The sequence below is a fragment of the Chanodichthys erythropterus genome, chromosome 14, assembly GCF_024489055.1.
Source record: "Chanodichthys erythropterus isolate Z2021 chromosome 14, ASM2448905v1, whole genome shotgun sequence".
In the NCBI taxonomy this organism is placed as follows: Eukaryota; Metazoa; Chordata; class Actinopteri; order Cypriniformes; family Xenocyprididae; genus Chanodichthys; species Chanodichthys erythropterus.
In genome coordinates, this window is record NC_090234.1 from 10,860,732 (window position 1) to 10,922,023 (window position 61,292).

A 61,292-nucleotide genomic window follows, 5' to 3' on the forward strand; every position below is an offset into this window, starting at 1 on the left:
ACACTTTAAAGCAGGCAGGAGAGGGATGAGTGCCAAAAGGTTTAATGTGTTAAACAAACCAATTTAACTTCTGTTTGGTGCCACTGGTGGTGCAGAATTACACATCTCAACTTTAAGTAGACAGCAGGAATCAGCATAAATACAACAATGGAATGGGATATGAAGAATATATACATTGGAGATTTTATCTGACCATTTTTCAGATAAAAATTTAAAGAAAATTATTACAAATATAGTTTATTATTTATTTTAAGTGTTAATGGTATATTTTAAGCAGAGTGTTTTGCATTTTACATTGACCCTGCATCTTTTATAAATGACATAAACATTATAAACATTAAAATCACAGTCAGTTCCCAGGTCTTTCTCATTACTCCCTATATTGAACTTTATCCTATAATCAACATGCGAACGTTACAGAAAGAAGACTTTATTGACAAAAACATATCCCATAATGCCTAAAAACAAAGAGAGAATGGATGTTAATAAACTTCAAGATCTTCTTGCCTCATTCAAGGTGTGGCAAGCTGGATGGGACTCAGAGCTGTGGAAACAGACTGGAGCCAGGAGAGAGTACCAACGAATGACACCTAGCACACGGGTCTGTTGGTGATTTTAATATCCATGTAGATAATAAAAAAGACTCATTGGGATTGGCATTTACAGACATTCTAAACTCTATTGGAGTTAGAAAACACAAGTCAGGACCCACTCTTTCTCATAAACATACTTTAGATTAGGGATGGGCATTTTTCCAAAATATTGTATTCAAATATTTGGGCTTGTAAAAAACAAATATTCGAATATTCGTTTATTTAAATGAGGTTAAACGAGAAGGACATTATTGTTTTATATTCATCAACATTTTGTAACCATTTCTGAACAAGCTTACGATTAGGCAATCCACAACAAGCTTACATTATATCTTAAGGTTTTCTTTTAGTTCAAAGCATTAAACAATATGTGTAAACAGAAAATATTAAGAACAAAAGCATTTAAGCTCAAGCAGCGTGAGTGGGAAAAACACTAATAAAGCAGACAGTGCCAGTTATTGTACAAAACGTAAGGTACATAATACACTCGAGTCAGTATATGGTTATCGTGTTTATATTTTTTCAAATGTTCATGCTGAGAAAAACAATAATATTCACATGCTCGGGTGAGAAAACGAGCTGCGCTGACAGACGTTTCATACATAACTGTATGCTAAGCTAAGTTTCTAATAGTAGCACTTTGTTTTCTGTTAGTAAATATATCTCCCTGGACGAAACTTAAAGGTGCCATCGAATTGAAAATTGAATTTACCTCGGCATAGTTGAATAACAAGAGTTCAGTACATGGAAATGACATACAGTGAGTCTCAAACTCCATTGTTTCCCCCTTCTTATATAAATCTCATTTGTTTAAAAGACCTCCGAAGAACAGGTGAATCTCAACATAACACCGACTGTTACGTAACAGTCGGGATCATTAATATGTACGACCCCAATATTTGCATATGCCAGCTCATGTTCAAGGCATTACACAAGGGCAGCCAGTATTAACGTCTGGATCTGTGCACAGCTGAATCATCAGACTAGGTAAGCAAGAACAGTAGTGAAAAATGGCAGATGGAGCGATAATAACTGACATGATCCATGATATCATGATATTTTTAGTCATATTTGTAAATTGTAAATGTTTCGTTAGCATGTTGCTAATGTACTGTTAAATGTGGTTAAAGTTACCATCGTTTCTTACTGTATTCACGGAGACAAGAACCGTCGCTATTTTCATTTTTAAACACTTGCAGTCTGTATAATTCATAAACACAACTTCATTCTTTATAAATCTCTCCAACAGTGTAGCATTAGCTGTTAGCCACGGAGCACTATCAAACTTATTCAGTATCAAATGTAAACATCAAAATAAATACTGTACTTACACGATTAGACATGCTGCATGACGAACACTTTGTAAAGATCCATTTTGAGGGTTATATTAGCTGTGTGAACTTTGTTTATGCAATGATAGAGTCGAGAGCTCTGGGGGGGCGGAGAGCGCAAGCAATTAAAGGGGCCGCAACCTGAATCGGCGCATTTCTAATTATGCCCCAAAATAGGCAGTTAAAAAAAATATTTAAAAAAAATCTATGGGGTATTTTGAGCTGAAACTTCACAGACACATTCAGGGGACACCTTAGACTTATATTACATCTTGTAAAAAAAACGTTCGATGGCACCTTTAAGGGAAGCATATGTCTCAAAATCAATTTTGCTATCAGACAAGTTATCATCTTGGCTCACTCATGGATAACTTACAGCTGCTTACCTGTCGTGAATGCAGTAATGGACAGCTGTCTTTCCTCTCTCGACGGGTGTTTAGATTTCATGTGCTTTCTCAATATGGTGGTGATATTATGATAACTCAGTTTCATTCATTCATTTGATCAAAAGTAATTCCATTTTGTAAGATCATTTTCATCGAAGTAATTCCAAACTGCGCGAGGCAGACGACCACATTATGTGACATCAAATAAAATAAACTTGTTAAACACGCTCCACAGCGCCACCCGGTGCATTTAGTTATAACTTTTAGTGCTTAGGATTTATCATGAATTCACTGCATTTACAGCCAGGAACATAGTAAAATTCGAATAGTATTTTTATTTTTCAAATATTAATTACAGGTCGAATATTCGACTATTTGTGCACACCCCTACTTTAGATCTAATATTGTCACATGGAATCGATATTGATGCCATTGAGATTCTGCAGCAGAGTGACAACATCTCAGATCATTATCTAGCTTCGTGTTTACTACATTTAGTCAAGGCTGCAAAACTGCCACCCTGTTATGAATACGCTAGTGCAAGTATATAACAATTAGTTCAAACTTTGACCTGTGGAGGGCAGTAATACACTTAGTAGTATCTACACTGCCAGAATTATAATAGAGAAGAAGAGAGCTAGTTCAAGATGAGCATTTATGGTTAAAACGTATATAATTTTAATTTTTTTTTTTTTAGAAAATGAGCGATGGTTTATAAGACCCTTATCCTCGTCTGAGATTGTGTAGAGCTCTTTGAAGCTGCACTGAAACTGTCATTTTGACCTTCAACCGTTTGAAGGTCATTGAAGTCCATTATAAGGAGAAAAATCCTGGAATGTTTTCTTCAAAAAACTTAATTTCTTTTTGACTGAAGAAAAAAGGACATGGACATCTTGGATGACATGGGGGTGAGTAAATTATCAGGAAATTTTAATTCTGAAGTGAACTAATCCTTTAACAATGAAAATGTGTGTGAACTGTTTTGAATTGAAATATTCACAGATTAAATGTACAATGCAAAAAAAAAAATGCAAGCCCTAAAAATACAATGCATTAAAATACAAGCACGGTTAATGCAATGCATAGTTTTTTCAAGTAGTGATGCATTTGTTTCAAAAACATATGGCATTATTTTACTTCCATAGTCTTATCTTTGATGAGTCTGTATTATCAATCTCTATATACATACAGTATTATTTAAATGTTTAACTATATATGCCAGAAGCCCCTCTTGACACAACCCAACATTGAGAGTGCTAGGACAAACTGACACACACTCCTACAGCCAAAATAAGATATCCAATCCACCTAACCTGCATGTCTTTGTATTGTGTGGGTGGAAATCCACGCTTACAACATGCAAACTTCACACATATATCCACTAATTGGTTTAATTGATTAGGGGAAAATTAATAGAATTAGCCATAGATGTAATAACTTGATTATATTATACATAATACATTATACATATTCTTATATATACATAATACATAATGTATGTTATATAGGCTACACAATACTTTATAATGTTCTACACAAACAAAATAGTGTTTGCATTGTTTCATATGATTATATATTTCTCTCTTTCTTTCCGCTGCCTGCCTCCTACACTTCTCTAACAACCACCAGTGTCGGCGCCATGAAAGTCACTTACGTGACAATTTGTGAAAGGGTATTATTAAAAGAAAAAAATAACTTATTTTAAAGTATAAAAAGACAGACTCAGAAGTTTATTTAAAAGTTAATAGATATTTTTTATATGTTTATTTAATTTTTAAATTTACATTGAATGCCAGCTTCCTCCTTCTTCATAATTTCTCCTTTTGTGTTCCACAGAATAAAATAACAGCATACAGGTTTGGAAAACCAATTATTTTTTTAATCCTGATTTCATGCAATTTTAGCCAAAGTGGGCCACTGGAAATAAAATAATAAAAAAGGCCAATAAACCCTAGTGATGCCCCTGGTTGTAACTGTAATCATGTCTTGACTCACCTTTGAGCTCCACATCGGCGTCGTAGTTCCCGCTGTAGACGGAGTCGGTGCTGGGCGTGCTGCAGCGATACAAGCCGCTGTCCGTCGCTCTGACCTTCTTGAATCTGAGCTCCACAGCGTTATCTGCCAGCTTCTTATAACTGATGTCACCACTGTTGACCCGGTCCTTCACTGTAGGGTCCGTGAAAGTATTGTCAAAGGTGGAGACGAGCTGGAGCAGTTTATCACCGGCGAGGACCATAGACCACTCAAAGTCCTGATCTCTGGGTCCCTCGTAGTTAGATACATCACAGCGGATGGAGACGGCCTGACCCTCGACGCGCACCAGAGGCCCGACGGGAACCTTCACCACACGGCTCTCACCGACCACCACTGAGAGAAGAAGACAAGAGGTCTCACATATGGTGTATGGAAAAGTGAAATACAGGAATGTCTCTGTACAGGGGCGTCATGCAAGTATTTTTGAGCGGGCACCACTTATGCAGTGGTTGTAAAACCCAATAAGTTCAGAATACTCAAAACATTTAAGTAAACAACTCAAAGATTATTTTATACTGAATACCCAAATTCAGTATTTTTTTATTGAAATATTGAATAAACTAACACCTAATCTTTACAGTTAAGGGTAACACTTTACAATAACAGTACATGAATAACCATGAACTAATACCTGAGTTAATAGTTACTTCAACATGAACTCATGATTAGTTAAGATATGAACTAATGAAGAGTGATCCTTAACTACGACAGGAGTCATAGGGATTCATGCATGAAAACAGAAGCCTTAACTGTGTTTGATGTTTGATAATTAATGCATTAATTAACATTTAGGGTAAACTAAATCAAACATCTCTATAAGAAGGAATAATACATATTTGGACTTTGAAATAAATTTAAACAATTTATTATTGTCAGAATTTAAACTACTGACAGCAGCTTCATTATAAACATTACTGAAAGGCACAGGATTAGTTTGCCATTATTTTCACTGACCCTCCCTATCAAACATATAAAATACTAAATACACTATTTATCTTAAAAGGTCTTAATCTGTTTTGTGATATTCTTTCCTATCAAACTAAACTACTGTGACTTACATCAGTTCCTGAGGAATCGGTTCCCAAAAAATAACCAAACAGGAAACATGAACTAAGGTCAGGGAGCGTTTGCTGGGATCAGATTCAGAAGTTCACTCTCCATCCAGACGCAGGCCGTGATCATACTGTACCTCCATTCTCGGACTTTTTGAAAAGTCACACAACATCACTTAACTGGGCTGAATACTTATATAGTTGTGTTAGTACAAGTGTATTTGATAGTAAGTTAATGATAATCATGAGCTGAATTTGGTAAGTAGTTAACAGTGAATTAATTATGATTGTGCCCCCTCAAGTAAAGTCATGACATAAGTATACATTAACAAACCATTAGTTGATGTTAGTATATGCTTAGTTAATAATGAGTTAATTATGATTGTGCCCCCTCAAGTAAAGTCATGACATGATGCACATGTCACACATCATTAACTAATATATGAATAAACACTATAGAGTGCCATCCTTATTCCTTTACACCCCGGTACAAAAAAACTAAAATAAAAAGTATTTGTATTTTATTTTTATTTACATAATTAAACATATATGGACTTGAAAGCAAGCCATAAACATACCTGTAAAGACACACATAAGGTACATTTACATGTAAAATAGCGCGCGTCCACAAGCTAATGCTAATCAATACATTTAAATGACAAAAATACAAATACAGTTAATAACTGCACATAACCTCCTGAAAACCCCAATAAAACACACATGTAAATATGTCTTTAATTATTCATTCGGCTTACCAAAGCAGTCAACATTTATTAGTTTAAAATGCCAGCAACACAACAAACGCGCCAAGAGAACACCTAGCGTGCGCCACTAATGAGTGTCCCGCCAGAAACAAACCTTACATCAGGGGTCTCAAACTCAAATTGGCGGGGGGCCGTTTCTGTGATTGACACCTCATAGGAGGGCCATATTAACATTCAAGCGCAAGAAAGCGCAACATTTCAGAAAATTTACTTTCCTTTGCATTATTTCTCATTTACATCAAATTTGCCTACTAAAATATCTTTATACCTATACTATAAATATTTTATTTACCATACTAAATGTAAACAGCAGTGTCTCTCTCATTGTTACAGAGTGTAATATAATTATATAATACTATTACTAATATAATACTATTAATATACTATTAATTGCAATAGTCTGGTGCAACTTCTCACATCCAACAAGGTGCATGGAATAAAAAAAAAAAAAAATAGTAATTTAGGAAGAAAACCATCAACATTTGTGGTGTGGAGGGGTCAGAAATAAACACAAAACTGGAGCTATATATATATATATATATATATATATATATATATATATATATATATATATCAACTTTATTTTGCCAAAAAATAAAAATCTCTCATTGTTACATACATTATTAGTTTTTAATATTTAGTGGAAGTATTTTCCCTTACTTTATGTTAGCTTAAATAACATTAAAATTTTGCACTGACCAACACTGTAGGCTACTGAACAAATACAATCCCTGAATACATTTGTACACTCTTCTGTTCCTTGACAGACACCTGGCAGCGCATTTGTCCAAGATGCCGTTTGAGCATCGGTAACGTTTAATGGCTGCATCAGACGCGTTTCGGTGGTTTAAATCGACACTCGTGACTTACAGAGTCGAGTGCTTTTACTGTAATTTAGGCAAGCGCGCTCATAATAGAAGCGACGCGGTTTAGAGCGCGGCTCATGGTTGCATAGCAATGACAGACGCCACTGGAGCGAAGCGCATTGGAAAGAAGGAGAATGAGGCGCGGCCGCTTATGCGACGCGATATGTGAATGCCCCATAGAACGGCGACTTTTTCTTTGCATATTAGACAGGTAGCAACTCGAGAATAATAATAATAATAATAATTTAGCGGGCCGAATTATGTTTTATTTTTGAGATCAGTTGCGGGCCGGGTAGAGGGGGAGGGCGGGCCGTAAATGGCCCGCGGGCCGGCAGTTTGAGACCATTGCCTTACATACTTTAGTTCCGGGAATAAACTATGACTATTTAGCTATGACTAAATATAAATGAACTATAAAAATCAGAAAACAGTTTAGATAAAATTAAATTTATTAGTGGTAGTTAGTCTATTTTCCACATTTGATTAGACAGATCTATGTAATTAATGGCTAAATAATCATGTGCCATTGCAATTATTTGTCACAAAGCTGCAGATGGCAGATTATGATATTACAGTGTAAATTATGACAGTATTAAATCACGTTTAATTCAAATTCAGAGTACTTCTTGTTTACTCTTATGGAGGCTGATTTATTTAGTTTACCCCTAAATGTTAATTAATGCATTAATTATCAAACATGTATTAATGCGTAGTTAAGGCTGCTGTTTTCATGCATGAATCCTTATGACTCCTGTCGTAGTTAAGGATCACTCTTCATTAGTTCATATCTTAACTAATCATGAGTTCATGTTGAAGTAACTATTAATTTAGGTATTAGTTCATGGTTATTCCTGTACTGTTATTGTAAAGTGTTACCCAGTTAAGTGTTAGTTAGCAACAGCGCACCAGCATGTGCTAACCATCAAAGAGAGTAACACTATTTACTTGCATGAACTGTTAATCAACACACAGTATTTACAGCCTTGAAGTTTCACAGCCCATTCTCGGCCTAAACACAGGCACTACTCTTCACCACAAATGTCAACATCACAGAAACACCTTTACATACCAAAATAACAGAACATTAAACAATAACACATCTTTTCCTGTATTAATTTAGTGAAAAAAACACACAAAATTCAACATTTATTCTCCCTTACAGAGTGTAACGCAAAGCATGGTGGGAATTTGAAATCTGCTACAACTCAGTTTAATGTTGAATGGACTCTTCTGATAACGTTGGTTACGTCGGTAACATCGGCAACGACGTGACATGGATGATGACATGACTTTATATCGCTCAGTAAACTTAAAAATAATAATTTAAGGGTTTACTCAAAAATGTTGAGCTACACAAAAGTAAAACTAAGCTCCTCGTTCAGAAAATGTAATTGTTTTAAGTTGCATCAATGATTTAAAAGACTTTAATTGCAGCATACTCAATCTTTATAAGTTAGTAGTACTGTTCGGATTTACGGTGCATGGTTTGAAGATCAATGAACAGACATAGTGGCCAAATGTGATGTAAAGCCTAGGAAAACTGACATCTTCAACTTAATTCAAATATTTTTAAAAATGTGTTATGCAATGAAACATGAAAATGTGCAGACATTATTGTTGGCCAGGCTGTCATACAAAGAAATTATGAACACATGCAAAAACGAGAGGACCAGAGAAATATTAAAAATTGATTATGTTGTAGTCAATGTTTGCTTTTTTCTGAAACCTGTAACTGTAGTGTGGCAAAAAATGTTGTCAGATTGCTTAGTTTGTTTCATTCTTCCCTCATATTAAATAGTATAAACCTAAAAATATTTTCCTCATATTTTGATGGTTTAAGCAAAATTGTAGGGTTGTAAAAAAAAAAAAAAAAAAAAAACTTTGCACATCAGTTTTGGCCACTACTATATGTTTGGTGTTTAGCAATAGTAATATTTAAGAGCCTGCTTACTTTCCACTGATGGGTTCAAGTCATCACTGGTGCACTGCTGCATTTTTACAGTTACCAAAAAATGTAATTACTATTTTCATTCCTACAGTTTTTTACAGAGAATTGATGGGATGAGTTATTACATTTAAAGTTATAAAAAGTTTTTTTAAAAGTCATTAAATTTAATAAAATGTATTAATTATTGTTTAGGTAATATTTATTATTATTATTATTATTATTATTATGTAGATCTAGAAAGTGTTAACTGTATAAAGTTTCATGTCATTTGGACAAAGAGAACATTTTTTTAAATTTTAGTAAATGTCGTTCAGGGTCTAAAAAGACCCCAAAGACCATATAAGGGTTAAATAAATGTATTTGTAACAAAATAATTTTTTTTTTTTTTTTTTTTTTTTTTTGTAATTTGTGAAATGTAATTTTACTCTGTTTATTAATGTTTTTTCTTCATATTTGTACAGTTTTGGGGGATTTATCATATCTTTTAAATTTAAATAAATAAATATTTTGTTGAATAGGTTTTTATACAAAAACAGCTTTTTATGTAAAATTCACTTTATAAAAGCCCCACATTTTTAACTTTCATTCATGGGGATAACATGGATAATTTGACATGGTTTAGTGTAAGATTTTAGCCCATCTTTTGGAAAATGCAGTTTTAAAAGTAAATAAATTATAATTTTCCCCAGTAGATGGCTGCAGAGCTCCACTATTTGCTGTGTGCTATTTGACAAACTGAAAGACATCTTTTCACAAGTATTTTTCAGTTATATCTAAATATTATGAAATCACAATTATGACAATAAAAATTACTTTTTTTTTCAAAGTTTAGCATTTTTTTGTAATAATAAAAAAACAAAAAACGTTTTTTCAATAATGTTGATTTTGAGGATTTTGTACATTTTCTGTGGAAAAATAAATAATAATAAATGCTCATCTTGAACTAGCTCTCTTCTTCTTCTTCTCTATTAGAATTCCAGCAGTGTAGACACTGCTAAGTGTATTACTGCCCTCCACAAAGTTTGAACTAAATTGTCTTATACAATATGCTAGTGCAAGTATATAACATTTAGTTCAAACTTTGACCTGTGGAGGGCAGTAATACACTTAGCAGCGTCTACACTGCTGGAATTCTAATAGAGAAGAAGAAGAAGAGAGCTAGTTCAAGATGAGCATTTATGGTTAAAATGTATAAAATTGTAATATTTTTTAGAAAATTAGTGATGGTTTCTCTAGATAAGACCCTTATTTCTCGTCTGGGATCATGTAGAGCTCTTTGAAGCTGCACTGAAACTGTAATTTTAACCTTCAACCATTTGGGCTCCATTGAAGTCCACTATAAGGAGAAAAATCCTAGAATGTTTTCATCAAAAACCTTAATTTCTTTTTGACTGAAGAAAGAAGGACATCTTGGATGACACGAGGGTGAGTAAATTATCAGGAAATTTTAATTTGAAAGTGAACTAATCCAGTGTTTGTGCAAACAGTGAAAGTGTCACAGTTGTGGACAGCTGCATTTAGGCATCAGAGTGGTTCCAAAGCAGGGATTTGTTGAAATGCAAAAGGGTCATTATTGGTCATGTGAATGCAAGTCACAAGTAGACAAACATGTACACATACTCTTCCCCTAATCCTAAATTCACAGGGAAATGATAGGTGAATAGTGAATAGCTCAGAAGCACCTAACCCTGGTTGTAAGCATATATGAAAACACCATTTGACCAATTAAAGGTGCCCTTAGAATTGAAAATTGAATTTATCTTGGCATAGTTGAATAACAAGAGTTCAGTACATGGACATAACCGTCGAGATCATTAATATGTACGCCCACCAATATTTGCATATGCCAACCCATGTTCAAGGCATTACACAAGGGCAGCCAGTATTAACATCTGGATCTGTGCACAGCTGAATCATCAGACTAGGTAAGCAAGCAAGAACAACAGTGAAAAATGGCAGATGGAGCAATAATAACTGACATGATTCATGATATCATGATATTTTTAGTGATATTTGTAAATTGTCTTTCTAAATGTTTCGTTAGCATGTTGCTAATGTACTGTTAAATGTGGTTAAAGTTACCATCGTTTATTACTGTATTCACGGAGACAAGAGCCGTCGCTATTTTCATTTTTAAACACTTGCAGTCTGTATAATTCATAAACACAACTTCATTCTTTATAAATCTCTCCAGCAGTGTGTAACGTTATATTTAACCCCGTTAGCATACTATCAAACTCATTCAGAATCAAATGTAAACATCCAAATAAATACTATACTCACATGATCCAACGCATGCATGACGAACACTTTGTAAAGATCTATTTTGAGGGTTATATTAGCTGTGTGAACTTTGTTTATGCAATGTATTATAGAGTTGTGAGCTGGGGGCGGGGAGCACAAGCATTTAAATGGGACACTCACAGAAATGTCGCATATTTAATGATGCCCCAAAATAGGCAGTTAAAAAACTGAATTAAAAAAAATCTATGGGGTATTTTGAGCTGAAACTTCACAGACACATTCAGGGGACACCTTAGACTTATATTACATCTTGTGAAATAGGGTTCTAGGGCACCTTTAATTAAATGTAACAGCCTACAAATAAAAATAAATATACACATTTGCAATCTTTGTTTTTGTTTAGTTTTTTTTCTATATTGCAGCACTATTTGTTGTCTCTCCATGTTGGTTTGAGCATGATTCTGAACATCATCAAGGAATCTGGCCAATGACAGCTGTGCGCCTTCTACTGATCAAGTCTGAACATACATCTGGGGGGATTTCAGAAAGCAAGGTTAACTTACCGTCGCATATACCCTGAACTCTCAGTTTATTAACCCAAACCTTGTTTACTCAAGGCATGCTGTTTCCAAAAACACGTCAAGGACTAAGTTCAGCCAACCCACAGTATGTTCCCAGTTAACAAACAAGACATTCTCAACAGAGCGATAGAGACAGAGCGCATTTAGGCCACAATTCAACCGTCTCCATTGACTTTGTATTGTGTGAGGCTGCTTATAACAAAAAAACTTATAACAAAAGCATAAAAAAAACAGAACAATGACTTAAAGCTGGTGTGTGACAAGGTTTACAGCAAACAAGCCAAAACTAAGTTTTTTTTTTTATAAGCTACCGAACTGTAAAAGCCAGCCTTTAAGGAGACAAAAGTAGATACAGGCAATAAGAAGTGAAGCATCTTGGCAACTATACCATTTTATAGTCATGTGACCATATATTTTAGTACCACTCATCATTTCTGCCAGACTGTGAAAAGGAGAAGAACATGGAAGAAGAGTAAGTCATAACAGATGTAATGCTGTTTCATCAAAGCAAATTTGTCCAGGTCTAAAACTATTTATGATGCATATTGGTGATTTAGCAACGTATAAAACCATGCAAGTCATTTAGCTAAATATTATTCTGAATTGGTAAGCTAGCTAGCTTTTCCTAAAATGGCAGCTATGGGCAAAGTGAGCCACATGCTGTGGGGTAAATTGAGCCAGTGTTTTAACTTACCCCACCATAAGACACTGAATTTAAGTTAAATCTGAAGTATAAACTGGTGTCATTTCAATGTAATATTAGCAACTGGTTTAGTTTAGTTTATCTTTATTTTCAAGTTTATTTGATAGGAACAGTGTACAAGTACACCAAATCCTTCTCTGATATGAACCAGAGGATGTTTAATCAAATATATCTTTCCACCTGTAGTCTCTAATGGCCTAACAGGGTTGACATCGCAGAAAAACTACAATGTCAAGAACATTTTGACTAAAATGTTTATTAGTTTCAGTGACATTTATTCATTCTTATTTAGTTTTTATTTAATTTTACTCAACAAACGCTCTGTTAATGGGAAGGTTACAACTTTGGTGTTCAACATATTGTTTCAGAAATGCAAACAATTAAAGATACTGAAAGGGGTCACAGGGGTCAGTCAAATATTGAGTATAAATTCAATATAAAACTGATTTGGAAAACACTAGCTAAAATATAAAGCTAACAGTTAACAGCACAATTTGATCTTTTATCCATCTGTTTCAAAAGTAATCATGATCAGTAATCAATAGTGGTGTGAAACAGTGACAATCTCGTTAGATGTATCAGTTTTGTATTTCTTCAGTTTGAAGTTGAGAATATTTAATTCAACTTTCTACTGTTAAATGGTGCAGTATTTTATATGTTAAATGTATTTCATTTAAGGTTTGTACTGTATTTCTTCAAAAACTGAATGATTCAATTTTCTGTTTTATACAGTATTTGTACAGAAGTTGTAGTTTGTCTTCCAACATAAACTATTTAGAATCTTGAGCATGCTTTAACACTTTACTGAAGTTTTTTTTTTTTTTTTTTTTGTAGTCTGTAAAATAATGGTGTTTCTCTGTAGAAAGTTCAGTACTGTCACTTTATTGAAGGTGTTTGATCAATCTATGAAAAATCTGTAAAATAACAGTTTTACACTGTAAAAAATAAATAAATAAATAAATAAATAAAAACGATCAAATGACTGGCAGCTACTGCGTAAAATTAAAATAAAATCTTAATTTAAATAAGGAAAAATCTGTAAAGTAACATTGTTTTATATTATTGTTTTTGCACTTCTTTTTAATTAAGATATTTTACTTTAATTTTACGGTTTTTGTCATTTATCTTTTATTTTACAGTATATAATCTTATTTTATGGCTGTGTTCTTCTCACGGCTGAGCCATGTAAAACATTAAGGAAAAGCACTTTTTGTTCTTACTGGACAGTGGAATTTGATAAAATTTAAGGACAATCTAAAACACAACAAGCTCATTTTAAATCACACAGTACTAATCTAGCACAAAATTAATGTGTTTATAATAGGACAGAAAACTATATATCTTACTAATTAAATACAAATTACTTTTATCACGGATTAAACCAAACCTCCGTTTTTAATAACGGTATCAGAAATTTCTTAAACAAGTCAACTTACCAAGAGCAATAACCAAAATCACAGAATGAAAAAGTCCCGTTATTCCATCCATTTTAAGAAAGTGCATGAAATCCTCCCGTGAGAGCGGCAGACAAGACTCTCCTAACAGTAAAGCTGAACAAAGTTTTGCAAGAGTAGCTTAGTCTGTTATAGTTTGTGGAAGAAGAGATGGTTTCCAGGAAAGAGAGAGAGAATCACTTATGAATGCCACTGTGGCCGTGCATTTTACTTTCCCTTTCAAATTAGCAGAAACTGCTTGAATGATGGGTTACCTCATATTCCCAGGTTTTTCATGAAGCTGTTAGACTAGTTTATTTAAATAAAAATCCAAGCACCCCATCCAAGGCATTTCTAAGATAGATTTGATTTGCACTAATTAAATACAAAATAAATACAGATCAAATAAATAGCAAATATGAAACATCGCGTAATCGCGTAAACGATTGGCCCTCTGGCTTGTCAATCACTGCCAGTAACTTTCCACACTCCACAGGCGCGGCATGCAATGTTTTTGTCTGGAGACAGGAGTAACAACTGCAGATTATGAGTTACCTGCGGTGAGTCCGACATAATGAATCCACTAACACGACACAGCGAATGCCGGTGGTAAACACTCGTGTTCCAATAGTCGTGCACGAGTTTTGGGAGGCGTTCCCTCGAAAGGAGGGGGTTGTTCTTACGCATGCGCTCATTTCAAAAACTCAGTAACAGTCTTTGGTTTCTCAGTCGTCAAAAACATCCTCTGTAGCACTCTGTGAATTTGCACCTTTAATGTTGCGTCTGCTGGTTTTATTTCTTTAACAGCTTTATTGCACGTTCGTGTTGTATAGCAACAGGCCGTTTCAAGTTTATTTTCACGCACCACTTACTGTGTCTATATTAATAAGTTTGTCGGCCATTTACTATCTTTTAATCCATGTAATTTGTTCTGTCACTAATAGTTGTCATTAATAATGTCTGCGCGCTTTTAGCTGTACTTGTAACAGTATAGAGAGAACACAAAGTACTGCCAGTTTAGCGTAGCCTATTCCTGCCTCCCAATGTCCATACTATCCATCCTAAATAGTATGTGAGATTAAAGTCCCCATGAACCGGAAGTTGCAAACGATTTTTCTCCAGTGCTGTGACGTATTTCCAAGTGAAACGGAATATTGAATAGAGGGCAGAGTTTTACTTCAGCGCTCCTCCTCTCCATCTCTCGGTAGATTTTCGAAGTGTGGATCCGTGCACACTATAAAGGCTAATATTGCCCACAACCCATTGCGCTCTGGATGAGGATTCAGTTCAGAAATACAAACAGGAGTAAAAAGTGTTAAAAAGCCAGATTGGAAACATTCGTAGAGGTTGTGAGGTGACAAATACCATTGAAGTTGAGCGGCAACAACTTTTTCAAGCAGCTTTGAAAGAAATGGAGGATTCGAGATTGGTGACAGGTGTGACAGCTGCAGTTTTTAATTCCAGAGGAACAGCACCAGTACTGAGTAGTTGAGAAATGAGAAGTGAAATAGGCAGTGAGAGGACAGGTGCACAGTTTTTAAGTAAAGCAGAAGGAGCAGGATCAAGACAACAGAAAGATGCATTCGATTTCTTGATTAGCTCAGAGATATAAGCAGGGGTTGGAGGGTTAAAGTCAGTAAAAGTACCAGGTACAAAATCAGAGGGGAAGTCATGCAAGGGGTGAGAGGAGTTAGTAGGTGAAAAGTGATCATATATGTGATTTATTTTATTTTGGAAGAAGTGTAAGAATGACTCACAGAGGTCCGCTGAGTTACTCATGACAGGTGCAGGAGGGTTGGTGAGTTTATTAACCACAGAAAACAGTGATTAGTAATGAGGGTAGAGTAGTAGCTGGAGTGTGCAGTATTTAGAGTGGATTTGTATATGTTCCTTGTAGGCAATAAGATGTACATTCAAACCGGTTGAGAGAGCCTGTATGTAGTCGAATCGAGTCAGGGATGCGATATGAGGGATGCGATATCATATTTGCGACACAGCTGAATTATAGGCCTAGAGTTAAAACTAAGCAGAGCAGGTACTGGGACGTTGCGAGCATTGATAGGCATGGTAAAATCACTGACAGGCAGTAACAACACAACATCACTGGAGAGCCGCAGCACTCTCGTTGCTAATTGAGCACGATCAGCACAGTATGGGGACCTTTTCAGTCAGATTGAATGGCTGGGGTTTACCAACCATCCAAAATACTGTCCACGATAGATAAACGAGGGAGTGGAGACTCACCCGCCAGCTATATAGAAGGTCCGATTGAATAGCGCGAAGACGAAGATCGGCAAACGACAGCAAAGTGGTGTGAGTTGATGAGTAGCCAGTGATGAGTAGAAGTTACCTGTGACAGTTATAATCCACAGTAGAATGACTATAGTAAAATCCGGTTATAATCCAAAAATGACGAAGTTAAGATCCAGTAGAGGACAGGAGATGACACGATAAACGCAAGACACAACACAGCAACAGACAAACGAATGAACGAAGAATACCAGTGAGAAGCGGCAAGACGCGCACATCGTACTCTCACCGGAAACAGAAGGTCACTGTCGGGCAGTGTTCCTTAAAAATACGAGTGACTTGCTCTCTTTTTAATGTCATAATTTGTAATATTTGTGTTGTTTTATATGTAATATGGATTATTTTCTCATCCTATTTTTTTGAGGAGGCACTGCCTCCCTTGCCTCCTCGGAGGAAACGCCCATGATTCTTCCTACAAAACAGTCAGTCTGTCAAACGTGACAAAAATTATTAATCATACTTACAGGTTGTAATTCAAAGGAGGAAAGAGCTGGTCCAAATAAACTGGGTACTGACCCATCCTTCAATAACAACCAGCCTGCGAATCCCTCGTTGAATGCATTTAGGTTGAAGAAGCAGTCATCAGTAAAATGATGGGAACACACAGCACAAGGTTCGGGTTTCAAGTTTTCCCTGGTGTCTGCGCGGGCAATAAGTGGACGGGCAATATGCTAATGTTTCGTTGTGACGTCACAATGGAAAGGCTTAAGATTCGTTTTACAAACAATTCATTTAATTGATTCAGAGTCGACTTTTACTTTTGAGTGACAATATCTTAAATTGTGCAGGATGTTTTCATTCACTTAGAGCTATGTTACACACTACATGAAAGGTAATTTTCAAAAATCCTTAATGGGGGCACTTTAAAAATGTCCCCACAAAGACAATACTAGTGATTTTTCACATTTTTTTTTTTTTTTTGGTCCCTATGAGGAAAACAGCTTATAAATCATACTAAGTAATGTTTTGCTGTTTTTTGTTTGTTTGTTTGTTTTTGATAGTGCAGGGGACAATTAATGTCTAATAAATGTTGGTTTAAAGCACTTAATTAATGATATTTTCCCATTTTCCATTAAATAATCTAAAGTGAGAACTATTTACTCCCAATAACCATATTAAAAAAGCTCCTTTACTACTGGTTTAAAATACTGTACATTAAGTTGTTAACAAAGAAGCTTAAAAAAGTAAAAAAAAAAAAAACTTTTTTAGGAGGTATTTAAACAATAATAATTTGTTAATTACAGTAACAATCTTTTTGTGAACTTGTTTTCTTTCATTCAGGACTAGTTTTGTATTTCTTTTTACATCTGATTAATCGTAGGCCTCATTTTTTGAGAGTAGGAATAGTTTAAAAAATAACTATTTTTTGAGGTATTTAAACAATAATAATTTGTTAATTACATTAACAATGAATAAAGAACTCATTTTTGTATATAAGCTATTATTATATGAACAATGTAGAGACTACAATATATAAACTATTAACTAATAGTCTGCAAATGATTATTTTATTACTGTATGCTGTAAGTGTTACCATGTATTATTCAGTAATTGTTGTTAAATAAACATTATCATGCTGACTTATTTTAAAGTCAGTGATATCCTTCTACAAAACACACAAATGCTGCTCATTTATTTTGTGCCCTATTAATAAGACAACCGCATTTAATTATTTTGCATATTACTATAGATATACAATGGAAAATCTACATATTTGATTTACGATCACAATCATTTCAATCTGTTATCTTAAAATGTCTTTGAAAATGACTTTTACTTTGCATTCTGGCCAACTTATTTCTATCAAATGAGTTTCTCACTAAGAACAGTGCAGATGAACACGACACTGTCATTCCTTCAGTGCAATGCTGCCATCTGGAGGAGATGTGAAGATAGTGACAGAGAGGCAACATGCCAAACCAGTATGTAATATGTAATATGTAATATGGGGTATGCAGAGTAAACAGTGCACATGAGTCAATGACCAGTAAATGCCCCAAGAAAACATCCACGGGGGAAATAAAGGAAAATTAAAGAAATTAGTTGTGTTTTGGGTATTTTTTTTTTATTTCATTTTTGAAAAATTATTCATATTATTATTCATATTCATATTCATATTATTATTATTATTAGTTCATAATTTAAATACTTTTTAAAATGAAGAGCTTCTTCTCGAATCACTGCAGCTTCTTATTCTGATAAATCGCCCCATGTGATGTGACAAAATGCTCCGGTATTCTGCAACAATCCCTATTATTTGTGTGATATTTTATTTTAGTGTGAAAATGATCATGGAAGAACCCATTTTACCCTACAAAACACAAGTACAGGTTGTTGTTCACTGCTTGCGTCAAGGTGCGTTTACCTTCTTTCTCCGCCCACAATTTCAGAGGTCACTCGATACCTTTTATCCGATTTTCCCATACTTTCTGTCCATACACTGTCTCAAAAAAGTGTGTCGACTTTTTAATGTTTTTATTTGTTTTGGTTTTCAGTATCACTGTCGAGATTCATGCAGTAAATGGGTTTTATTTTTCAAATCGCCATTAGTTAGCTCCGCACAGTCACACACACCGGCTTAAACAGAAACTAACTCAGAGACGAGAGGGAAGATGGCAGTAACTAAGACTTTGTTTTACATTGCATGTCTCTGTTTTGCTCGAGGTAAGTCCGACAGCTTTTTAAACATGGATTTGAGGTGAATAACCGCGTAATAAGGCAAAGACAGCCTATTTTCCTTGGTTTCGCCTGGTACAATGAACTGAAATAGATAGGCTGGTCAGTGCGAAACCACAACAGACTCACGGATATGTTTCTTCAATAAGTCGACTTTTACAGATAAATGAAGCTCAAAACCTTTCATTTTTTATTTCATTGAGATTTCTATCAAAATGTGATTTGTTGTTTGTCGACAATATTATGTGAGCAAAAAAAACAAAAAAAACAATCTACAGGCTAAATTAAATCTTAGGTGCTAGACTTTTTAAATATGTAGTTGGTATGCATAATTGTATTTTAATTGTTTATTCTACATTACACATGTCCTATTACAGCATCTTTACTGTTACATAGTCAAGATTACTGTATTACAGTAATTACAATCTGTCAATAGTAAGTCTTACATTTGTCTTTTGATTTGAGTGTAAAATATGTGAGATTTGTTTTGAGATTCACCCAAAGAACCAAAGAACCTTCACTAACGGAGTCTCTTTCATCTCCTGTAGATTTTGTTTTCTGTGATGACTATGAAGAAGTCGGAAATGAGATCATACTCACTCCAAGAATCCGCGGAAAGCCTGAAGAAATACTGTGGAAACACAATGAGAACAAGGTGCTGGAGTATGACGGGAGTAAGGTGGACGAGTACGGCTCGTTCAAAGACCGTGTAGTTGTTGATTTTGAAACAGGAGAGCTCACAATACGAAAACTGAACAGCCAAGACAGTGGCCAGTATCAAGCTGACATTGTGATCAATGGGAAAGTTCAGAGCTCCAGTCATACTTTGACAGTTTTGGGTAAGCTAGCTCTCTATCTCAGATGATTATGTGCAGATCAACTCTTACAGTGGGTCATGAGGAATTGACTACTTATAGTCTGCAATGTCAAACAATGAACAAGCCGCTTCTGCTTGGTTAAATTCAATATCGCAGACCATTTTTTCATATATATCAGTAACTGTTTGACTTCCTAAACTTTGTGTAATAATTGTCAGTACAAGTTGGAGAGGACATGAACATCTAATGTAATGCACAGCACACTTAGACCTACTGCATGATGGCATTCATAAAGTACAGGCGATGATAATGGTATGAAATAAGACTTTTAAAAAACTAATCACACATTTTACACACCCACTGGAGCACAATATTTACTCATAAATAAATATTGTGTTTTATTATTTACTAAATATTGCAGTAGTTAAAATATTTAAACAGAAAGTGCATTAGCCACTGACAATGACCAAAAAAAAAAAAAAAAAATGTTTTTGTTTATTCAATTTATGGATTAGGTTAACAACTTATATTTAACATTAACAATTTATTGCAATTCAAAAATTCTGTTGACTTAATTCTTCTGGCTTTTATTATTATTTAATACAAATATTTTATTTAAAAAAATGGTGGTAATGAAATAAAACTTTTTGTCCTTTTAAGACTGGCAAAGTACTGAACAACAGATTTACCAAATTAAAGCATGGAGAAAAATTATATTACTTAATGTTTAAATAAATTGCATTATTATTATTACTATTATTATTACAAGAAGTAAATTCTACTTTACAATCATAATATACTGTATTTCTGTCAATTTCTTCGAGTTAAAAACCAGACTTTTATTTTGACAGGTTGTAGTGAAGAGCTTTGAGTTTCAGGGTATATTTGACAATGGTTTTCTCAAATAAAATGATGAAGTGTTTTTTCAGAGCAGCCTTGGATATGTTTATGTGTTCATGTCCTCAGATAGTGAGACAGCAAACACTGAAAACAATATGAGCGTCACGCGTACTTGAGTATGTAGTACACAAAACGGAAACACAGATCATTCACACAGAGACACAAACATATATTTATACAGCAGGCTTTTTGCGCTTTAATATTCACAGACCCTAGACGATTTGATTTATTATACAGGAAAATTGTTGGTAAATTTTAGTTATTGATTAATAATCTTAAAAAATGACCAAATATCAAGTGAATATCACTAATACTGCTCTACTTTTGGGTCTTAGAGGTTCTGTTAGAGCCTCATGTGAGCTGTGAGCTGGATGAGACTTCAGATGTTAAAAAACTGTTGTGTTCAGTGGAATCTCAGACTCTGATCAGCTACGAATGGAGTGGACCCAATATAAATGGTCACTCGGGACACGAGCTTGCTGTTGATAAACAGAAGGAAAACCTTGACTCAGTCTATACCTGCACTGTGAATAATCGTGTTAACAGCAAGAGCACAGACTTTACTCTGAAAGACTGCCATACAGGTTTGTTAACAATCAATCAACACAACTGTCTTAGATGCATTGAGACTCTGATGAAGATGCTTCACACTGTCTTAAATGGTTTTGTGTGCAGGCAGAGAAGGATCTGTTGTGCTTGTTCCAGTCTTAATAGTAACAGCACTTCTCCTCATTGGGCTTATTGCACTGGCAGTATTCTTATATATAGTATATAGACGAAAAAAACAACAGCGTAAGTGTCAGGAAAAAGTATTCAACATTCACCCTCAAAATCTTTAATTGACACACATCTCACAAAGAATAAAGAGTAACAATGATCTTTTCTTTTTTTCTTCTTCTTTTTTTTTTTTTTTTTCCATGTACATGGATTAGAAGCGAGGCCATCTGAACCAAAAGATATGGACCCTGAATATGGTAAGATCAGGGTTTGTAGAGTTGGAAAATTTGGATTTTGTTATGCTTTCAAGGTATGAGTGGGTTTTTTTTCCCTTTGAGCATCCAGTGTGACACCCAATGTGAAAAATAATTAAATTAACAAAAGAGTCAGTAATAAACCAAAATATTAAAAGAACATCTGGTCACAGTTCATATCAGTGTCCTTAACTACTATGTACAATGTACTTTGTGTTAATGTTGTATTATGAAACACTTGTGCTGCTATTGCGGTGGATACAGGTAAGGTTAGGGCAGGTTTGGTGGAGTGGGAAGGTTTAAGGATGGGTTGCAGGGTAAGGGAAGGTCAAAAGCGTCATCATAGATGTAATTACAGAAATTATTAGAGATCGCCTTTCGCATTTAATTTCTTGAATTTTATGGACATTCTGACTGCATTCTATAGGCTATATTATGAAGTGAGTTGTGTCCCTGCATCATATTCATCAGTCAACTGTATTTAATGTCAGATGACCTATGTAGGTCTGGGGGTGGGGCAAGTCTGTTAAAAAATAAATGCGTTAAAAAAATGTTTTTCCATAATTAATTCATCTAATTAATGTGTTAAATTCCCAGCCCTAATTCTTATGCATTTGATATGTTTGTGAATGTAAGTTAAATTATACCATGCTGTCTGTGTTCCACTTTAATCTATGGATCTGTGTGCAGGTTTATGTTTATGACAGATAGCTAAAATATTGATTTCAAAGGACAAAGATCTAAAGCTGATGGGGATTGACTAAACGATGTTTGCCTAGAATTTGCATATAATGTCCTGCCTTGGTAGCCTGTCTTATCTATTTGAGGATTGGATGAGCTCTTAAATAGGCAGGACTTAGCAACGAGTGACTAATAACTGACAGTTTGTGTTATCACTGCTGTAAATTCACTTGAATAGAGACTTGATAGAGCATGAGTTAGTGCTGTGCGATTAATCTTATTTGAATTTTTAATTCGATTTTGGCTTCCAACGATTATGAAAAGACAATAATCAAGATAAAACGATTATTGTCCCTTATTCCGTTCCTTTCCAGCATATACATATTTACTTATAATGATGTTAAATAATCATGAGTACAATAATGACCAGAGTGATCGTGATTATGATTTTTGCCATAATCAAGCAGTGTTTGCATGAGCATTTTATATATTAAAATGTTTCTATTACTGTAGGTCAAGACCAAAACCTGTTGAGTAATGCCACAACGGAGTGTGTGCCAGGTAACAAATGATTTACTATTATTAATACTAGACATGCTGACATGATATTTACAGTAGTAGCTATTGCTCACCTTGCTGGATAAATTGAATGAGTAATTTACGACGCTTAAATCTGCTGTTAAGATCTTTAAGTGTTTTGTTTCAGGTTCATCTGATGCTATTGCCACACTCCCTAGTCACAACAGACTTCCTTTTCAAAAAGAGCCTATTGCTGATAAGAAATTGTATCAGGACAATAAACCAGGAGATTTAGGTGAAACTGACGAACTTTTGAAGGAAACAATTAGTTTGCTAGAACAAAGTCTAAAGCAGAGTCCACAATCTGCTGTGATAGAAACAAACCAAGAGGACACAGGAAAAGGAGATGGAGAACTGAAATATGAGAAGAATAGTGAAAATGCATTTGAAACAGAAGGAAACACTTACAGCAAACCTGATGAAACAGAGAAGGAGAGACATGAACTCTTACAAAGCCAAGAAGAGGAGGAGAAAGAGAAAATTCAGATACTGAAACAGGAGAGTGGAGAGACGTCGCCTGAGCATCAGAACGAGAGACTAAAAGAGAAGAAAACTGAAGATAATAATGAGGATAATCAGACACCAGGAGAGACAGAAAACACGATAGACAGACCAGACACAGGTAAACAGAACTTGATTCTGAAAATGCAAAGTATAATTTAAGTATAGATTATACATTGTATTTAGGTTTGATGTCAGTGTTGTTTAATGAGGTCACTGATGTTCAGCCTGACGTCGCGCATCAAGAGATGTCGTATTGATCGGAGCGCTGCAGCACAGCGGAGAATTTTCAGGGAATATCCATTTAAATTTCAGTCCGTTTATCACTCAAGGCTATCATATGGCTTCAAGAAACTTTTGAGATTTATGAACTACTTTTATGCTGATTTTACATTTTGGAACTGGTCGCTATGAACTGTTGAATAAATAAGAGCTCAGTTCAATTAAAAAATACTCCTTTTGTGTTCCACAGAAAATACAAGGAGTCAAAACAGACTCAATATCAGAAGCAGTAACCTGCTGTTAGGATGGGACACAATTACTAATTACATTTTATTTTTATTTTTTTCAATTTTGAAATCATAGAAAGTCCACAATCTGCTGTGACAGAAAGAAATGTGGTTAATGAAGCAGAACAAGTACACGAAAATAAGAAGAAGAGCCAAAATGACGATGGTGAACAATCACTTGAGCAGCAGAACGAGAAAATTGAGGAAACTGAAGATGCAGCTAACAGTGGGAATGACATGAGACCAGGAGACACAAAAGAGAGAAGTGAGGAGAAAAACAATGAAGGGATAGACGGACCAAACACAGGTACAATGCAGATCATGTTTTGTCTGGAGAAACAGAACCTTGCAGAAAAATCACTGCATTCTGAAATAAACATTTCTGTTTTGTTGTTCATTTTAGTGGATCAGCCGGTGGATGGTGAAGCTCCCAGTGCTCCAGCAGGTTAGTTTCTGCCTTTTCTTCTGACCTGACTTTAATTGTGCACTTATTCTCTATATATCCAGATCAGATTCAGAAGTTTTATTATGCTGTCATTTATTAGTCATTTGAACAAAGTTCTTTGAATGAGTGGATGAGGTTTCTTATCTTGATCAATTTAGTTATAGATTCACCAGCTAACATGGAGAAGGACAGCAGTGTCGCAGCTTCCAGTCAATCTGACCTATATAATCACACAAGCCGAGACAAGGAAAAAGAAAGAAAACGTTCTGGACTGGATCAGGATGAGAAAGGAAAGGTTGTAACAAATCAGGAAGAGAAAGGTGGCCAGGAACAAATGCCAGAAGCAAAAAATCATGACCCAGAGATATTACCAGATATGACCGATAAAGACCAAAGCCTTACACTGATTGATAATAATGCAAAGGTTATGCAAAATGAAAGAGAAACTGAAGTGCAAATAGAAACTCAACATGGTGGACACCTAACTGAAGAAGATGGTGGTGATGGTGGACACAGAGACAAGAGCAATGACCCAGAACAAGGCATTAAGGAGAAAAATGATCCTCCAGAAATTAGTCAAAAATGAACAGAAGTTACAGGATTGTGGTGTAAATAACTCTAAAAACACAAACAATGAGCCAAAGGACAAGAAAACAGAGAGTGACAGCTTCCCAAAACATGCAGTGAAGTAAAATCATAGTTCAAAGTTTTGAGCAAACGTATGTGGTGATAGAAATGAAGCTCTAGCGCAAGTTCTGCCGGGAAGACTCAAATGTTACGTCACTCATTAGTTCAGATCTAACCAATCATTATCTAACACCTGGAGTATAAAAGATCAGTACTTACTCATGTCTGAGTTCGCAGATGCTGACGCCAACCTTCACCTCCATCCCGAGGGTCGGCTACGCCTCTGCCTTCAGCTTCAGGCAGGGAACGCAAAGTCTGCAACCCTCAAGACGTGATCTACGGACGGGGCCTACGCCACAGAACATTAACCTTTATATTCTGCTTGCTGTTTGGTAATAAGTATCATTATTGTGTTATCTTGCCTCCCGAGTCTTCTGGTAGAATTGACGGTGAGATCAGCAATGAGAGAGGTGAAGTTTCATCAGCTGTGAAAGATGAACAGAAAAACATGAGTGAACTAGAGTGATGTGAAGGAAGTAGTGAGAGTTGTGCGTCAGAAATAACAAAAGACAATGAAGAAAATGAGGAACACACCCTACAGAATGTGAAGAAAGGATAATCAGCATGTGCTTGAACAAGTTGCAGAGGAGAAGTAACAGTCCAAACGGCTTGCAGTGTATCACATTCATTTGGTACAGTGGCAAGAGTAAATTTGTGAATCCTTTGAAACTATCTGGATTTCCAATGACTTTATCCATCCTGCCCTGACAATGATCACTCAGTCTCTTACATTTCTGAAAAGTACCGTACAACTGTTTTTGCGTTAGTCAGATTATGTTTATCAATAATTGTGATTTAGAGGAAGATTAATACACATTTTATGAGTAATCAATGCAGAAAACTGTTTGCCATGCAAACATATTTTCAGAATCAGTAGCTTCACTGTATGCCTGAGATTGACAGAAGAATGTGAGAAAAGTGGAAAGGAATATTAAATGGTTGAAATGTTATATATGCCAGCTAAATAAAAAAACTTGCCAAAGACATAAAATATATTTAATGTCATTGAATTGCCTAAATATATGATCACATTAATTATTTAGATAAATATTAGCAATCAATTGTTTAAATATTGTTCCCACAATAATCTCTGAGTGGTGATGAAACCGCTCTAATTCAGAAGCAGTTGTCCTATATTTATTGGTTGGAATGTGAATAATAATGCCATGTTTTATAAAAACTTCCTTTAGTTTTTCTTTCACAAATTTAACAAACCAAAATGTTTTTTTTTTTTGTTTGGTTTTTTTTTTCATATTAATAAAAAAAAAAAAAAAAAAAAAAAAAAAATATTTAATATTAAATCTGTTCTTGGCTGATTTCTAGAGATCTTTGGACTTACAGAGCTGGCACTTAAAATTTGTTTTTGTATATGATAGATGCTTATGTGTTCACGTTTCAACTTGTCATATAGTCAGTTACAAATATTCTTCAAAATATCTTCTGAGAATGAGTGAATGATGACTTTTTTTTTATTTTTGGGGTCTATTATTTATTTTATTAAAATAATTATTATTTGAGTAATTTTTCATTGGCTTCTGGGATGATATAACATTTTAAACAAATTGTGAACTTCTTGAAACAACTATAGTTAATTAGGAATAAAAATATGCAAAAACTAAAAGTAAAAAGTTCAACCGTTGGTTCAAAAAGTTTTGATAATGAGACCAAACAAAATATTTTGTGAAATCTGAAATGTAACTCTGAGATGATTTAAGATTTCAATTACATAAATGTCCACTGACAGATTCGTTTTGTATCTTATCATTTTTGTTAACAACATGTATTCATTAGGCTACTTCAGTGAGCTCTAAATTAATACATTGTTAGCGAACTGTGTGATTTGTATAGGCATATGAACATTTCTGAAACACATAACTTGGACAGTCACCTCTGATAACAGATCATTCTACATTTTAATGTAGACACGTGCAATTTCTGTAAAGCTGCTTTGAAACGATATGTAAAAGCGCTATAGAAACGGAACTGAAGTGTCACAGCCGCTTGCGTCAGAGAACAAATCTCAGGTTTATGCGTTCTTGTTGAAACCCGTTTCATGCCCGGTTCCTGAAACAGAAAAGGGTGTTTCTGAAATCACTGAGGGGGCTCTAGTAAAGTGCAGATGAAGGGTAAAAACGGCTTTACCATAGCAGTGTACAGTGAGAGATTATTTACAACTCATCACTTTTAGCAATAATTGGAATATAATTAAAATATATATATTTTGCTACAAATGTTTTTTATATATCTATTAATCTGCCTAAACATTGCTATAATGCATTACTATTTTTACAATGTCGTATTTCTGTCCTGTCCAGAGTGAAACCTGCATAGATGTCACTTCCGAAACTTTCCCTCATGCAGTTGACAAACAGGTTTTATTCAATGGATATATCGACTGTGGTCTCGGGCCGCTCCCTTTTCAGTCACTAAAACACTTCTGATTGGCCACAGTGTTTAAGAGATCAACGACTATGTCTGTGATTGGCTACATTGCGCAGTGCTGCAGAAACATGTTGGACATTTGACGTTCTCCAGAGCGCAAACACACACGGAGCGTGTCAAATCTGTTACGCCAATATATTACAGCATCAACGAACAGAAGGTGCTCTTGCTTGTGTTTGAGTCATGCAGCACACCTGTAGACCCGGGCCTGACCTGGATTAACTTGTACTGAGAAGATGAGGGAAAAGGAGAAAGGATCCGTCAGATTAAGGATGGTGGACTTCTGGTACCGAGTGTGGCACCTGCCGCTGTTGCTGTGTCTCTCAGGACTCCTGCGGCGGGGTAAGACTGAACACAATCTCATATTTTAAAAGTAACATAGCCTAAATTGATCCTTTTATTTAAGTTTGGTCTGAGTATGTCATATCGCACATCATGCGCGCCATGAGCGCTACTGACAGAAACGCGTTACCTGCGAAAACTGACAGCGGTTATTTGTGTCCCACAGCGATGCCAGTCATTCGTGAAATAACCATTCTTTGAGTCGGTACTTTCTTTTCATTGTTTTGGCTTAACGGAATCTAACACTACACATATTTATCTATTCAAAATGTTTATTAGTAAATCTCAGGCAACTTCATTTAGTTTCAAAGCAGAAGATGGATGCATGTTTTCTCAGCCCTGTTACCAAAACTCATGTGCTGTTTTAAAAGCATGTTTAAAAGCATGGTTTGTTATTTGTTCAAATAATTGATATTTGTGACAAAAACTTTATATTAAGACAAGGTGTAGTTTACACTATTTATTTTTTTTTTTTATTTAAAAGAAGACAGAAGCTTCAAGTTTATAATTTTTTAAAATAATTTAATTTATTTAACAATTGTGTAAATTATAGATCAAACAAAACTGATAAAAACAGTGGTTTAACGTTTTTTTTTGTTTTGTTTTGTTTTTTTGTTTGTTTTTTAGAAAAATAAATACATTTAGTAACAGGAATGAACACTGGGTAACAGGACTGAGTGTGTATGTGTGAGAAAGAGTGTGTACATGGCCGTGTTTGCATGTGTGTGAGTGAGATTTCTGTGTTGAAGGGATGTGCTGTGTGATAGTAGTACTTCACAGTGAAGGAGGTGGAAAGAGAAGAAGGAGAGAGAGTAAAGAGAGAGAGGAAGGGAAGGAAAGACAAAAAGAGGGGAAAAGGGAGGGTTGCAGGTGTGATTCACTCCTTCTCTTGCAGCATGCCATGGGTGTGTGTTTCTGGCAACGGCATAGTAAAGGTTCTCTCCATCTTCTACAAAAGATAAGAAAGACAAAAAGTTTCTCACTTTGTGGTTGACTGGCTCCCTGCAAGTGTGGCATTCACACTGTAAAAATAATCCTAAAAATCTACAATTTAAGTAATTTCCACTGTAAAACTCATGATATAGGTGAAGAGTATTATAGCAACAAAATATTCACACTATTAAATCAACAAAACTACTCACTCCTGTTACTTTTCATATGAGTAACAGGACTGTATTGTCAAATACATGATAATTTAGGTAACAGGACAGTATGTTGAGATTGACCCTCTCATTCATAGTTACAATTTCATCAAATATACAGAAATTAAAAAAAGAGGACTTACCTTTGGTCTTCTCATGGCCTTCATAAGATCCAGATGATGCAATTTCCTGTTGAAAATGTGTGAGGGTAACAGGACTGAGTGAAAACCTGGGGGCACGACTAAAATGTGTATTTTACATAACATATTATGTATTTCTTATGAAATTTATTTTTGTTTAGCATTAATGGTATGGAGTAATACAACAATGCAAAAAATACTATTTCTGAAAGATTTTAATGATTATATTTCATGATAAAGTGAATTTTTACATGTAACAAATGCTATTTTTTATTATTCTCAGTAGTTTTTAATACTGTTTAAAATGATATATTTTAAATTTGCAGTTAGATTAATGTTCAGGACACTTTGCTTAATGACAAAAAATATTTTAGAGTTAATTTTCATGCATATTTAAACATAAAATGTCCTGGGGACAGAAATGGCACCCATTTGGTGGAATGGCACTTGAAACAAAGGGCAACGTTTTTGAGAGGTAACTTTGAGAAAAATTAGCTAGGTCCGTCTGCGCTGATCTGTCGTTGCTGACATACACACTAGATGAATGTCTTTGGCCATTTATTTCCTTTTGCTGTTTTGCTGTTCGGGGTTTAAATGTTTAAAACGTCTAGAGACGCATTGGTTCAGAACTTCTGCTAGGCATTCCCTTGCTCAAGATCGTTTCATCTCAAGAGTATCAAATCTTATAGAAGTCAAATATGTGTAGTCTAATACATGAATACATGACATAGTAGACAATTAACTTCTCCTAGAGTTGATTTGTTAACATTAGCATATATTTATTTTTTTAATCTTTTTAGGGTTATCTTGTTATTGAAAAGAAAAAAATGTTTTGCATACCCTCAAGATAAAGTCCTCCATGCAGGCGCCACATAGTGTTTTCTTTGTTCCATGATTAACAACCTCAAGTTACATGTAAAATTGTTTAATGTGCTCATCCTCATGTTGACCCAAAACCAATGTGGAATGCAAAATGTTAGCAAACATCCAAGATGAACGACATTCAATGAAAGACTTTCACAATTGTCAGGCTCCGAAACTGACAAAATAATACCATAAAAGTTACATACAAGTGGATTATTCAAGTGGTTAAAAATTGCAAGGGACTGGACAAAACATCTAACAAGCCTATGTCAAAATAGCATTTTCCACGTTACCTGTCATGTATTAATAAAAATGTGAAATGTAGAGCTCCTTTAAATTGAATTTGAAAAAAAAATATTAAGATTAAAATGAATATACAATGCTATATCAGATATACGTAAAATATATGTGTACAATAACAATTGCAGAAAAAAAATAACATTACTCTGTGTGGAAATCCATGTCAATAGTAGGCTGCATTGGGTTTAATTTATCGACATAGAACTCATGTTTAATGACTAATACAATATACTGTTACTTCTGAGATTTTTTCATGTGAATAAATGCATAGATTTGTTTGTGTACCATAATGGTCACAATGTCAGGGGTTTTGGGTTATAATCCGTGCTTGTATAGTATTTTTTTTTTTTTTTTCTCATCAAAAACCGAATGTTCATCAGCATGAACCACAAGAGAATGCTGAATCTGCACCACTGATAGCAGCGGCAACAATCATTTAGCATCATTTAACAATCATTTAGCAGTGCTAATTCGCCTCTTATTTCACAAACAAACTAAATTATTGCTCTTCTAGTTACCTAAAGATATTTTGTTTGTATTAGTTAGGCACATCCATGCCGTGAGATGTCTCAAAAAGTGGTGGGGACAATATCAACCCTGGCAAAAAGTGGTGGATACATGTCCCACCCGTCCCACCCACAAATTACACGTATGGTAACAACAAACAACACACACACACACACACACACACACACACACACACACACACACACACACACACACACACACACACACACACACACACACACCTATCCATACCAGTTAAACTCTGGTAATCTAACAATCTAATATTACTATAATTACTCATAAATAAATATTAAACAAATTAAAAAAAAAAAAAATGGAATTAAAAACCTCACAGATATCACAAGTGTTTATGTAGCCTAGCTAACATGTAGCAATAAGAAAATAAATAATACTAAAAATATTAAACATACTTAAAACTGCAGTCCGCAACTTTTTTTGCATTAAAAATTTACAAAAATGATATAATGAGATTATAAAACATGAATCCTTTTTCCAAACCGTGTTTTGTCATATCCTGAATCATTATGGTACACTTATAATAAGTGTTTATATTCGGACTATTTCAGACAGGACTGGTAGGACTCGCCGCAGAGTATCACAGTAACTGCGTGACTCGCCATAGACATACACGGAGAAAAGTAGCTCCGGCTAGAATGTTCCTCCGCAAGACGCGTGCAGTTCTGTTTATTAACCGCTAGAGGGCCAAAAATCGCGGACAGCAGCTTTAAGTGAATTCAATAATGAATCACTTGGCCTAGCCTGCTATGGAGGAAGAGAATATTAGTGATCGACTGCTGTGAACTTAATTTGTCGACTCCTTTCTTGTTACGTGGCAAATTTTTTTGACCGCCCACTGCCGTGAGATTTGCATTGGGTTTCATGGGAGGGGTATATTGTTACTTTCAACTGTCAGTAAGATTGACCCAGCCACTAACCCAATGGTTGGGTAACAGACACACACGCAACAGGCATAAGCCAGCATTTGGGGAGTGGTGGACATACTACAACATCAAAACTAAGTCTTTAACAGACCGTGTTGTTGCAGTTATGTGCATCATGTCACAAAAAACTGGCCTGCCTGCCAGCATAAGATATGTTTTGCATGCTGGGACTAGCATTGGATGCTGGTAGACCAGCATATGTTGTATTTGGGTGCTGTATGATCCTAGCAAGACCACAACAAAACTTGTGTATGTGTTACATATCATGTTTCTTAGTATGTTCATAGTTAAATTGTTCATATATTAAATTATTATTTAATAGAGCAAAAGCATGTAGAAGGTTATCTTTATTGGTAAATAAAAAAAAAAAATCCTGAGTTTTGAACGAACACTGCTCAGTTTTTATATGGTCCCAATATATAAAGACTAAAAGTGACACTAAAGCAGGGTTGCGGTTTGTGAAATAAAGTAGATTCACTCTACAAGCAGAATAACTGAAGATAAGAGGAACAACAAGAACTGAAAAACGAGAAGAATCGAGCAGACAGCAGAACAACTACAGCTGATTCACAGCCTCATAGCCTTAGGTGAAATCGACCACAAACAAAATCAATGATGTTTCACCAGAGGATGTTTAAGCATCATCATCAACATGTTCATTTATTATAAACTAGTTTAGTTGTATTTACTTAATATGGTACATGTATAAGTTGTTGAAGTGTGTTTGAAGTTTGTTCCCTTTATTGGGCTTGTCCTTTGACTTCACTTGAACAATTAGTCTAATTTTCTTTCAGAAATTGTTGAAAATGCATGCTATTATTATTGATTACAACATTTCATGCTCCTGCAACTTTTACTACACTTTTTGTAATCAGTGACTGACAGCTGGATCTCCACACACAAGTTCCCAAATGACCATTAAAATGTTTGAAAATAGGAACTTTCAAATTGAACTCCTATTATCAAGTTGTTATTAGCAATCTCATTGAAAGAGCTCTTCTCATAACCCCTATTATTGAACTGCTGATCATTATGCTTTTATTTGGTATTTTGTATTTGTTTTCAGATCTCTAAATGCTTTGTTTTGCAATATACACAAGTTCTTTTTAATTGATTTTAACCAATTTTTGTAGTTCTTTGAAATAGGAGACAAATCATTTTGATTCTTTGAAACATTTCACCAGTTGGAATTTTTACTTCATTCAAAATTTCAGATGACATTGATAAATAAAATAATCATTACTAAAACAATTTGCTCGCTCTGTTGAAAGTTGAAAAATTTAATTGTTTTACAAAGTTTTAAATTACAATAAATCATATGTTTTGTCAGTCATATGTTAAATCTTTTTTTCCCTTTACATCATTAATGTGTTAAATATAGAAATAAGCAAGCAAAATGCTTGTCCCAAAGCACTGCTTGCATATAGGCAGATGGTCTACTCATAAACAAACCCTGCAAGACCATGCTGCTGAACCGGCTTCACCAGCCCCATTTTGCTTGAGAACAGCATGACAATGCTGGTCCATCAGCTGAACCAGGGCTATACCAGTACTATACCAGCCTGGCATTCATGCTGGTTTATGTTTTCAGCAAGGCTTTCAACCATCTTGCCACAGTTATTGTCACTCCACATTTCAGTTTATTTAATTTATGTCACTCTTCATGTCACTCTTCACACAGATCTGTGCCATGGTCAGCGTCTGGTCCAGATCCAGGAAGGTCCTCTGTATCGAGTGCAAGGATATCCTATCTCCATATCCTGTAATGTTAGTGGGTTTAAAGGCCCATCTTTACAGGATTTTGAATTTATAGTCAAGAAATCAAACGTGGAAATAAATATGATCAGTACTGAAAAGGAAAACTTTGCCTACGCAATGTTCTCCGGTAGGGTAAGGGGAAAAGATATTGAGATTGAGAGGTTGTCAGGATCTTCAGTTCTCTTGAGGATCAAAAAATTGCTGGAAGAAGATGCGGGTGAATTATTCTGTCACACCCCAAACACAGATGGTGAATATTTAGGAAGTTATGAAGCAGGAACAACACTTAACGGTAAGATATTTATCTGGATTGTTTTGATGATTAGTCCGTTTTGAGGTTATTGGCATTTCATTGGCAGATATACAGTGGTGTGAAAAAGTGATTTTTTTTATTTTTTTGCATGTTTGACACACTTCAATGTTCAGATCATCAAACAAATGTATATATGAATCAAAGATAACACAAGTAAACACAACATGCAGTTTTTAAATGAAGGTTTTTATTATGAAGGGAAAACAAAATCCAAACCCACATGGCCCTGTGTGAAAATAGTGCTTGCTCCCTAACATAATAACTGGTTAGGCCACCCTTAGTAGCAACAACTGCAATCAAGCTTTTGTGATAACTTGCAATAAGTCTGTTACAACGCTGCAAAAAACTATTTCAGTCTAAATTTAAGTTTTATGTAATTGAATTACATTCAAATTTTCTATCCATTTGGATTACATAGTTTTTACATAAACAAACTAATAAACTTAATGTGATTCATATTTGTAAGTCATATGTAAATGAAACATGTATGCAGAACATGCCCAAGTTATATAACACTGCTTAGTGTTCATGTGTTTGTGCACTACTGAGTTAAAGTACCATTGAAGCAGTGTCAGAGTTAATGAGATAATTAAGTGATGATTGAACATTAATGATGAACACCTGCTGTTAACAAGAAATGCTGAAGGAAAGAGAAACAGCTGACTTCAGTTACAGCCTTCAATTAAATCAATTGAGGATAAAAGACATTAAATCTTTCACAGTCTGATTAAACTACTCCACAATCTCTCAAAACATTACCAGCTTCAATCATTACTAATTAGACTGACTTTATTTCTGTCATACGTCTACATAAGTTTTAATTATCAAAGGTTCAGATGCTGATGATATATTGAGATTCATTTTAAGTTGCCATCTTTGTGGTCAGTGTTGGCTTTAATTGGGCTCTTGATTTTATTACATCAGTTGTTCTTTGGCTGCTGTAACTGAGTGTTTATGAAACACATTTCGTATGGCATAAATGTCAAGAGAATGTGTGATCAGGTGCTGATGGTGAAAGTTGTCATTTAGTGACCTGGTTTATTGATCTAATTCAGAGTTTGGTCTCTGATGTAATGGGTGTTGTATTATTAGCTTCACTATAGTGGAAATGTGATTCTACAACATGAGATCCAGCAGTTTTGTGACGAGCAGATAAAATTAAGAATTTTAAAACCAGTTTGTGCACAAAAAAAATTTGGTCTACTGCATCATTCGGACTCGTACAGACATCAAGAATCAACGTATAAATCACAACAACGGTAAAAGTAAAAAAAATAAATAAAAAAAAAGCTTCATGCTGCAATGCATGCTGGGTATCAACTTAGTACAAACTTCATCCATGGCTCCCAGCATGCATTGCAACATTAAGCTTTTTTTAATTTTTATTTTTTTACTGTTACCGTTGTGATTCATACGTTGATTCTTGATGTCTGTATGAGTCAGAATGATGCAGTAGATCGAAAATGGTTTTAAAATTCTTCATGTTATCTGCTCGTCACAACACTGCTGGATCTCATGTTGTAGAATCACATTTCCACTATAGTGAAGCTAATAATACAACACCCATTTGAAGTTTAGACTGAAATATTTTTTTGTGTGTGGAGGAGTTTTGGCCCACTTGTCTTTGCAGAATTGTTGTAATTCAGCCACATTTTAGGGTTTGAGCATGAACCACCTTTTTAAGGTCATGCCGCAGCATCTCAATAGGATTGAGGTCAGGACTTTAACTAGGCCACTCCAAAGTCTTCATTTTGTTTTTCTTCAGCCATTCAGAGGTGGACTTGCTGGTGTGTTTTGGATCATTGTCCTGCTGCAGAACCCAAGCTCGCTTCAGCTTGAGGTCACAAACAGATGGCCAGACATTGTCCTTCAGGATTTTTTGGTAGACAGCAGAATTCATGGTACCATTTATCACAGCAAGTCTTCCAGGTCCTGAAGCAGCAAAACAGCCCCAGATCATCACACTACCACCACCATATTTTACTGTTGGTATGATGTTCTTTTTCTGAAATGCTGTGTTACTTTTACACCAGACGTAATGGGACACACACCTTCCAAAAAGTTCAACTTTTGTCTCGTCAGTCCACAGAGTATTTTCCCAAAAGTCTTGGGGATCATCAAGTTGTTTTCTGGCAAAACTGAGACGTTTATGTTCTTTTTGATCAGCAGCGGTTTTGCTTGAAACTCTGCCATGCAGGCCATTTTTGCCCAGTCTCTTTCTTATGGTGGAGTCATGAACATTGATCTTAACTGAGGCAAGTGAGGCCTGCAGTTCTTTGGATGTTGTTGGGGGTCTTTTGTGACCTCTTGGATGAGTCGTCGCTGCGCTTTTGGGGTAATTTTGGTTGGCCGAAACTCCTGGAAAGGTTCGCCACTGTTCCGTCTTTTCGCCATTTGTGGATAATGGCTCTCACTGTGGTTCACTGGATTCCCAAAGCTTTAGAAATGGCTTTATAACCTTTTCCAGACTGATGGATCTCAATTACTTTCTTTCTCACTTGTTCCTGAATTTCTTTGGATCTCAACATGATGTGTAGCTTTTGGGGATCTTTTGGCCTACTTCACTTTGTCAGGCAGGTTCTATTTAAGTGATTTCTTGATTGCAAACAGGTGTGGCAGTAATCAGGCCTGGGTGTGGCTAGAGTAACTGAACCCAGGTGCGATAAACCACAGTTAAGTTATGTTTTAACAGGGGGCAAGAACTTTTTCACACAGGGCCATGTGGGTTTGGATTTTGTTTTCCCTTCATGATAAATATCTTCATTTAAAAACTGCATGTTGTGTTTACTTGTGTTATCTTTGATTGATATTTAAATTTGTTTGATGATCTGAACATTAAAGTGTGACAAACATGCAAAAAAATAAAAAATCAGGAAGGGGGCAAGTACTTATTCACACCATTGTATAACTACAGAAATCCATCTGTTAGCATCCATTGACATTTCCATTTGTTCCAACAGAAGATGATCAGCTATAAGCTGAAGTTGTACACATATTTCTTTGAATCACTATTATATCAGCCATCAGTTACTCAATAGATATTGTTATTGGCATTGAAAAACACATATTGGTCAACCACTCGTTATTACTAATGTTTTCAATGCAAAAATCCACAGTGATTAAGGACACCCTGGTGGCATCATACTCTGGCTCTCCCTCCCAGAGCTTGTCTGAAGGTGATCCTCTTCAGCTTGAGTGTCAGGTCTCCAGCCAAACTTATCAGCACACCCATCTGTCGGTCACATGGTTTGTCCACAGTGAAGAGGATGAGAACCCCCGACCAATCATCACTCTGAACAAAGACCTGACTGTAAAGACAGGAGCTGGATTTGAGGATCGCTACCATGCAGGTGTTATCAGCATGGATAAGGTGGAGGACACAACCTACAGACTGAAGATGTCTCAACTGCAGGAGTCAGACCAGGGGAAGTTCTACTGCAAAGCCATTGAGTGGATCCAAGACCCAGACCGTTCCTGGACACAGATCGCCCACAAAACCAGCTCAGCATGTAACGTGGAGGTCAAACGAATTGGTGAGATTTATTTATTGTCATTTAAACCTAAAATTCTCAACTGGTTTTGCTTCAGGACCCAGAGTGACCCAACAGAGTTTAGAGTATAAAATCTACACATTTTTCTAAATGTCTCCTTAATTTCAATAGTTTTATGCTCTCTGCTGTCAATAATTTACAGTACAAAAAAACTTGTTTCTGTTTTTAAGTGAACCTGTATTTAATGTATTCTGAGTCAACATTTTCTGTTACCTAGAGGACCACTGATATTAAGTATATAAGTTATATCTGGTGCAATGACTGTGTGGGTACGACTGCAGTCATAAAACAGGATATTGTGTAAGAGAACCTTGTTCATCTCATGCTATTTCTTGTGTTTCAGAAGTGGGCCCTGATGTAGGTTCGTTCACTGTCTATATGAAGGCCTCGAAGGGGCCACTACTGGTGGGAGATGCACTGGATATCCAATGCAGTGTGAAGGCACAGCATCTTCCTGGTCATTTATTTTCAGTGACTTGGCTGAAGAACCAGAAGAACATGGCTCAGATCGGATCTTCTGGGATACTCACTGTGTTTGACAGTTACAAAGAGAGAGAGAATGCAGCGGAGATGAGAGCAGTGAAAATCAGTCACACGGACTACCTGCTGACCATCCGTTCGGCTACGACTGAAGACCAGGGCCAATACCAGTGTGAAGTGTGGCAGGAGAACATGAATGATGATGGCACCTTCAGAAAAATACAAAAACAACTGTCCAGTCCAGAGACTGTGAGCATCACGGCCAAAGGTAAATAATGCTACAGTATTTCTCCTCTACAGTCAAGTGGACTTTATTGTGTTGTTGTGCAGTTGCTGAGGTGTTCTGGTATAAAAGATAAAGAAAATTGTAAATTTTCGTTTTATAAAGGAAAAAACAATTATTAAATTTTTAAAGAACATCTACCATGTAATGAGAAATATATTTATTATTTATAAAAAAAATATGAAAACACACAGGTAAAAATAAAAACAATATGTTATTGACACTGCCTGTTTATTTGCCTGTCTGGTCAGAGAGTGATCTGACGGTGGTCATGGTGATGAAGGATGCGGTGACTGAGGGAGATACACTACAGGTCACCTGCTCGGTGTCGGGATTCAAAGGTCCTTTATCAGTGTCATGGCAACACAAGAAAGACTCAGGGGATTCCTTCAGTGATGTCATTAGTCTGACCCATGAGGGAGTGATGAAAGATATTGGGACAAGGTATCAGAGCAGACATGTTCAAACACTCCATTCTCCAGCTGGAAACTTTACACTGGAGATCGGTGCATCTACGACATCTGACAGTGGCGAATACAGGTGCGTTGTGTCTGAATGGACCGTACAGAGCAATGGCGAGATGACGAAAGCCAACACCCAGTCTCAGCAAAAAGCCATTTCAGTTAATTCTGTTGGTAAGACTGCTATATATTCACACATTATTCCCAGGATCAGGGAAACTGTTTAGATATGCTGACATCAATTCTTTGTCATTACTTATATTTCTACTGCATGATACTGATACCAGAGTATGAATAATCACTGTAGATGTTTCTTTTCAGAATCTCAAATGACAGTGACCTTGAAAAGTCGGACAACAAATGTGCCTATAAATTCTTCAGTAGAATTACTATGTACAGTCAAAGGGCCTAAAGTGTCTTTGGGTGTACGCTGGATGTTTCAGCCCCCCAATTCAACTGTACTGAGGAATATTTTATCCATACGCCACACTGGAGAAATCTCCTGGGGAGCAGATCAGAGAAACTATCAGCTATCCGTTCAGACACAGCCGTCAGCAACAGTTTTTTTGCTCATAGTGCCACGAGCCAGCAAGCAACAAGAAGGACAGTACCAGTGCCAAGTTGATGCCTATCAAAAGGATGTACAGAAAGCCATGAAGAACTCCAACCCATTGGCTGTGACTGTACGAAAACCTGGTAAATACAGCTGTTTATTAAAAAATTATTTTGTTTTAGTGTACATTTGCCAATTTTCATGCCACTTTGTATTGTTACAATGTCAGTAGTATATGTAAATTAACAAAGTCTATTCTTTCTCTCTACTCTTTTACCATGGCCGATAAATTCCTGTTTATTTGTCAGCAAAGGTCCACCAGATGAATCAAAATGCATCATTCGGTGGACTTTTGACAGGTCAAGGGCTTTTTTGAAAACTACAGAATGTACATCCGCATTTTTGTATCCCCATCCACAGACAGTCACATTGAAAGAGGCTTACTAACAAAACCGTTATTGTAAGAGTTTGTTTGTGACTGAAAATTGTATAGTACTTCGTTTACACTAGGAGTGTCTAATCCTGCTCCTTGAGGACCACTGTTCTGCAGAGTTTAGCCCCAACCCTAGTCAAACACCCCTGAACCAGTTAGTCAAGGTCTTACTAGGCATACTAGTAAGTTCCATGCAGTTGTGTTGAGGAAAATTGGAGCTAAACAGTGGATCTTCAGGAGCAAGTGTGGACACCCCTGTTGCACTCTTTAAAGAGCATTATGGTATAATGGAACGCTATGTCAACAGCTTTCTTATCTATATGCAAAAGCGTTTTGCATTGGGTGGAACTGACAGAACAGCAGTTCCTTTTAGTTTTTTCCCCTCCGTATGACCTAAAACAAAGTCATCCAGCCTAAAACATAATCGTCCAGTGTGAAATGTTTACTACACTGAGGTTTTTCCGATTTTCTGTTGTGTTCTGTGTTTATGATTCTTTACAGCCTTTTAAAAGGGAAGACATCAGCTCTTTTTCTCTAGATAACAGGTTTTCTCTAGTCAGATAGCACAGATTTCATTATTTTCTTCACCTTTCTTCTGCCTTTCTTGGCAGACAAGTTTTATTGAAAGTCCACTTTGCCAGTGGTGAATTACCGCTTTTAGAAGATATAGTCTGTCAAACGTTTGTACATACTCTTGTCTTTATACTCTCTATACTCCCTACCCCAACCCTTTCCCTGAACCTATCCATATCCCATATATCCCATATTTTATTTTAATGTGCCCTTGTTATAATGTAACTACACAAATGGGTACTAAGTTATATTAATTAACAACATGTAGCCTACTTACTATGATTTAGGTAAAATAAAGCCTTGCCCCCAACCTCAATAGCAGCAAATGCAAATCTATCAAATTTACCCAAAAACAAGTATGTGTCAGGTGTGGGTGCCAAGAATGCGCACAATGAAGGTAGCTGTAGAATAGCGAACACAACCATGTTATCTTAGCAAGAACAAACAAAGAACTGAGGAAACTTGGGGCTAAAATACACAGGGAGAGTAATCAAGGTAAAATAAAAAACAGAACAGGTGTTATAAGTTAACACCTGTTCCGTTTTTCAGAGGTGGAAGTAAAGAATTGCAACTTCTCACATTACTGTAATTAAGTAGTTTGGGGGGGTTCTGGGGAACTAACTGGAACACAGAAACTAAACAAAACGGTGACAGTGAACACAATAAGCACCAAATGCTTTATTATTTTGCTTTATCACATTATACCAAATGCTTAATTTTGTATTGAAAGTGCATATAGTTACAGACACCTAATATGGAGTGGAACTTCCATTTGTATTATTTGTATTTACTTGTATTTATTTGTATTTAAGTAAACTAAATGAAATGCCTTTAAAAATAGATGCAATAGATGTAAATTACAGACAGAACATTTGTAAATGTCCTTTCCCAGAGCTCTTGTACCTCCTTGAACACTTTCCTTTATTCATTTAGAACATATTCCTATTTTCTTTTTGCACATGCTGAGCAAAATATTGCCTACTGTTTTTTTTTGTTTTGTTTTTTATAAAGATTCAGCAGTTTGTTGAAAATCTTGGTTTTTCTCTCTTCTCCTCACTTTGTAATGTTTACCAACAGAGAGCAAGTTGAGCCTGTCCAAACTCAAGTCTCGTCTGGAAACCACCGCCAACACTGATGCTGTGATTGAATGCTCAGTCCTGACGACAACCACAGATACATCTCGTTTCATGATAACATGGATGATTGGGACCCAGATGCTCTTAACTATGGACCTAGATGCTGTTGTCAAGTTTGGCCCCGCAGCTGGACCAGAGAAGGACCAGAGAATCCGCATGGAAGTAAGACAGAAGCAGACCTTCCAGTTGACTGTCCGTCAGGTCAGAACATCTGACAGTGGACCGTATCGTTGTGAGGTGGACGAGTGGCTTCAGGATCCTCTTGGTGACTGGTATTCCCTAAAGAAACAGTCTGATACCACAGAGCTTGTTGTCAGAGAGAAAGGTAATAAAACACACATTTACTTCATTGCAATGGCTTTTTCACTGAATTTGCACGGAACCTTCAGTGAGACATAAGCATATTGTACACAAATGTACAAATTCATATGATTCACCAAATTCACCAAAACAAAATAGTTAGGAATTGCCATGAAAGTAAGTTGGATTCAGGACAGTTGTTACAACGTAGGCATTTTTAACTTATCTTATCTAACTTATTTTTAACTTAACATATCTTCAAAAATATCAAAATGTCTTTTAATTTCAGAAATTTAAACATCATAGAAGAGATTTATTCAAATCATTGCACATATGGATTTATGTAAATTATGTATTTTTTTAATAAATTAAGAAATTCAGATGAAAAGTAATCTTATTTGATCTGTGATGTTGTGTTTCATTTAAACAGAAAGTAAACTGAGTGTTATGAAGGAGAACAAAATGCTCAACATTACCAATCTTCAGGCCGGGTTCACCGTTGACTGTGTCATTGACTCACAGTCCAGTGATAATTCTGCCTTTGAGGTCACCTGGTTCAAGGTTCAGGAGGAAGGACCACTCGCTATATTCACTGCCAAGCGTGACGGGACCCTACACAGCGCAATTAATGATAAATATCTGGTGTTTGGACGACCACTTGCCACACACTACAAGCTGACTGTGCCACAGATCAACCCCACTGATGTGGGGCAATACTACTGTCAGGTAGAGGAGTGGCTTCCAACTGCTGACAACTGGAAGAAATTTGCTTCGGATAAATCAGGAGAGCTGTCTGTCCATGTTCACACTGAAGGTAACTATCTAGAAACTAACATGTCTTTTTGATAATTACTACTAAGATTTAGTCACTGAATTAGCCTGCTCATATCTCTTCAACCACATAGTGACAACATCCCTATCAGCCAACAGGATTTTAGGATTAGGGGTAATGTTAGGATCAGTCATGTACACCATTTAAATCAACCAATAATTTCCCTCTAATTTTAGGGGTAGGTTTTAGTTAGATTAAATATATCCTTCTTGTGCTTTTAAGGGCCCTCCTGCACTAGTTATAATTACAGATATTACATTATATTATATCCTGATTGAAAAGAAAAGGAAAGAAAAGAAATACAATTGAAACTGAATATAAAGGCTATTTTTAAAAGGCCATCATTGTGGAAACAGAAATTTTGGCCACATAATATCTGCACAATGCTAACCAACCAAACTTTGACCCCCATGGCTGGATATTGGGTGGTCTTCTGTTTGTCTAAAGGGATGGGCTTCTACCTGACATTTTTGTCTGTTTCAGTGATATATGTTATGTAGTAGGGACATTTTATGTGTGGTATTCAAAAGTAAAGAAAAACAGCACATTCAACCATAAATCTAATGTATATACAAAACAGCAAATCTTTATCTTTTCCAAAAAAACAAAAACAAAACAACAATCTAACATTTGATTTGTTTTTCAGGTGATACCAAAAAATTGATAGACCTGTTTGGACTAACACTGGGAATCACTATTCCTCTGATTTGTTTTCTGGTATTGGTCATAATATTGTTGCTGGGAAGGAAGAACAAGAGGAATTCTGATCTGAAGAAAAAGAAAGCCTGTCTGTGGGCTGAAAACCACCCCCTTAACTCTGTGCCGAAGGTGACTTCTGCTGCAAGGCACCATTCCTAACCTGTCTACCAGTTACAGTATCAATCAGACGGGCCTGTGACATAAACAATGTATTGTTACTGTCACGATCTGTGTGTTTTTCATGGACTTTTAATTTGTAGATTATTCTTTCCTGTTTCCTTTGTTCCTGCTTTTTTTGTTTGTCATGGTTACTCATTGTTCATTGATTACACACACCTGTTCCTCATTAGTTCTCAGTGTATTTCATGCCTGCAGCTCTGTCACTGTTTGTCTGTTGTTTTCTGTGCTTGTGCATACCATTGCATTGCCTTCATGTTTGGACCTGTTTTGTTAGATAAAGTACACTGCATTTTAGATCCACTTCACTTCACCTCATCTTCATCCTTCGCCCAGCTATGACAGAACACCAGACTGAAGAAAGGATTTATTATAAAATGGATCTAGCAGTGGTACAGATCCTCCTACTCTCAGAAGAGGATTGCTCCCTTGAGGAGCACACAGAGAGCTTTATTTGGTCTGGTCTATCTAGTTAGCTCCGATGATGACAGTCTCTGTGTTTTTTTTCTGAGCAGGACTAAATGTCCAAACAAAGGCACACTTGCTCGGAGATGATCCTCAAGGTACATTCATTGAATATGTGGACTGGGTACTTCGTCAATCGCAATACTATCAGTAAGTGGGAGGAAGATCTCATCACTCCTTCCACACTTCTGAGACCATCCAGTCCTTTGTCGAGTCCACGCCCTCCACAGAATTGAAGGTGACACCCACCACAGAGCCAGTGCCCGCAACAGAGCCAGAGCCTGATCCAGTCTGACTAGGTGTGTGAGCTGGTTTATACCTGTGTCAGTGGGAGTACTAGTGGAGCTGGATAATGAGGCACTTCCTGCTCTGCTGGTTCTGCCCAACTCTAAGTCTTTGTCGCCACCATCGTTCTTTCTGCTCCACCTATGTCAATCGTTGCTCTACCTCCACCACAGACTTCCGGGTCTTCGTCTGCGCCTCATTCCTCCACCACTTCAGCTCCATCGGGCTCCTCCTTCCCTCCAGCTGCACCTCAGTCCTCCAACACTGGCTTCCCACACTCACATTTAAGTAACACATTTCAATTTAGCAATAATGAACTGTCCTATAAATGTTATTTCTTATGTTCAAATTGTGTTATAAAGGCTTATATTTTATACTCGACAAGCGAATGTGCTTGTGCAGGCCTAAGTGTGCATCTGAGGGGACTGACTGTTTCTACAGCATATAGACAATTTTACAGGGGTGAAAACAAGGCTGTCAGAGAGAGACTTAGTCTTTACAATGGCATGCACACTATGAAGGTATAGATCAGATGTTATTTTCAGTACTCACAACTTTCAAAACTGTTTTATATGACTTTTGTCAACTGAACAATCAGTATGTTGTTAAACAATCCAACAGTCAAAAATTAAATATGGTGCTACCCTGAGCTGTCTTTGAAAGGCATTTCTCTAAACACATCAAGATACACAAAATCATGTCATGTGTGTACATTCAGCATGTAGGAGTAGATTACAATGATATGTTTGTTTTATGCATTTTTTTATTCTTTTTTTTTTACTTTGCTTTAAAATCTACACACATGCATTTTTACACGTTTGAGATTTTGAGAAATGTAACTTTAGAAATATAACTTGTCTGATCTGTCACCACAGATGGATGGCCTTTGTAATGTCATAATTGCAAATTCATTATTCTAGAAATTTCCCCCATAATGCAAATATATTTGAGACCGTGTCTGATATAGGGCCTAAGCCTTCACCAGCATCACCATGGAAACCTTCCTTCATATTTGCACACCATGTAAATAAATTTGCACTCTGACTTTGGCTGTGTAATGTTGTTGTAGTTTTCATGTTCATGAATGTTTATTTCATTTCTTCCATATTGTGATGTGCATTTGAGTGTAACAAAGTATTAAAAAAGAAATGAAATGTATGGTGTGGACTTGGATCTGTCTATCAGCTGTTGATTGACAAGTTTGAGGGTGGGTTTTTAAACAGACTAAATGTTTGGAAAAATCCAACATACGTCACCAGAGTATCCGGTGTCATTTTTACTGGGATATCCATTTATCAAAATGGTACAAGATTATTCTTCTGAAATCTATGTGATAAAATAGGTCAAAAGTAATTAAACAGTATTTAAAAAGTAGGCAAAGTACATTACTAAAAATATATAATCTTTAGTTAACTGACTAGAATGTCATTTGGAATCAGTAACAGATTTTAACTGTAAATGGCACTGAATATGTCTGACAGAAATCAATAGTAGCTGTTACAGTTTTCTCAATTGCTAAAAAACACAATTTCTGAAACCTTGCTCAATTTTCTGAAACCATTACAGTTGTTGCCTATTGCTTGAACACTTTTTGCAAAACTTCAGCTCATTGTGTCAAAACTTTACACACAAGCACACAAGACACAACACTGAGAAATAAACCATTCACATCTATGTCAAATTGAAACTCTGCTATCAAAACCTAATAATCCTTTGTCAAAATGTCACTCTGATGACAAAATGATACACACTTGCATCATATGAATAAACTTTCAGATTAGCAGCAACACAATAGTGTACTTTATATAAAACACTGCAGTCTTTAATTTTCAGTTTTTATTCAGTTCATCAGTTAGCATTCTGTGAAGCTCAATGCAACACTTACAGTTTTTGTTCTTTTTTTCCAACAAAGGTTTTCACAACCACCAAAAATTAAAGTACTGAAAGGTTACAAATGGCATCAACTCAATACTGCACATCACAGTACTATACTTTACAGTACAGTGAAGGGTTGGATTCTGGAATCCACTGCCGCTTCAATATATATCTTTTAAGTTATTAATCAACATTTATCTTTCTGTTAAATTATTTGAATGGCTTCTTCAACACATGTTAAAGCATTTATTTTCCTTTTCAAACACTAGAAAACAATTTTGGATGTTATCTGTACCTCTCACTGAGAGAACAGAACATGTTATCGGTATGTTTTGGGAAAGTTTCCTGCTCAGAGCAGAGCTCAGATTAACTTCAGCCTTGAAGAAGCTGTGGATCATGTGTATCTGTGTATGTGTGCTAAGTGTTTTGTGCAGGTCCTTTGTACTGGTGGACAACTCTGCTTGAGACCAGCAGACGCCATGCCATGACCCCAAAAGAACATCCGGTACCTAAATCCAGGGTCCCCTCGTCAACATCGTGACGAAGAGAGATATGCTTCTGACTATCTGTCCATGTGTGGAAGATTACCATATCTGTCTATTTTTCTTAGCCAATCAGAATCACTCAACCTGAAGTAATGACGCATTTAGTTGACTCTGTTAGAGTATAATTGTTGTGGAAATGTGAATGTACGCAGAGCGGCCTACAAACTCCTTGTGAGACTTGAAGCTGGCTTCTGCTGATGAAACTGCAAACTATTCTTCAGTAAAATTTCCTTCATTTTATTAATTTTTAAACTTTGATTCCGGGTCTTTATTCATCATATCTGGTCTTTTGGGTCTTTACAGTTTTTGCCTATTGCTTGAACACTTTTTGCAAAACTTCGGCTCATTGTGTCAAAACTTTAAACACAAGCACACAAGACACAACACTAGGAAATAAACCATTCGCATCTATGTAGAAATGAAACTCTGCTATCAAAACCTAACAATCCTTTGTCAAAATTTCACTCTGATGACAAAATGACACACACTTGCATCATATGAATACTTTCAGATTAGCAGCAACACAATAGTGTACTTTATATAAAACACTGCAGTCTTTAATTTTCACTGTTTTTATTCAGTTTATCAGTTAGCATTCTGTGAAGCTCAATGCAACACTTTTTTTCCAACAAAGGTTTTCACAACAACCAAAAATGAAAGGTTACAAATAACTTCAACTCAATACTGCACATTACAGTACAGTATAGTAAATGCAGTAACGCAAAAATACAAAAATAACAAAATACACTACTGTAAATACAGAAAAACAGGCAGATTGTGTGTGGGTGGGATTACAGATCCTGCCGTCTGTTTGGGTCTGGCCACATGATCTCATCAACATCACAAGTGATATTTTGTCTCCGCATGTCTTTTCCATTGCCTGCAGAAGAGGTATATATGGCAGTCATATATGCGCCATCTCCACGTGTAAAAAATTCTTTGATAGGATTTAGAAATGGCATGTAAGGGGGCAGGTATACAACTTCAAATTGATCATGGTTGGTGAACCAGACCTGGACCAGAGCAGCCCCGTGGAAACTAACAGTATCCCAGACAACAACAAACCTGGGCTGCTCTGATCTGTCCTGTACAACTACATCATGAAGTTCATTGAGAAATGTGCGTATATATTGTGTACTGTAGGGACAGTTTGGCATGATGGTGTTGTAGCCCTCGAAGGCTTATGGTGGCACACATTGTGATGTTTCCCCCACATGCACAATTGCCCTTTGGCCAACAATATTACGACCCCATCGTCTACTTTTGCTGAGGTTGAAACCAGCCTCAATGTAAATAAATTCATGAGGCTGTGCAGGTCTATCCATGTCTAAGATTTTCTGCAACAAAAAATACATAGCAAGGATGGCTGGCATTACTCAAAACACACAACTACAACTTCCTCTTTCTTTCCCTCCTACTCCTCCTCTTTCTTGCCCTCCTCCTCCTCCTTTTTTTCTTTCCCTCCTCCTCGTCTTCCTCTTTCTTGCCCTCCTCCTCCTCCTTTTTTCTTTTCCTCCTCCACATCTTCCTCTTTCTTTCCCTCCTTCTCTTCCTCTTTCTTGCCCTCCTCCTCCTTCTCATTGCCCACCTCACATACGCACTCGTCCTCGTCCTCTCACATTGTTTCTTCTATCCATTCTCAGACTTTCTGCTTCCCACCTTCAACAACCTGTTTGCTCTCTGAACTGGCTTACAATGGTTGTGTCCAACATGTGTTCTCTATTTGTATTTGATTGTTGCCACTTGTGTTTACCAGTATGGATGACATGTGCATTAGGGTGCAGAATGTGTTTTGAGAATGAGAATGTCTTTAGAGTTTTGCTGAAAAGTCTAAGTGAGATCTGCAAATTGTGTTTTACCATGTGAAATGGTTTAAGGTATTGACAACAGACTGCACAATTAGCTAAATGAGGTCAGGCAACTGAGAACTTTGTTCAGCCAATGGGTTTTAGTGTTTTAGCAATTGAGAAAAACTGTAATATTACTATGGGGCAGTATCTTAGACAGAGATTAAGACTAGTCCTAGACTAAAATGGCCCTTTAAACCAGATTAACGGAAATGTGCTTCCTCTGTCATGGTTTTAATTAGTCCTAGATTTAGTCTAGTCCATAGTTTAATAAGATGATTTCCTGGAGTAAGAATAGAGCTACTCCAGGACTAAATTATGGCTTAAATTAAACATGGAAGGCAGGTTTAACTTCAGATTAATGCTTTGTTTCAAATAAAATACATTGATTACTTGAATACAGTTGTGATCAGAATTATTGGCACCCTTGGCAAATATGTAAAAAAAAAAAAAAACTAACCTTTTATTGAAGTAAAACAACTGAAAACCTAATTTTGCCAAGATAACTTTTCTCCTATAATGCTTGATATAATGAGTTTGGAGATCACCTGACAAGAGATCAGAGAGCACTCCACCATTTAAAATCTGTCCAGATCCTTCAGTTTCCCAAGTTTTCAATAGAGTCCAGGTCCGAGGACTGGGATGGCCGTGGCAGAACCTAAAGCTCTTTTTTTCATGAGCTCATGTGTACATAACTGTACAAGATTGAAAGTAATTGGCAGACAGATGCTGATATCCACAGTAAACACAAAAGCAAGATTGAAACCAAAATATTTATATTTTTAGTGTAAATATTTGTGGTTGTGAATACAGTATTACACAGTACGAAAAAAAAGGAAATACATCAATCGTGTAGTTGGACAGAAACAATGACTGTGTTTGAAAAAGGAAATCAATATACTTTCTGATTTTTGTGTTACATGGAGAATTGTGTGTTGTATTTTTGCAAAAAGTGTTTTATGAAATTGAAAACTGAGTCAAAGGCCAATAATTAGTGAATGGTTTTGCAGATTTTGTGTGTGGTTCTGCTGTTTGAGTGTCAGGTTTCAGAAATTGTGAGACAAGTAAGGATTTTGTGTGTAAGCAGTTGAAAAAACTGTAATAGTCCTGGCTGGAAAATTGTAAATATGAATATATACTTAAGAGATTTTACTCATAATCATTTCTAGGTGTAACAATAATTGTGACCAGTGTTAGAGAAAAACATTTATTTCATCATGTAATTCCTTATATATATATATATATTTTTTTTTTTTTTATGAAAGATTTTCACAGCTTTCTTTGTTCATATTCACCAAGGGTGATATAAATAGTATTTGTGATGTCCTTACATGAATGCACCACTACATGGCACTCAAGCTTCTTGAGTTAGATATATACATAGGAAGTAAGTGAGAAGAGTGAGAAAGAATGCTGAGCATGTGCATGTATGTTATCCTGCTTGTTCATAGTAGTTATTAAAGTTTCCTAAGAGGAATACACAGTTTTGTGCTTCTTGTCTACATGAAGATTTAACAGTATTCATTTATATTCATTATATATATATAGTATTCATTACAAACAGATTTCCAGGTATTCCCTTTTTTATTTATTATTCTACAGCTGATGTGTGCAGTTTATATTGCTTGCTTTAAAATAATTTTCTATTGTTTAGTAAAGCCATTGTATTCCTTTGATTTTTTTCTTATTTCAATGCAATTTTATATATATTTTTGTGGAAACAGTTATGTTATATTAAACTAATGTGATCACTTGCAATCGTTTCAAGTGAAGCTTCTCACTTTTTATTTGTGTGAGAAGCCTTTGCTTCCATGATTTACAGTAGCCCACGTTTTTACTTCAGTGCTGAAGATAAGATGCTTTTCAAAGTCAATCATTTCTCCACTTTATGAGCATAAATTGCAAAAACTCACACTGTTCATAAAAATCCCCAGTTCATTTCTATAGTAAGTTCTGTAATGTTTGTCTAATTTAGCAACCGTAACCAAGAAGTGGAGTTTAGCATGAAGGCACAAACAGAGAGTCATTTAAATGAGGGTGACACACCTTTTCCTTTGAGGATTTTCAGGTATTGCAGCTTACAACAATAGTCACCTGTAAATTGCCACAGGCTGCCTACATATAACCTTTCATATTTTAACTACAGCTTCAGTCTCGTACAAATGCATCTTGAAGCCACACATTACTAGATCCGCACAACACATCACCTGAACACCCGATGGACCGGTTCACCTGGAACAGCTGAGTGAAAGTGAAAATAAGACCATGAGATCGCTTTGGGATGTATCAAATCTTTTTGTCTGTTTAATACTATCAAATTTAAGTAAGTAATGTTGTTTATTTCTTGTCATGGTTATTTGAATCATATGCTGTAAATATTATTGAAAGTTGTTAATTGGAGATATTTTCAATAAGCTGTTATAGTCGTTTATGGGTGGCATAACAAGTTCTTCTTCAAGCACATTCAGACATTTCCTGATTAAGCAAACAATGAATTAGACTTTATCCATAAAGCTTTTCTTTGTTGAGACAGACATAGCGTGTTAAAAACATGAATTCAAGAATGTATTCAGGACCTGATGGCTAATAAACTACTACATTTTTATTGTAAAACTCTGATGTTGTCATCTTTTAGATGCTTATATTTTAGATGTTTAACCTTGCACCATGATCTTTACCTTTGTTGATTTATTAATCCCTTTTCTGAATATTAATCAGATGCTGTAACGTCTGTCGTCTATGTTGAGAATGGGAAGAGTCTGACTTTAAATCCAAATATTCAAGGAACACCTGAAGACATTTTGTGGACATACAATGGGAACAAGGTGGCTGAACATGATTTGACTGAATTTCAAGATTATGGTCAGTTCAGAAGAAGATCAGAGATTGAAATCTCTACTGGGCGGCTCACGGTTCGTAACATGACCAGCCATGACAGCGGTATTTATAGATCTGTAATACAGATCAATGGAAAGCTGCAAAATTCTGAAAATGAAGTTAAAGTTATTGGTAAGTGAGAATTAAATTAGACACCAGTATTGTTGGTTAGTGCTGATTCAATGTCGGTTTAGTCTGCATTTCATCATACCTGTGCTGCTCAGCAGCAAAAAAGCTGGTGAATCTGGTGAATCTTGTTGGTTAACCTAGTTAAGGCATTTGAGGACACCAGCACAACATACTGTACAAACTGTGCAGATTTTTCAAGCAGAGACGCTGCCATACTGTTGTTGAATGTAATGGATGATTCACTCTTGTGATGGTATCAACAGAATTTCTGGACTTTCCAGTAATTGTTTCATCATGTCATTTATTTTTACTTTGTTTAAAAGATCTTAGAAACTGTTAATGGATGTGACCCAAATGGAAATTTAAGTGAAATTAAGTTACAAATTAAGCAATGATAATAATGCTTTTTTAACTTTAATACATTTTTGCACATTTTAAGCTATCATCATATAAAAATAACCTCAACTAGGCAAGTCTTTCTGTATGTTTCAAACAAGTCACTGTCTAGTAACAATGCGATTTAGCTCATGTTGTTATGAAATTATTTACCTGTCACATAGCATCTACAATTCAACATGCACTGTTTCCCTCAGATGCTGTGCAGGAGCCTAACGTGACGTGTAAACTGAACAAACTTTCAAGAACTCTGTTGTGTTCAGTTTCATCTCAGTTTAATGTATCCTATGGATGGACTGGATCAGGTTCAGCACCGCAGTCTGGGCAAGAGCTTCAAATCAGCAAGGAGGAGAAGCCTGATTCAGTCTATACATGTACTGTGAAGAATGAAGTGAGCCAGAAGAGCAGCAGCTTCACTGTGAAAGACTGTGACACAGGTACACTTCATGTCTGTATTCAATCACTGCTGAAATACAATGTTCATTATGAAGCTAATGATTATTATTATGCTCTTGTTATTATTAGATGAACCACAATCATATCAGAATATCATTATATCAGTTGCAACGTCTGTCATCATTGCTGTTTTTGTGGGGATCATAGTTGTTGCCATTTGTTTTATTCAACAAAGAAGAGGCACGGGTAAGAAATATGCTCATATAACCATAAAGATATGAATGTGGTATGCCTTTCAGTTGCCATTTATATAACAGATATCATTATGTATTATCTTGTTTAGGGGTATATAACATAGAATGTTTACCACAAAACCTTTTGATAAACACGAGTGAATCACCAGGGACACAAGAGCCGAGTAAGTCTAAAAATATTTTTGTTGACTCTTAAAACTGTTGAGTTTTGAATGTGTTGAAGCCAGTGCATGTCTGGTTGACAGATCATTTATGTGGCAGTTTTGTTTGTTATATCTGATTATGATGTCTCTATATTCATAATGGTTTTCTATGCTCTAATTTTACCCTACAGTCAGTGGTGTCAGTTCACTAAAATTCAAGCTCTGGCATGGGACAATGGAATAATTTAAAATTTCGTGGCAATCTGAGTAGTTGATTTGAAAACTATAAAATGAATGAATATCTCTAAACATGGTTGTGCATTATTATCGTTAGCAAACAATGGCTTTCATCTGCTCAAAGATTAAATTACGAATTTGTTCTCATAATCTAACCACTTTTTTCTCGTAATTTAATGACTTTATTCTCAACATTTTATCTTGACTTTTTTTTCTCGAAATTTAACAAATTTTTTCTCATAATTTAACAAATTTGTTCTCATAATCTAACACCTTTTTTCTCGTAATTTAATGACTTTATTCTCAACATTTTATCTTGACTTTTTTCTCAAAATTTAACGACTTTTTTCTCATAATTTAATGACTTTATTCTCAACATTTTATATTGACTTTTTTTCTCGAAATTTAACGACTTTTTTCTCATTATTTAACAAATTTGTTCTCAAAATTTAACGAGTTTTTTCTTGTAATTTAACAAGTTTATTCTCAACATTTTATCTTGACTTTTTTCTTGAAATTTAACAACTTTAATCTCAAGATGGTTTTATTTTTTTATTATTGCTTGGCCCTAATCCTCTTCCTATTTTTTTAAATATTTTTTGTAAAGCTGACAAAATTATCCACAAAAGGGGAAAAAAAGAAAATAATTCTGAGGAAAAATGCAGCGACTGAAAGGAGCTCTTGCCATACTGTATATATTCTTGTTATAACATCACGTTAAAATACCAAGCGTTACATTATTCTCGTGATATCTGAAAATAAAACATGAAGGAATAATGACAGCTCATTCAGTCAAACTGACTGATAAGTGTTTGTAGGCCAACCTTATGATTTGAAATGATTCTTTAAAGTCTTTTTGAATGTAAGTTCCCCAAACCAGATGTGCAACCCATAATTCAAAGGCTCGTCAGGAATAAGGTGGATTCCCAGGATACAGGGGAGTACTCTGGGTTTGGGATAAATTCCGAGCTCGGAGCCAAATATGCTTATTTTTACTCGTTACCTCCGTTCGATCATTTGTAAGTCGTGAAAACAACTTACAAATGGACAGTGATAGGACAGTGAGTAAACAGGAAGTGAAGTGAAAGACGTCTCTTCCTCTCTTGGCCTCGCCCCATAACCGTGTCTTCTCATACCTAACACATTACTGTATAATGTAAATATATGTTATGAGACAGGCTTATTCCACGACCTCGACACCTCAGTGTGGAGGTCAGGAAAAAACGGTAAGCCGCGAACTCAATAAGCAGGAAAACTGGAGTGGCGAGTCTTCAGCTTTCCCTGATTCCACACTAACAACATCCAACTCCTCAGAACTGGATGTCATCAGTGCAGCTGCCTCAACTGGAGCAGAAGAAACCGCAGAGCGTTCTTCCTGACTCCGAATAGATACATTAAATCCAACAGATGAGGGCTGAGATAGGGCAACAACACACATCTGGTGTGTATCTCTGCCCAAAAATGCAGAGATAACACAGTTTCTGAAATGCTGTTTGCTCGCCATAACAAATAGATGGTAGACAGACAACAATCAATAGGACAAACGATTTCACATGTAGCGCTTGCTGAAGGCACAGAAGCTGAATGAGAGTGTTTTCAGGTAGGCTTTATAGTTCCTGGTCAGTGACGTCACCCGCCTATGACATTCCGTCACCCCATTGGACTGATTTCATAAGTGCTTCACGACGCAATCACGCAGAGGCGTTCCCATAGCGATTATGCAGCGTGAGTTGCGATTACGCAGCGCGAGGGAACTTATTTCACATATTTTCGATCCAACATGTCACAAAGGGTATTCTGGTTTCTGGACTATACGTCACAGAATTAAACTTCTCATTTACCATGACAGACAAACAACCCCCCAGAACAGTCCACTCACATGAACAGTGACAAAAAAAGGGGGTTGGGTTTGGGTTCAAAAGCATCACAATGGTTGATTAAACCTGGAACATTAAACTAAATATGCATGACATGCACAAGGGATGTAAATCATCATCAGCTAGAATGGGAAAAAGTACAGTTTTTTTCTTTCTTTTCTTTTTTTCTAACCCCTAGAATCAAATGGTCCTTTTTTGCTTTTATATAAATATGTTAAACTGTTAAGATCAAACTAAAATGATCAGAAATCTTTGGTAGCTTTGAATGTTTACAATTTATATAAACAGTAGTCAGACTTAGTGGTAAGGATTATTGGTATTTAGAGACTAAAATATCTTTAGAAACTTGGAGGTAGGCTATGACTTGGATCAGTAAGCAACCACACAGACCCCCTTAGCAAGCATGCAGAAACACATATAGCAACCACAAAGCAATGTACTATCAACCAATCATATATATATATATCTTATATATATCTATCTATATATATATATATATATATATATATATATATATATATATATATATATATATATATATATATATATATATATATATATATATATATATATATATATTTTTTTTTTTTTTTTTTTTTAGAAAAACCATCTCTTTATAATAATTATTATTGTATTAAAGGTTCAACATGCACTAATAGATTTTAAGCTGATCATCCCACAGAATTGAGTCATTATTACTTTTTTCCAGAAAATGATTCAGAGCAGAGAAGAATGGACAGTGAGGATAGACAGGAAAATGAAGAGCAAGAAATGACTGAAAATATTAAAGAAGGTGAAACGGTTCCTTTCCTACACCCAGCTGAACGGATGAAAAGTGAATCAAGTAAGCATGTTTAGGAAGTTTTACTGGACGTCAGTCTAACTGAATTCCTTTAAAGACATCTTGCTCTGCTTACATCAACAGATGATCACATCAGCACATGATCCCAATTTCTATAGCACTTAAAAAAATGGAGCAAAACCAGGTTTTCACTTAACTTGAATAGGTGCTTTTTCATAAGCTTAGTTTTGTTTTATAGAAATTAAACACGTTTATAGCTTTGTAATTTTTAGCAAATTTAGAACAGAATTAAATTGTACTCTTTTGTGACTTGTCAAATTGTCATTAAATTGCTTTATCATTTTAATGATCAGAGAGTAATTTCTCAAAACATTGTATTTTAGAAAAAGAAGGTCACATGAGTGAAGAGGATAAGCAGGAAACTAGTGAAGCGCAAACCCTAAATGGACCAGCACAAGACAGATGTGAAGAGCCCAGCAGCAGGAACACAGAAATAACTTAAACCCCTCAGGACCCAAATACAGTGGTGGTCAGAATTATTGGCACCCTTGATAAATATGATCAATGATGACTGTAAAAGTACATCTGCATTGTTTTTCCTTTTGATCTTTAATTCATTAAATTAACAAAAATCTAATTTTTCATTGAACGAAAAGAATTGAAAGTGGGGGGAAAGTCACATTATGAAATAAATGTTTTTCTCCAAAACACGTTGGCCACAATTACTGGCACCCTTTTATTCAATAATTTTTGCAACCTCCTTTTGCCAAGATAACAGCTCTGAGTCTTCACCTTTAATGCCTGATGAGTTTGGAGAACATCTGTCAAGAGATTAGAGACCATTCCTTCATGCAGAATCTCTCCAGATCCTTTAGATTCCAGCTCCATGTTGGTGCTTCTTCTCTTCAGTTCACTCCACTCATTTTCTTTAAGGTTCAGGTCAGGGGACTGGGATGGTCATGGCAGAACCCATTTTTGTGTTGGTTTTGATGTTTGTTTTGGATCATTGTCCTGATGGAAGATCCAACCACGGCCCATTATTGGATTTCTAGCAGGTTTTGATTTTTTATCTGTTAGTATTTGGTAGAATCCATGATGCCATGTATCTGAACAAGATGTCCAGGACCTCCAGCAGAAAAATAGGCCCACAACATTAAAGATCCAGCAGTATATTTAACCATGGACATGGGGTACTTTTTATCCATGTGTGCACCAAACCCATCTGGTGAGTTTGCTGCCAAAAAGCTCTTTTTTTAGTTTCATCTGACCATAGAAGCCGGTCCCGTTTGAAGTTCCAGTCTTGTCTGACAACTGAATGTGCTGGAGATTGTTTCTGGATGAGAGCAGAGGATTTTTCTTGAAACCCTCCTGAACAGCTTGTGGGGATGTAGGTGCTGTTTGATCATTTTTTTTAGGCTTTCTGAGACTCAAGACTCTTCTCTGCAATTCTCCAGCTGTGATCCTTGGAGAGTCTTTGCCCACTCAAACTTTCCTCCTCACCGCACATTAGGACGATTTAGACACACATCCTCTTCCAGGCAGATTTCTAACATTTTTAGTTGATTGGAACTTCTTAATTATTGGTGGAAATGGGGATTTTCAATGCTTTAGCTATTTTCTTACAGCTGCTATTTTGTGAAGCTCAACAATCTTTTGCCGCACATCAGAACTATATTCTTTGGTTTTACTCATTGTGATGAATGATTATGGGAATTTGGCCTTTGTTTCATCATGTTTATACTCCTGATCTCCCTGGTGTGCTAAAAAAAATGTAAATATGACTGGGACTATACTTCAGAGATATTTTACTCATAAAAAAATTCTAGGGGTGCCAATAATTGTGGCCAACATGTTTTGGAGAAAAACATTTATTTCATAATGTGATTTTCCCCCCACTTTCAATTATTTTCCTACAATGAAAGGTTAGATTTTTGCTAATTTTATAAATTATAGATCAAAAGGATAAACATTGCAGATTTATTTATACAGTCTTTATAAAAATATGATCTTTGATCATATTTACCAAGGGTGCCAATAATTCTGACCACCACTGTATCTTTTTAAAATGTGGTTCTTTGTAATTAAGCAATAAAAATATTTTTCAGTTTTAAGATTCAGGTGTCTTCATTAAAAAACAAAACACCCTTTTAAACAATATTGCGTTTTGGTCATTTATTTACACAGCAGCATCATTTTGGAGCCTGAAAAAAACAAACCTTTTGTAAACAGGGGCATGTTCTTTGTATGTGTATTACTCATCTTAATTTTACTGTTTACAATTTGACATGATCCAGGATTGTGAGGTTCTTCGAAGCTCATCCCGGAGTTGCTGTCATAGCAACAGGTCCCTAAGCTCAAACCTGCTCGGGAGCAGTTTATTTCAGGTAAACAGGATTAGATGGCATCTTTTTAAACAGAGGTGATTTTTAAAGTCTGTCCCAGCCACTGCTATTCTCTTACAAGAGTAACCTAATGTGAACCAAGAACAATAATGATTTAAAAATAAATTTGCAAATATGTGTAGTCCATCATATAGACAGACTAGTTTTACTCATTGAGAGTGAGGGAATAATTACCTACCAATTCTATTGCAGTCTTACAAGTCTATACAAATACTAGAAGTCATATAACAATGGAAATAATTGGGAATCAGGTAACAAACAGTACACATTTCATTTATCTAATAATGGTAACACTTTACAATAAGGTTCATTAGTTAATTAACCCATGAACCATACATTTGTTACTGTATTTATTAATCTTAATGAAAAGTTCATGTTAGTTCACAGTGTATTAACTAATGTTAAGATTAATGCGTTCAAAGATTAATAAATGCTGTATAAGCCTAGTTCATTATAATTGAGCCAATTTAGCCAGAGTTCAGTTATCATGATTAGAAGATGGCAACTGTCAAATCTCAGGTTTATTAAACAAGGTACAAAATATGGACTCCAGGATTTGAAGTGCAAGTTCTTGAAAATGATACCTTGTGATACCTGAATGTGAAAACTGGGACTTCATGTGCATGTGTGTTCAGTCTATATGCAGTTTCTTTAAAACACAACATTGCCAACTACTGGCCTGGCAGCAGAATACAGCATTTAGTCATTTTCACAGATTACTGTGAACAGGGATAGTTCAAAGTCTGTATGCAAAAAAAAAAAAAAAAAAAAAAACCCAAACACACACACAGAAGCAGGACTATGACTATTCTTTATTTTTCTAGAATCAAGTCAAAAAAGAAAAGATAAAAGGTCACACTGCTAGTACACAACCAACAAACATTTTAAAAAGGTCTTGTATAAAACCTGAGTTCTACAGATGTGATAAATCAAGACTTTAAAAACATTTGAAAGTTAAGCCCTTAAATGATCTGGACCTTTTAGCTTCAAAATACAAGAGAAACAGTTCTGGCTGTAGATTCTTCCAGAATTAAACGATCTGGCTTCAGTTTCAGTCCGTTTCCTCCTCAGACTCTGATTCTGAAACACAAGAGAGAGTTACATTAAATGAGAGCAACAGAGAAACATGAATACAGAGGGAGATTTGTCCCAAACAAGTTCATCCTTGCACTTAAAAATAAATAAGACTGATATTCACCCTCTTCAGCATTTTTCAACCACTCCACAAACGTCTTCATCTGATCCAGGAAGAAGCCTTTTCCTTTGGCTAGGTGAGCTTCATTATACCACCGAAGAATAGCCTCTTCACTCAAAACATCCACTAAAGGAAGAGTATCAATAGAGACTTAGGAACCATTTCTCTTTTACAGCTCTTCAGAAGCACTACAAAGTGAGGATGTGAGAAACACTACCTTTATAGAGCAGCAGAACGATCTTCTGGAAGGCTTTCATGAAGTGGATGTTGTCGTAACAGTACTCTTGAATCCTCAGCAGAAGCGTGAGCTCAGAAAGGCCCTGTGTGGTGAAGGCCTTCAGAAGAGGACTGTGTTGCTGAGAAACAAAGTGGAGAATATGGTTGGTCACAATATTAACAGGTTCACTGGTTTTGCCCAAGCATATAGAATCATTAAACATAGGTTCTCAAATTACCAAAATAACTTCTAAAAATGGGGCAGCATTTTTGAAAAACTGAGCTTTTTGAAGACACTATCCCAAATTTGAAACGTTGTTTGCTCAGACAAGCGATGCATGTTGTACTGATAGATAACAGCTTATACACGGTGTGATTCACTTTCCAGAGCTGCTAAAGATGCACGTTACCGTTAAGATAAGCCATCTTATTTTCTGTACTCATAAAACATGCAGGTAATAAAGTGATCGTGCCACAAGTAGGCCCCTATGATTTTCAGCAATGCGGAAAACGCGTAATTCAGGCATAAAAACAGAACTTACTGTATAACGCAGAAGTGGTCACATTTGATGAAGCAGGCAAGTACACTTAAATTGTGGAAAGTAAAATCGTGATTATAGACTGGTGTCGGTGAACATTAAACCACAAAAAGACTAAAAATGAACCCTGCATGTCTGCGAGAATGAATGGCACAGACGCATGGTTAATTTACTACACACAGAAGCACACATGACGCTTGCCACCTCACTATATGATGGCATGAATGTATGAACTTCATCTCTAGAGCCACTCAGTGTCACTTCATGAGCATTTTACAGTTTCATTGAGAAACTCATGTCAAACATGCAAACTCAAAAGGTCTTCACAGCAACCTGTCAAAATAAGTTTGGTTTAACTTGAATTGTGTTATTAGTTTTGTACAGTAGAATTTAACTAGGTCTCAGTGTAATAATTCTAATGCTAATATAATTTTAATGAATCACATTTTACCTCCATGTTTTAATTTTAACAGTAAAGCTCTGTTGTGCAGCACTTGGTCAAAAGTAGTTTAGTTTCATTATTAAATAGATTAAATAATGTTATGCCTACATTTAATTGCCAGAAAAATGAACTTTTTATAAGTTCAATTAGACATGCTTTTTAATTATTTTTAATTAAAACTGAACCCAGAAAACTTTATTAAAAAAAAAAAAAAAAAAAAAAAAAAAAAAAAAATTAGATAATGGTTTGGGAAAACGAGTGCGGACAGAGACACTCAAGCATATCCAGAATAACCAAGATGTAGCCCGAGTCTAAATAACACTATTCTAACCTTCAAGTGTTTGATGGATTGTTCAGCGACCATCTCCTCTTTCTTATTGGACTCCATTAAGCTCATAACGCTGGTCCACATGATGCCGATCATCTTCTGCTCAGTGATGTTGCTCCTCTTCATTTCCTCGTTGCAAGAGGCAATAATCTGAACAAACAAATCAGATCATAAGATTTTCTTCAAATGCTGGAGTCTTGAAATACTGATTCTGAACCAAAAATGAAAGCGACTCAAGTAGAAGGGTCTTCACAGACCTCTGTAAAAGAAACCCCTAGAGCCATCTGCTCTTGGAGCTCTTTCTGCAGCTCCTTGCGAGCTCCTAACGACTGCTGATTACGTGCAAAATCGGAGAGCTCCTTCAGCCCAGCGTCGGTGAAGTATTGAGAGAAGTGCTCATAGCTGCGCTTGTTCACTGGAAACAGCTCCTGCAACAGAAGAGACAAACATTGACGAGTTATGAGCTGCTGCTTACCATAACAGAACGGTCCAACGAAACTGCACAGGTTCACTCATGACTCACCATCAGCCTGTTGTCCATGCCAACCTTACGCAGACTGCCAGCCACAGAGTTAATGTCCTTCTCACTGATCCACGATTTGAACAGCTTCACAGCAAAGGCCGGAGACACACCTATTAAAAACACCACATTTAGTATAAAAATAAAGCTGATCAGAGAAAACCTGACCATGTGTCAGACGTACCTTCTTTGACCAAGTTGTCATTGAAGAGGCTACCAAGGATTGAGGCTGACAGGCTCCCATTAGCCAATAAAATGCCAG

At 35.8% G+C, this 61,292-nt stretch overlaps 4 protein-coding genes across 5 annotated transcripts in view; 3 read left to right on the plus strand and 1 right to left on the minus strand.

Annotated features, from left to right (window-relative positions):
• The first annotated feature begins 18,632 nt into the window (after positions 1–18,632).
• Positions 18,633–27,458, plus strand: LOC137035839 (probable serine/threonine-protein kinase kinX). 2 transcript variants are annotated; one of them, XM_067409542.1, is made up of 10 exons: positions 18,633–18,909; positions 19,470–19,760; positions 20,975–21,223; positions 21,315–21,431; positions 21,572–21,613; positions 22,805–22,852; positions 22,998–23,492; positions 23,957–24,187; positions 24,284–24,325; positions 27,328–27,458. In XM_067409542.1, the coding sequence occupies exons 1-10, from the start codon at positions 18,858–18,860 to the stop codon at positions 27,330–27,332; spliced, it is 1,572 nt and encodes a 523-aa protein (XP_067265643.1). In that variant the 5' UTR covers positions 18,633–18,857; the 3' UTR covers positions 27,333–27,458. The 2 variants fall into 2 exon arrangements, with proteins under 2 accessions (XP_067265643.1, XP_067265642.1); XM_067409541.1 differs by lacking the exon at positions 27,328–27,458 and adding an exon at positions 24,484–26,212.
• An 81-nt stretch (positions 27,459–27,539) lies between these two features.
• Positions 27,540–45,135, plus strand: LOC137035838 (immunoglobulin superfamily member 2-like). Its single transcript, XM_067409540.1, has 9 exons — positions 27,540–27,796; positions 33,393–33,761; positions 36,899–37,315; positions 37,677–38,081; positions 38,348–38,731; positions 38,879–39,253; positions 41,194–41,577; positions 41,983–42,366; positions 43,031–45,135. Exons 1-9 carry the CDS (start codon positions 27,691–27,693, stop codon positions 43,240–43,242), a joined length of 3,036 nt encoding a protein of 1,011 aa, XP_067265641.1. The 5' UTR covers positions 27,540–27,690; the 3' UTR covers positions 43,243–45,135.
• A 5,327-nt stretch (positions 45,136–50,462) lies between these two features.
• Positions 50,463–55,984, plus strand: LOC137035396 (lymphocyte function-associated antigen 3-like). Its single transcript, XM_067408629.1, has 6 exons — positions 50,463–50,600; positions 50,996–51,286; positions 51,877–52,116; positions 52,205–52,321; positions 52,419–52,493; positions 55,772–55,984. Exons 1-6 carry the CDS (start codon positions 50,543–50,545, stop codon positions 55,888–55,890), a joined length of 900 nt encoding a protein of 299 aa, XP_067264730.1. The 5' UTR covers positions 50,463–50,542; the 3' UTR covers positions 55,891–55,984.
• A 2,600-nt stretch (positions 55,985–58,584) lies between these two features.
• LOC137035923 (eIF5-mimic protein 2-B) overlaps positions 58,585–61,292 on the minus strand; it is a 5,642-nt gene continuing 2,934 nt past the window's right edge. Inside the window, exons 6-12 of the mRNA XM_067409739.1 lie at positions 61,215–61,292; positions 61,034–61,143; positions 60,768–60,938; positions 60,514–60,660; positions 59,203–59,341; positions 58,989–59,111; positions 58,585–58,870 (exon numbers count right to left, since the gene is read on the minus strand). The exon at positions 61,215–61,292 is cut by the window's right edge and continues 58 nt beyond it. Of these exons, the coding sequence (XP_067265840.1) occupies positions 58,842–58,870; positions 58,989–59,111; positions 59,203–59,341; positions 60,514–60,660; positions 60,768–60,938; positions 61,034–61,143; positions 61,215–61,292 (797 nt within the window). The 3' untranslated portion in view covers positions 58,585–58,841. The remainder of the gene's footprint in view (positions 58,871–58,988; positions 59,112–59,202; positions 59,342–60,513; positions 60,661–60,767; positions 60,939–61,033; positions 61,144–61,214) is intronic.

Coding starts and splice junctions, on each gene's coding strand:
- LOC137035839 (XM_067409541.1), top strand. CDS start 18,858: ATGGCAGTAACTAAGACTTTGTTTTACATTGCATGTCTCTGTTTTGCT. Junction 21,224..21,314: donor TCTGAAAGACTGCCATACAG/GTTTGTTAACAA, acceptor TTTTGTGTGCAG/GCAGAGAAGGATCTGTTGTG. Junction 21,432..21,571: donor TAGACGAAAAAAACAACAGC/GTAAGTGTCAGG, acceptor TACATGGATTAG/AAGCGAGGCCATCTGAACCA.
- LOC137035396 (XM_067408629.1), top strand. CDS start 50,543: ATGAGATCGCTTTGGGATGTATCAAATCTTTTTGTCTGTTTAATACTA. Junction 52,322..52,418: donor TCAACAAAGAAGAGGCACGG/GTAAGAAATATG, acceptor TATCTTGTTTAG/GGGTATATAACATAGAATGT. Junction 52,494..55,771: donor ACCAGGGACACAAGAGCCGA/GTAAGTCTAAAA, acceptor ATTGTATTTTAG/AAAAAGAAGGTCACATGAGT.
- LOC137035838 (XM_067409540.1), top strand. CDS start 27,691: ATGAGGGAAAAGGAGAAAGGATCCGTCAGATTAAGGATGGTGGACTTC. Junction 27,797..33,392: donor CTCAGGACTCCTGCGGCGGG/GTAAGACTGAAC, acceptor CTCTTCACACAG/ATCTGTGCCATGGTCAGCGT. Junction 38,082..38,347: donor TGTGAGCATCACGGCCAAAG/GTAAATAATGCT, acceptor CTGTCTGGTCAG/AGAGTGATCTGACGGTGGTC.